Source organism: Ambystoma mexicanum, chromosome 1q (assembly GCF_040938575.1).
Source record: "Ambystoma mexicanum isolate Mex_15411 chromosome 1q, UKY_AmexF1_1, whole genome shotgun sequence".
In the NCBI taxonomy this organism is placed as follows: Eukaryota; Metazoa; Chordata; class Amphibia; order Caudata; family Ambystomatidae; genus Ambystoma; species Ambystoma mexicanum.
Genome location: NC_090922.1, coordinates 330937029 through 331009117, shown reverse-complemented (window position 1 = coordinate 331009117; position 72089 = coordinate 330937029).

The following is a 72089-nucleotide window of genomic DNA, read 5'->3' as shown; positions in this document are numbered from 1 at the left end:
GAAACCAGTCATATTCTTCAATCACTGCCACTAATTTGAAACAACTAAGGAGAAATGTGGATAACCAGAAACAGTCACAGCCATCAATGTTGAATAATAAGAAAACGAGAGGCTGGAGAGCCTTAGAGGAGGTGGCCAACCTCGTAGCCGCCTACTACAGAGAAAATTATGAAAGTAGGCTGTTGTGATAATTAGTTGAGTCAAGTTATGTTATCTTATGTTACTTGGCATTTATATAGTGCCTTATGTATCATTGGTATGATCTCAAAGTGTTGGTAGTTTGAACGCCCTCCGGAACCGCAGTTCAAGTCAGTAGAGAGAGAAAGAGAGAGTCATAAGGTGCATGGGTTCAGCTGGTGTGGCACTTGTATGATAGCTGCTTCTTAGTGGTAGATTTGGTGGTTGGGAGGTCAGGAATATGTGTTAATTCTGGTGGGTTGATACCCAGACTGATTTCTGGCTGTGTTAGGCCTGAGGAGACTCTTAAGGTAGCGGTGTGTGCTCAGCTAACTGTGTTTAATTAGGATGATGAGGAGTATGTGGCGGGTGTTAGTATGAGAACTGCTATACTGACTGTGTCATAGTATCGCTGTGTTCTAGTTGAGTGGTGGTGTATAGGAGAGAGTAAGCATGGTGGTGTGATATGGTGGTTTTCAGTAAGGTGCACTTCAAGTCAGTAGAGAGAGAAAGAGAGAGTCATAAGGTGCGTGTGTGTAGCTGGTGTGGCACTTGTATGATAGCTGCTTCTTAGCGGTAGATTTGGTGGTTGGGAGGTCAGGAATATGTGTTCATTCTGGTGGGTTGATACCCAGACTGATTTCTGGCTGTGTTAGGCCTGAGGAAACACTTAGGCTAGCAGTGTGTGTTCAGCTAGCTGTGTTTGATTAGGATGATGAGGAGTATGTGGCGGGTGTTAGTATGACAACGGCTATACCGAATGTGTCATAGTATCGCTGTGTTCTAGTTGAGTGGTGGTGTATAGGAGAGAGTAAGCATGGTGGTGTGATATGGTGGTTTTCAGTAAGGTGCAGTTCAAGTCAGTAGAGAGAGAAAGAGAGAGTCATAAGGTTCGTGGGTGCAGCTGGTGTGGCACTTGTATGGTAGCTGCTTCTTAGCAGTAGATTTGGTGGTTGGGAGGTCAGGAATATGTGTTCATTCTGGTGGGTTGATACCCAGACTGATTTCTGGCTGCGTTAGGCCCGAGGAGACACTTAGGCTAGCATTGTGTGCACAGCTCGCTTTGTTTGATTAGGATGATGAGGAGTATGTGGCGGGTGCTAGTATGAGAACAGCTATGCCAAATGTGTCATTGTATCGCTGTGTTCTAGTTGAATGGTGGTGTATAGGAGAGAGTAAGCATGGTGGTGTGATATGGTGGTTTTCAGTAAGGTGCTTGAGATCGAGCGCTCATCTGCACCATCTAGTCTATTCGTTTTATTCACTCTGTCTGTTCATTCAGCTTCGTCTGTTCATACATTTCGTCTGGTTCATCATTTAGTTTACTAGTCTTTCCATAAATTCCATCATTCGATCCTTCATCTACATAAACTACTCCATCCAATCTGTTGATCCATTTCATCCTTCCCATCTGTTTAGTGTGTTCAATCTGTTCCATCCTTTTTATTTATTCGATCTGTTCCATGTGCTTTACTCACTTCATCAGTTCCATCCGCTGCATCCGTTCCATCCACTTCATCCATTCCATCCACTCCATCCATTCCATCCACTCCATCGCTTCCATCCACTCCATCAGTTCGATCCACTCCATCGGTTCGATGCGCTCCATCCTTTCCATGTGCTCTCTCCGTTCTATCCATTCCATGCACTCCATCCGTTCCATGGGCTCCAACCGTTCCATGTGCTCCAACCGTTCCATGCACTCCAACGTTCCATGCACTCCATCCGTTCCATCCACTCTATCCGTTCCATCCACTCTATCTGTTTCATCCACTCCATCCGTTCCATCCACTCCATCCGTTCCATCTACTCCATCTGTTCCATCCACTCATCCATTCCATCCACTCCATGCGTTCCATCCACTCCATCCGTTCCATCAACTCCATGCGTTCCATCCACTCCATCCATTCCATTTGCTCCATCTGTTTCATCCACTCCATCCGTTCCATTCACTCAATCCACCCCACCCACTCCATTCACTCTATCCACTCCTAATGTTCCATCCACTCCATCTGATCCATCGACTTGGTTTGCTCCAGCCGGTCTATTCATTCTATCTGGTCTGTCAGTTCTATCCACTCCATCTGTTCTATCCAATTCGTCTGTTCCATCTACTCCACCTGTTCCATCCACTCCAGTCTGCTCTGTTGATTCCATCTGCTCTATCCATTCTATCCATTCCAACTTCTCGTTCAACTCCATTAGTCATCTATTCCATCTGTTCAAACCACTCCTCTGTTCCATCCACTACTTCTGCTCCATCTACTCCATCTGTTCTATACACTCCATCTGTTCTATACACTCCATCTGTTCAACCACTCCTTCTGTTTCATCCACTCTACATGTTCCATTCACTTCATCTTTTCCATCTACTCCATCAGATCAATCCACTCCAACTGTTCCCTCTGATCCTTTTGTTTCATCAACTCTATCTGTATTGTCTACTGTATCCGTTTCATCTACTGCATCCGTTCAGTCCATTTGATCTGTTCCATTTGTTAAAGCTACTCATTTTTCCATTCGTTCAATCTGCTTGGTGGTCTCATCCGTTCAATCCACTCATCTGTTTTATCTGTTCGACTCCTACCATCTGTTCAGTCTGTTTCATCCATTCATTCGTTCTACCCACTCCGTCCATTCCACCCACTCCATCTGTTCCACCCACTCCATTCGTTCCAGCCACTCCATCTGTTCCACCCACTCTATCCGTTCTACCCACTCTATCTGTTCTAACCACTCTACGTGTTTTGTCTGTTTCATTCGCTCTGCTAGCCAGTACATTTACTCTGTCCTATCTGATTTGTCTGTTCCATTCACTTCATCAGTTCATTTTGACAAGTAGACTTATTCCCGCTAGCTCTTTGTTCCATCCTTTGCATTCACTCTATCCGTTTGATTCATTCTTTGCGTTCGATCCTCTCTATCCATTCTGTCAACTCCATCTGTTCCATCTATTCTCTCCGCTCAATTCAGTCACCTTTTCCATCCATTTAATTCCTTTGTCCATTTTATCTGTCCACTCCATCCTTTCCACTTGTTCGATCTACTTTTCTGTTACGTTTACTTGGTCAGTACTTTATATATCATCCGTTTGTTATATTTCATCTATTCAGGATGCTTCTTTTAACCCCTTTTTCTTCCATTCTATACAATTCTTCTTCCGTTCTGTCCACTTCTCACGTTCTGTCCACTTCTTCCGTTCCAACCACTTCTTCCGTTCCAACCACTTCTTGCGTTCTAATCACTTCTTCCATTCTATTCACTTCTACGGTTCCATTCATTTAATTCTGGATCAATCTATTTGTACCGTTCCTTTCCATCCACTTGTTCCATTCCATCCACTTGTTCTGTACCATCCACTTGTTCCGTTCCATCCACTTGTTCCATTCCATCCACTTGTTCCGTTCCATTCGCTTCAACCGTTCCATCCGCTTCAAACTTTCCATCCGCTTCTACCATTTCATCTGCTTCAACCGTTCCACCCGCTTCATCCGTTCCATCCGCTTCATCCACTTCATCGGTTTCATCCACTTCATCGGTTTCATCCACTTCATCCATTCCATTCACTTCATCCGTTCCATCACTTCATCCTTTCCATCCACTTCATCTGTTCCATCCACTTCGTCTGCTCCAACCGTTCCGTCCACTTTATTTGCTCCATCTACTTCATCCTTCCATCCACTTCATCCGTTCCATCTGTTCCATCCACTTCCTCTGCTTCATCCGTTCCATCCACTTTATTCGCTCCATCTACTTCATCCTTCCATCCACCACTTCATTTGTTCCATCCACTTCATTCGTTCCATCCACTTCATCAGTTCCATCAACTTCATCCGTTCCATTGACTACCATCATTCCGTCCACTTCAACCGATCCATCCACTTCATCCATTCCATCCACGTCATCCAATCCATCCACTTCAACCAATCCATCCACTTCATCCGATCCCTCCTCTTCATCCGATCCATCCTCTTCATCCGATCCATCCACATTATCCGTTCCGTCCACTTCATCCATTCTGTCCACTTCATCCATTCCATCCGCTTCATCCCTTCCATCCACTTCATCTGTTACACCTACTGCATCCGATTCATCTGCTTCATCAGTTTCATCTGCTGCATCCATTTCATCCGTTTCATCCACTGCATTCGTTTCACCCACTGCATCTACTTCACTCCTTTCATCCACTTTGTTCCTTTCATCCACTTCATTCGTTCTCTTCAGTTTATCTGTTTTAATTTACATTAGCAGTTTTAATTTTCCATTTTTCTTGATCGGGTCTCTATGGTGGATTGTTATTTTTGATACAGCAACCATGGGCTACTGTTTATAGTTGCTGTTATACTGTTTGTTTTAAGTGTCGGTTTTTATGGGAAGAGCCACGTTTTCAGTAATTTGTGGAAAGACATGAGGGGCCTCATTACACGGTAGGCGGTAACCATGGCGCTGTTAGCGCCATGGTTGCCACCGGTATTTTCCCGTGTCCGCCTTGGTGGATGGCGAAATTACCGCCCTACTCCAAGGTGAGCGGGGGCGGTAATTCCCCATTCACCAAGGCCCTTCCCCATTCCCATTTTTGCCCCCATAGGGCATAATGGGAATGGGGAAGGCGCTAATTACGGTACTGCAAATTGCGGTACCGTAATTAGCACCAAGGTCCCTTTGCAGGTTCGTTTTTTAACGCCTGCTAAAAGCAGGCGTTAAAGTACCAACCCGTAAAGGGACCTCGTAATAAGGTGGTAAGGGTTAACGGTCACCGGTAGCATTACCGGTGACCGTTAACCCTTACCGCCTTCCGTGTAATGAGGCCTGAGGTCTTTGGTGAGTCGGATGTGGGGTGGAAATGAGTTCCACAGAGTGGGGGCCAGGGCTGAGAATGATGATCCACCTAACTTGACTGCGTTGGTTTTTGGTATCACTAGGAGGCGGGCAGTGCTTGATCTTAGAGTGCGTGGTGGATGGTAGGGTTTTAGTTTGTCCTGAAGTAATTGGGGTCCAGTGTTATGCATTGCTTGGTGAGAGATGCATAAGGTTTTGAATGTCACCCTTCGGGCAACCGGAAGCCAGTGCGGAGTTTTGAGAGCTGGGGAGATGTGATCTCTTGGGCCAAGTGCTAGTAGCAGTTTGGCTGCGGCATTTTGTGCTCTTTGTGGATTAGTCAGGTGGTACGCATGGACTCCGAGGTAGAGGGGGTTAGCATAGTTCAGTCTTGACATAACAATTGATTGGACCGCGGAGAGTCTGTTGGGAAAGGAGAGGTATGGAAAAATGCACCTAAGAATTTTGAGGTGGTAGTGGCAGGATTTAGAGACGTTGTCGAGAGTGCATCCAAGGTTTTTTACTGAGTTTGAGGTTGTCGGGAATTGCCCATGGCAGATGGCCAGGGTAGGGGGTGCGGAAGAAGTTTGGTGTTGCCACACACCATGATTTCACTTTTGAAGGGGTTGAACAGGTGCTGGTTTGTGGTCATCCAATGATCTATGTCAAGGAGGCAGGCAGCAAGGTCGGGTTGGCAGTTGGGGTTTGAATTAAGGAGTTTTAGGATTAGTTGGGTGTCATCGGGGTAGTTGTAGCACAGGATATTGTGCAAACGGATTATTCGTGGGAGGGTGGACAAATAGCGGTTGAACAGGAGGGCTAATTGTGACCAGAATCAGGTAGGTAGTCTTGATGCATTCATTTCACTCTCTTTTCTGATTTTGAATAACGTGTCTCAAATCTATATGATCTTGAAAAGTAGATGTATTGCCATTAAAAGTAACTTTAAGAAAGGCTGGATAGACAATGCCAATCTTGCATTTAGTTGTTGTAAGGCTGGTCTGAGAACAAGTAGTTATTTTCTGGTGTTCGCAGTGGCATTGGATACATCTTGGGAAATGAAGATCTTCCTGCCATTCCAAGAGAGCTGCTTTATTAACTTTACTTTATACATTATGAGTTGGGCATGAGTGTAGCCAAGTAATGCGAATATGAGAGTTCTGGAGAGGAGAGCCTGCTACCTTTTTTTAAAATATTTGCAAGGAACTTGGGGTTGGTCACCCTGAGTTACCTGGGGGCAACTAGACGTGGACTTCCTGCTCACTGTGCTCAGAGAGGCACAGCTCCACCTCACTGATGATGCCCAACAAGGCTGAAAAACGTGTATGGGGTTGCTGGTGGTACTCTTGTTCAGAGAGGAATTGCCATAGCATTTCGGTGCTGGACTGCCCATGTGGGTGGGACAAAGACTGATATGCAAATAGATATTCCCCATTTGTGAATAGTACAGTGAGCAAAAAGCGTGTGCTGCAAACTCTCACCTCAGAACAGGTTATCATGCCATGTTCTCTCTGGAGAGGAGCGCCTGCTAGCTTTTTTTAAATATTTGCAAGGAACTTGGGGTTGGTCACCCTGAGTTACCTGGGGGCAACCAGATGTGGACTCCCTGCTCACTGTGCTCAGAGAGGCGCAGCTTCACCTCACTGACGAGGCCCAACAAGGCTGAAACACGTGTATGGGTTTGCTGGTGGTACTTTTGTTCAGAGAATAATTGCCATAGCATTTCGGTGCTGGACTGCCCATGTGGGCGGGACAAAGACTGATATGCAAATGGATATTTCCCATCTGTGAAAGGTACAGTGAGCAAAAAGCATGTGCTGCAAACTCTCATCTCAGAACAGGTTATAATGATATGTTCTTTCTGGAGAGGAGCGCCTGCTACCTTTTTTTAAAGATTCCCAAAATTGGATCATCTTTTTGAGCCTTAATCAGGTCTTGATCTGGTGTAGCATAACTCCATTGCACTACGGGTTGTTCTACCTCTTTTGGAGCCTTAGAGAATGTAACTGCATCAACATGTATTTCACCAATTAAGTGTTCAATAAGTAGCAACTCTCCCATCACAGCCCCAATTTTGGCTAAATGATCTGCTTTATCATATCCCTCCTTATCTTCTCCTGGAGTTTTTAAATGTCCACGAATTTTCCTCCAATATATTGTTAAATCATTCTCTGACACCAATTTGTCTATGGCCTGTATCATTCCTCCATGTTTGAGTGGCCTTTTATGTTATGTTATGTTATTTTGCGTTTATATAGCGCCTTATATACCATTGGTATGGTCTGAAGGCGCTGGTAGGTTGAACGCCCTTGGGAACCGAAGTTCGGGTCAGTAGAGAGAGTAGGGAGAGTCAAAAAAGTGTGTGTGCGCACCAGGTATGTGTGCAGCTGGTGCAGAGTTCGAGTGGTAGCTGCTTCTTAGCGGTAGGTGTGGTGGTTGAGATATCAGGAGTATGTGTTCGCTCTGGCCGGCTTTATCCAGAACGAGTGTGGCTGCGTTAGGCCAGAGGAGAACGCCTGGCTGGGGGTGTGAAACCAGCAATGTTTACTTAGAGTGATGTGGAGTGAGCGGGAGATGTAGATATGAGAACAGTTATACCGAATGGTGTCATAGTATCCCTGTGTTCTAGTTGAGTGGTGGTGTAAGGGAGAGAGTAAGCGTGGGGTGTGGTATGATGTATGTTTTTCAAATGTTCCCTTCATTCCAAAGCATAATATCTATGTCACGCAGTTCCGTGCACATACATAATATGTCCGTCCGTTGCACATACTCATCCGTTGCACATATTCGTCCGTTCCACACACTCGTCTGCTCCGTATACACTTGTCTGCTCCACACATTCGTTCAGTCCGCACCCTCGTCCAGTCCACGCACTCGTCCAGTCCATGCACTCGTCCAGTCCACGCACTCGTCCAGTCGACACACTCGTCCAGTCAGCACACTCGTCCAGTCAGCACACTCGTCCAGTCTTCATACTCGTCCAGATTAGACACTCGTCCAGTACACAGCACTCATCCGGTCCACCCACTCATCGGCACAACATACTACTCGTTGGCTTGACAGTACTACTCGTCTGTTCTGCGTGTCGATCCATTCCACACACTCATCTGGTCTATGTATTTGTCAGCTCCATGCATTCATCTGTTACGCACACTCATCCGCACCACACATTCAGCCGCTTGACACACTCATCCGCTCCACATATTCATCCGCACCAAACACTCATTCGCTCCACATACACTTCCGCTCCATACCCTCATCCACACTACACATTCATCCGCTTTCGACACTCATCCGCTCTTCACACTCATCCGCTCTCCACACTCATCCGCTCTCCACACTCATCTGCTCTCCACACTCATCCGCTCTCCACACTCATCCGCTCTCCACAGTCGCTTTCCACATTCAGACGTTGTTCACTCTAAACTGCTCACCCGCTCTCCACACTCACCCGCTCTCCACACTCATCCCCTCTCCACACTCATTCCCTCTCCACACTCATCCCCTCTTCACACTCATCCCCTCTCCACACTCATCCCCTCTCCACACTCATCTGCTCTCCACACTCATCTGCTCTCCACACTCATCCGCTCTCCACACTCATCCGTCCTCCACACTCATCCATTCTCCACTATCATCCGCTCTCCATGCACATCCGCTCTCCATGCTCATCGGATCTCAGTGCACATTCCATCTTCGCGCTCATCCGCACTCTAGGCTCATCCGCTCTCAACATTCGTCCGTTCTTTACGCTCATCCGTTTTCCACGCTCATCCGCTCTTCATGCCTTCTTGCTCTTTCCAGCTGAGTTCTATGCGCTCTTGTGTTTTTTTCGCTTCTCTGCATTTGCGTGCTCGTTAATTCTACACATACTCATCGACTCAATACGCTCTACCGCTCTACGCACCCAACCATTCTTCCTACTCATTGGCATTATTATGTTCATGTTATTCATCCGGTCACCATACTTATTTGATCTTTCTAGTCGTCTGTTCTTCCACTCATGCTCGCTTCCACTTAGTTTATTCGTTTGTTCTATACGCTTCATCTATTCTAACTATTTCGTTTATGTCATTCACTGTGTTCCTTCCTCATTCATTATGTCCCTTTCATCGGTTCAGATCTCCTAAGTTTCTCAATGATTTATTCCTATTATCCGTTTTACTGTTTTGATCTACTTTACTTGCTTAGGTATGTTTGTCTTTCTAGTATTTAGCTGTCATTTCTCGCTTCAGGTAGTTTGATGGATCGGTATTATTGTGATGATGCTGGTTTGGTTTTATGGGAAGAGCCAGGTTTTCAGTTGTTTGCGGAAGGACGTTAAGTCCTCAGTTAGGCGTATGTGGGGTGGGAGCGAGTTCCACAGGGTTGGAGCCCGAGCTGAGAATGATGATCCGCCTAGCCTGACTAAGTTTGTCTTGGGAATTACTAGGAGGCCGGCTGAGCTTGATTTTAGGGTGCGAGTGGGATGATAAGGTATTAGTTTGTCTTGAAGATATTGAGGTCCAGTTTTATGCAGTGCTCGATGGGAGAGGCATAAGGTTTTGAAAGCCACCCTACAGGCTATTGGGAGCCAGTGCAGTGTTTTAAGGGCTGGGGATACGTGGTCTCTTCGACCGAGCGCAAGTATCATTTTGGCCACCGCGTTTTGTGCTCTTTGGAGTTTTTTCAGTTGGTAGGCATGGATTCCGAGGTATAGGGGGTTTCCGTAGTCGAGTCTGGATATGACGATTGATTGGACAGCGGAGACTCTGTTGAGAAATGAGAGGTATGGAAAGATGCGTCTAAGGGTTTTAAGGTGATAGTGGCAGGACTTTGAGACATTGTTGACTTGGCGCGAGAGTGTTAGGTCGGAGTCCAGGGTGCATCCAAGATTTTTCACTGTGTTGGAGGGTATCGGTGAGTTGCCCATGGCGGGTGGCCAGGGTAGTGGGTGCGGAAGAGGATTGGGGTTGCCGCAAACCATGATTTCTGTTTTGGAGGGGTTTAACAAGAGGTGACTTTGGGTCATCCAGCGTTCTATGTTAAGGAGGCAGGATGCGAGGTTGGGTCGGGAGTTGGGTTTTGAGTTCAGGAATTTTAGAATTAGTTGCATGTCGTCGGCGTAGTTTTAACATAGGATGTTGTGTGAACGAATTATTGGTGGGAGGGTGATCAGGTAGAGATTGAATAGGAGGGCGGATAGACATGCTCCTTGTGGACTCCCGTGTCGACTGGTCGAGCTTGGGAGGTAAAGCTTGAGAGTGTCGTTATTTGGTGCCTGTCTTTGAGGAATGAAGCTATCCATTTAAGAGCGGTTCCACGAATTCCTAGGGAGTGGAGGCGGTCTAGGAGGATTGAGTGATTGATCGTGTCAAAGGCAGCGGATAGGTCGAGAAGGATTAGAGCGGCACATCCTGCGGAGTCTGCTGTCATTTTAAGGTCGTCCCAGATCAAGGTTAGGGTGGTTTCAGTTCCGTGACGTGTTCTGAAGCCTGATTGGGCGGGGTCAAGGTGATTGTTGGCTTCGACAAAGGCATTTAGTTGAGAGTAGGCGGTTCGGTCAATGAGTTTTGCAAGGAATCTGGTGTTTGAGATTGGGCGGTAGTTATTGGGCTCGAGAGGGTCGAGTGAAGATTTTTTAATTAGTGGTTTGACATGTACCATTTTGAATGCTTCGGGAAAAATACCGGTGGACAGGGAGGCGTTTATGATAGATCTTGCGTGTTCTCCAGCGCAGGTGGAAGCAAAAATTTCTTTAAGGGTTGTGGCTGGGCAGGGGTCCAGAGGGGATCCAGATGGTTTGCGGGATGATAGAAGTTTGAGAAATTGTTCTGGTGATATTGGACTAAAGGATTCGAACGTTGGTTGGGTAGAGATTGTAGGTGACGGGCTGGCCGGTACGGGTGGAGGTTTGTCAATTGGCTGTAAGAGAGCCAGTTTGGTGTTTAGAGTTTTTGTCCTTTCAATAGCTGTGGTGTAAAAGTGGAGGGAGAGTGAGTCACACAGTGATTGTGACGGGGTCGGGACGGTTGTATTACAAGCTGGATTGGTGAATTCGGAAATGATTTTGTGGAGTTCTTTGCTTGGGTTTTTGCAGTTTAGGATTCGGGTGTTATAGTGGGCTTTTTTAGCTTTCCGGATTTCGGCCTTGTACCGGTACAAGCGTCGGGCTAAGGTGGTCCTGCTCTCGTGGGTTTTCTCTTTCTGCCAATTGCGCTCTAGGTATTTGTAGTGTCGTTTAGTGGTCTTCAGCTCAGGAGTGAACCATCTGGAGAAAGGGCCACGGCGGGTTCATGGTTTGCACGGGGGGGTGAGTCGCATCAGAGATGCGTTGAGCCATGTGTCAAAGGCCTCAGGTGTTAGTTGGTTGTTGGGGCGGCAGGTAGGCGGTGGAGACTGGAGGAGTGCCTCGGCTAGGTCCGGGGAGATTTTTAGTTTTTTCCAGCATTTGCGTAGGTTCGGAGGTTCCGATGCGAGTACGGGAAGGGGTCCGGGAGAGGGGATGGTGAACGAGAGAATGAAGTGATCGGACTTGATGATAGGGGTGGGGGGTTTTAACTGAATCAGGGTGTTGGAGCTAAAGATGGCATCGAGAGTGTGTCCTTTAAAATGAGTCAGGCCGTTTATGTGGGGTTGGAGATTAATTGCATCCAGACCATCAACCAGGGCGTGTGTCATAGGGTTGGTGGGGATGTCGAGCCATATGTTGAAGTCTCCGAGAAGGGTGAGGTTGGGATGGTTTATTTGGAGGGTGGCAATAGAGTCGCAATGGTTATTTGCGAAATGTCTATCGTAGCCAGGGGGCCTTTAGATTATTAGGAAGGTGTGTGAGAGCGACGGGGAGAGGGATAGTTTAACGAGGAGAGATTTGCAGGATGGAATGGAGGGTTGGTTGTCCATGATTGAGGTGCGGAAGAGAGATTTGAAGACGAATGCTAGCCCCCCTCCTCTGGACGGACGGTTCAGTGGGATGAGGCAGTAGTCGGGCGGAAAGGCTTCATTTGCGATTGGGCTGAAATCATCAGAGAGCCAGGTTTCAGTGGTGAAAGCTAGGTCTGGTTTGGCTGAGGCGAGGAGGTCAAAGATGCAATGTCTATTTTTTGCTACAGAACGGGCGTTAAATAGGATACAGTTCACATCGGCAGGGAAGGTTGGTTTTGGTGCTGGAGCGGGATTGGGCGGAGGGGGAGAGAGTGGAGGGAGAGGGGTACGGTTGGTGATGCTAGGGAAGAGTGGGCGAGCCGAAAGTTTTGCAGGCTTCGGGCGGGGTTGGGTGGTTGTGTGTGATAGGATGATCGGGTTTGGGGTGGGGGATTTGAGGATGGGGAGTGGGCGGTTGGGAGTTTTAGTTGCAGTTGAAGAGAAATCAAGGGAGAGGGGTTTCAGGAAGGCAGAGGCCACGGGGGAGGGGGGAGATTGTGGGAGAGAGGTGGAGGGTCGAGACAAGGGAGGCGATGAGAGCAGAGAGGTTGAGGGGGACCAGGAACATTTCCTCTTTAGTTTCTTTGCTGCAACTGGTGTGAGAGAGAGGGTAGGGGGGTCAGAGGGGGAGCGGGAGGCAGCTTCGGTTCTCGCTAGGTCTAGGCCTGCAGTTTTTAGGGAGGGGAAAGGGTGGAGTCGGGTGGAAGTTGGCAGGGGTGTGATGGCAAGGCGGGGGGTGGGTGATTGCAGGGTGTGGTAGTGAGGGGAGCGGGCATGGCAAGTGCTGGCGGGTCGGCGGTGTGGTTCAGGGGACGAGAGGTCTTGGGTTGAGTGGCTGTGTGGTTCAGGGGGTGAGTGGTGATGGGGTGAGTGGCACGCCATCGTGCCCCCCTGGCTTGGTGTTTGGAGAGGGTGATGGCAGGGATTGCAGAGGAGGGTGGGTTGTCTCGGGAGGGAGGGGGCGGGAAGGAAGGCAGATCGGAGAGTGGAGGAGGCCAACGGGAGTCGATTCCGACAGGTGGAGTTGGCGCGCTCATGATTGGTGTGAGCTTTGGGTTGATTTAGGAGGGTTTTCCGATTTCTAGGATCGGTGACTCACGCTTTTAGGCACACTTCCAGGTTCAATTAGTCAAAGACTAATTGGTGCTTCTAAGCAATTGGGTAGACTTCTAACTGCAATTTGGTACGCTTCTTAATGCAATGGGGTACACTTCTAAATGCAATTGGGTATACTTCTGAATTGAACAACTTTCAGAGAGGCTAATGGGCGCAACTTCTAAATGCAGTTGGGTACACTTCTAAATGCAATTGGGTACACTTCTAAGTGCAGTTGGGACACTTCTAAGTGCAGTTGGGACACTTCTAAGTGCAGTTGAGTAAACTTCTAAATTAAACTTTTCAGAGAACTTCTAAGTGCAATTGGATACACTTCTAAATGCAATTGGGTACAGTTCTAAATGCAGTTGGGTACACTTCTAAATGCATCTTTCCAGTGAGTCTAATGGGCGCAACTTCTATATGCAATTGGATACACTTCTAAATGCAATTGGGTACACTTCTAAATGTGGTTGGGGAAACTTCTATATGCAATTGGGTATACTTCTAGATGTAACTTTCTCAGGGTAAGCATGCCTCTTGCTTTCTAGCCAGGCAAATATTCCACAAAGCTATTTCGTGCATAATCAGAATCAGTCACCAGGACAATTTCACTAAATGTATTATCAACTGCAGTAGTATTTGCTTTATAAATGGCTGCCAATTCCATTACCTGAATACTCCTAGCCCCAATTCTCATCCCTATATTGGGAATGCCTTCACATTTCAACCAGACGTTTCCTATTGCTGATACCAATTGTTTATTACTGTAATTTTCAATGTGAAAGGCACAACCGTCAACATATCAAGTTGGCAAATCCTTACATGTCTTTTCATCAAAAGCTTTGTGTGGTGATTGTTCAAACTCCTGCAAGCTAGATTCTACCTCTACTTCGTTTGATACAGTTTCAGCTGCACAGTCATGTAGATCTGCCAATCCTTGAGCACCTGGGCTCTTCTTATTTTGGTAATACTCACTTCTACGGGAAAGCCTTGCAATGCCAATGTCCATGAAGTAATTCCGGACTGTGCTAGATTGCCTGACCTAATCTTTTTACTCTCTAAAAATTGCAATCGTTGATGATTTGTTTCAATGATTACCTTTTCTCCCTGAACAATGGGGCGGAAATGCTGTAACACCCACACAGTGGTCAAAAGGGCCTTTTCACATTCACTGAATTTAATTTCAACTTGAGATAACACTGCTGACATACAATGTTCAGGGAAACCTATTTCTATAAAGGAATCCCTGTTTTTTATGGGATATGCTAAACATGGTGCCTTTATGAGACATTCCTTTAATTTAACATCTGCCTCAGATTGCTCTTTTTCCCATTTCCAGGGTATATTCAGCTTCAGTAGTTTAGTCAATGGTTGAGTAATTTCATCATAATTTTCAATACATTTTCTGTTATATCCCGCCATTCCTAATAAACATTTTAAACCTTTTATATTTCTATGGTCTTTTAATTTCTGTATGGCCTCCACCTTTTTCTTTTGTGGGTTTAGTCCATCTTCAGTCACTTCATCGCCTAGAAAATTCACCTTTTTCTTGCACCATTGTGCTTTCTGTAAAGATATTTTGGCACCCACCTTTTGCAATTGGCCAGGAACGTGTCTAATTTCATCAAAATGTCTTTTTAAGCTTTCATTTTTAATCAGGACATCATCCACATAAACTATAGTTCCTCTTTCCACTGCATCATTGCATTGACGTACCCAAATGGTGTTCTAGCCCAAGCGTATTGCGTCTTGCCAGTAGCACACACTAATATCCAGATGTGAGATCTAAGGTAGTAAATACCTTGAGCCATGCACCTGAGAAAGGCCTTGATCAATGAATGGCAGTGGCCATCTGGACACTGGCAGTCTTTTATTTAATCCCCTCAAGTCTGCACACAGACACCATTGACCATTTGGCTTTAACACACCCAAAATAGGACTGTTGGATGTACTATGAATAGGCCTGATAATTCCCCGAGGCTCCAAGTTTTTAATTATCTCTGCCAATGACTCTAAACGTGCCACTGGTAACCAGTACTGATGCACAAATACTGGATTTCTACCACACCCTACGGGTAATGTGGCAACATGTAAATTAGTTAGGCCACAATCATATGCATCTTTAGCAAAGACATCTTTAAATTCCATAAATATTTTTCTCAATTAATTTTTTTATCCTCATCGCTATCACATGCATCTGCTAACAAAATCTGCTCCTCTACCATTTTTGGAAATTCTGGAAAATCCTCCAGTGGAGGAATCTCTGTGATTTCCTCGAACTGTGTGGCTCTGTCTCTATGTAAAGCTGCTGGCATATTAGCCTCCATTTGAATGTGCTGATGTTCTATTTCATTTTCATTTAAGTCAAATACTATACAGTTCTCTTGGTGACAGCACACTGTCTCATTTGAATTATAAGGGTATACAGATTGAATTTTAAAGATTCCTTTTAGCTGAGAATCCAGATATTCTGGCAACACTCCCTGTGCATCTACATATCTCTCAGGAATATTTCCAATTACCATGTTATTGAAATCTGCAGTATAATGGGATTTTTGTATGGCCATTCCTAATGATGAATTTTCCTCTAAATGAATATCCTGATGTCCTTTATTATTTATCATAATTTTGACAGATCCTTCTCCAACATCTATCAATGGGGTGTATTCATAATCCAGGCCTTGTTGCTTCATGGACTCATTTAAGCACACAAATGCATCAGAATGTTTCATTTGCTGTCCATTCTTGCACCTTAGCGTTATTGAAACCTGCTTGGTGAATGCAGGAATAGTAGTATCTTTCCTGACCTGTAATGCAATTGCATATGGGACCAGTTGTATGCAATGATAAGCTTTTGTTTTGTCTTCAAATTCAGGTGTAGGCCCACCTAGCAGTGACCATATTTTTTGATTAAGGAAATCTAATACCATACACATTCGGTGCATGATATCATTGCCCATGTAAAGATCATTTTGTGTTCTACTCACTATCCACACATTATGGTAAATTGTTTTCTGCCCAATATTAATCTTCAGCATGCATCTCCCTGCAATTCGGTTTTCAAAGTCTGGATTTTCCAAACCAGAGACATATTGGTTTTGAATTCTAAATTCTCCTCCCTCGCCATTATTTTCTGCAGTAATTTCTCATTAATAAAGCTCCTTTCCTGTTCAAGCACTAAGGTAGCGCTTATCACTTTAGAATGGTCATTTATACCAATGTGAACCCATGGCTGCTCATCTTCCATGTGTATTTCAGCAAGAGTGGTAATGTGTTTTTCTGTGTCTGTTTTAGGAGTAGTATTCTGTTTGCATTTCTTCTCTTTTCAATAGAAACACAATGTGTGCTCATCTATTTCAGTTTGCCATTTCTTCCTAGGATCGAAATAAATCTGCACAGATTGTTTTTCTTTTTCACTTTGCATTTTATCCTGACACATCAAAATTACAGTGTCGCTAGGTACACAGCTATTCTGAAGGTATACCTCCATTGCATCATTCATTTTGGCAACAGCGTGGCATTCATTTATACTGCTGTTTTCTGATTTTATTTTCTTAGGTCTCAACGGTTTTTTGGTTAAGGACCACAGTACTCCATTCACCCCATCTATGAGAGGAGACAATCTTTTCAGGCAATCTGTTCCCATAAAAAATGGAATTTCACAAATAGATGTGATCAATACTTCCTGTTTCATTCTGTGTTTTCCTATCTTTATGTCAACTTCGGTAACACCTATAATAGGCACCTCCTCAGCATTAAAATTATGCACTGGACCTTCACTTTGCTCAATGTGATCTGATTCTGTGGAGGTTTCCCTTCATTGATAATTCTTTACCAATTCTTTGGACATAATTGTGGCCTGTGCGCTGGTGTCAATCATCGCAAATGTTTTGCATTTCTCTTCCACAGTGATGGGAGCATAATACCTGTCTTCAACTTCCTCTGATACACATAAAATGTGTGAATTCTTACTGATTTCAGAACTCACCTTTCTCAGATCTTTTTCACTTTTGGCTAAGCACATTGGTAAATGGAAAGACATTTTTCCCTCCTTTCTGTCCATTTCTGTGTGAGAGACTTTATTCATTTCCCCACATTCAGAGGTCTTTTGGAGTGTGGCCACTGTTCACCCTTCCATCCGGGGATCATCAGAGTTCACATTACGATCCTCCAACTGAACATGTGTAAAAACATCACTTGATAATTTGCCATTTTCTAATTCTGTGCATTTGTGGTTATTTGGTATGGTAACAGTCTTTTTAACTTCTTCAAAAATCTGTGGCTCAAATAACTCTTCAGGTGATTGATCTGTATCCTCCTTTTGAGTATTTATTCTTTCTGCCTGTGTTTGGTTAGTGTTTTGATTGTCCAGGAAAGGGGTTCTAGCATCCCCACTTACTCCCTGTTCACTTGTATTCCCCATGCATGAGTTGTCTTTTTTAAATCCGCCCCTTTGTTCTTTTGGAATCTTAGGTTTCCCTTTTTCATTTGTGCAAATCTCCAATGTTTGATTTAACTCTAGGTTAAACCAAACTTCTTTTTTAGATGTATTTGAACTTTCTGTCACGTGTTCATGTGTCCGTATTTTCCTTTTTAAATCATGAACCATCTCAGAATCATTATATAAAACCAAATCAGGGTAATCTGTTTTCTTAGCATTGTAGGCATCATTGGCACTTTTTATTAGTCACTTATCAGAAATCACCAGTCATTGCTTTCTGCCCCCTCCTTTGATGACTCTTTTTGTGCTGTACAGAGCTTTCCTATTTGCTCAGCCAACATTTTCAGTTGAGCCTCGAGACACTGGAATCTTTCTATCTCTCTAGAATCTTCTCTCAGTGGCATAGGTTGATATTGGTTGTTTTCCCCCTTATTGAATATATTCTGATATCTTTCAGGGGAATGATTTCTATGGGGATTGCTTCTGAACTCTTGATTCATATGTGGAGGGGAGCGGGGTGCACCCATCCTTAGGTTGTAGTCCCCTGGTGGTGGTGATTCATTGTATTGACGTGGAGCATAATTCATGTTCTGCCTCATGTCCTGTCTCTCATTTTGTGAGTATTGTCCCCTATGCTGATTCCCATTTTCAGTAAATCGATCCACATATCGGGTCTATCCTGATTACAATATATCATGGTCTTAGGATCAAATCTGCTCTGTGTCCCCAATGCCTGGTAGGGATCATTATTCCTTTTATTCTGGCTTTGTCACTGATTATTACTCATACCTGACATGTCAGGCCGATATCCTGCCCGGGGCCTGTCTCCTAAGTACCTAGGGCTAATGTAGCTCTCCCTATTACTAAGATCCTGTGATTGAAACATCAGTGCAGGGAGTGACACCCTCTGTTGATTACCCCTTTTGTTCAGGTGTCAACTAATTTTTACCTGGACTTTGAGCAGACTCAAGGGACATTTTGGCTGACCTGATCTATATCACTTTTGCTGAGGGTTCTTTAGATTTTGGTCTAGTGTCTTTCATTTTATCACTTTCTCTACCCGGACAATAGAGTACTTCATATAGTTTTGTACTTTGGTGTGAAATCCATTCAAGGGACTTGTCATGGTCAAATTCACTGACTAACTGTGATATGATATCTTTCTGTAGCCCATAGAAGTAGGCAGTTTTAAACTCATTGGAATTGGGGTCAAAAGATACATCAATGTGAGAAAAAGCTCTTTTTAAGTCTTGCAAAAATCGGTGAGGGGACGTATTTGGCCGAGCCGTAATCGTGTATGCAACCTTTTTTGCCTCTTGTAATGATTGGAAAGGAGAAAAATGACGTCTAATCTCTTTTTCAAACTCTGCCCATGTCATGTTCTGCTGTTCATTTAACCCTCTAATGATACTGGCTGTGGGAGCATCCAGAGTTAAGTGAAAGTATTGCCTGTATTGTTCCTTAGGTATCTGGAGGGCTTTAAATATATCATGCAACGCTTCTAAGTTGTCCTCTATACAGCACTCCCCTCCTTTTTTAAATGGTTTGATCAGAGCCTTGATTGATTTCATTATTTTTATGGGGCTACTCGTTGCTATGCATGGGATTGCACTACTTTGTGATTCAACCCTGGTTTCAGGTGTATGGGATTGGTGGCGGCCCCCAATGGGTGTATCAAATCCCCCAAGGGCGCTGCAACCAAGTTCAGTCACCGGCCCAGTCACTGGGACACTAGTTGTCTGTGTAGAAATAGGATTCACCTCAACTCCATTGAAAGTGGTGCCCTGCCGTTTATCCTGGCACCTGGAAATGCATATTTGCTGTTCCAAATCCTTGCACTTTTTAAGGAGCCTATCTGCCTCCTTACGTAAATAATTGTTCTCATCACCCATCTTATTAATTACCTCTTGCATATCGCCCATTTGCATTTGGCATTCATTGGATTCTTTGTTTCTCTTGTCTCTTTCTTGAAACATTTTAACCATTTCCTGTTCGGCATTTTGGAGATCGCTTTCTTTCTCAAAATGTTCTTTTTGTAAAATCTGCATTTGCAAAATAACTTCATCTTTGTCTTGTCTAATATGATCTACCAATGCTTTCAAGTGTTTCAATTCTTGTTCACTATCCTCAAACTGGTTCTTGCTTTGAGACAATTGAGTGACGAGATCTCTAAATCTTGACTGCATGTCTTTTTGACATACCTCCAATTCTGCTCTTAACATTTCCTCTTTTTCACTTGCTCCATCCAGATCAATTTTTATCCTGCTTATTAGCTTGGTATCATTTTCTTGCATTCGCAGGGACCTGTTTAGGATAAACCTTGTCTTGGCACATAGCCGTATCAGACAATCTTTCTCTGCATGTTTATCAGCTGCATTTAATAGTCTTAGAAGGCAGACCTGCATTATGCTGCCTTCTGCAAAAATACTGTCTAATGGTTCTTTCTGTACTTCACCATTGATGCGGTCATGCAATTCTGTGGCATTATTTGATGACCATGTCCCATGTGCATATAGCTTTGCCTCCAGATATTGCACTAGCTCTGGGAATGTGGCCTCCATTTGAAACATTCTGAAATTCACTTTTAGTGTCACACTGCTATCATGAAATGGGTTCCCTCTAATGCATGTATGGTAGTGTGAGACACACTTGCCACGCCCAGTAGGTACTCTACAGAAACTTTCCCGGCCAACGCACCATATGTGAAGGATATTTTGTGTAAATTTGGGGTTTGGCAGTATTTTTCTTAGCGCCAAAATATGAGTGGTAGTTTGGGGATAGGCTTATCCTTGTATTTAGATTGGGTTTGGCATCTTATCATTCTAGTGATAACAAGTTATAATATATTGGAGAATATAGCAATATATATGTAACGCTCACTTTGTATCCACAGGGACGCCGCTCGACTGGTCAGGGATGCTTCTGGGAACACTGCACCTTCTCTGGGGTTTGTGCTGCCAGGGGTCAGTTCTAGAAGACACAAGGTGGATTTTAGCTACTACTCCTTCCCACGAGACCCATCTCCCGGTGTTCCCCTTGCGGTTCCCCTTGGGACTTCTCTCACCTTGGTTTTCGTTAAGGCGCGCTCTCCGTCCTGCCGTTCTAGGCAGGGGCGTGTTGTCGCCGGGCACCGTTCCGCCGAATGGTACTTCACTGGCGTGAGCCTGGAGTCCAGACCAGCTGCGACTCCACTTTTCAGGTAAAACATTTGTATTAAGAATAAATGTCTGTAATTGTAGTTGTTCCGACTAACCTTCTCCTTCTTTCTTGCAGGTGCAGAAGGGATGATGGTGGAACGAGCTGATACTGGTGGCAGAGCTCGAGAAAGTAAAGGATGCGCAAAGCGTTGCGCTGAGAGCGTCCTTGAAAGTTGTCTAACCTGTGCTGTTGTTCCTTGCAGGTCGCGGGGGGAATCCTGGAAGAAGTGATCCAACAGGACCAGTCGCTGGTGGACGATGTTCGAGTGGCGATGGCTTTCCAGAAGAGCTTGGTAAGTAAACTTACTTGGTGTCTTTATTCTCGTCCTTCTTCTCAGGGATGTTGCTGGAGGAAGATAATGATGTCCAATAAGACTCCGGATGGATGGAGGAAGGCGCTGAAGCTGGGCAGGTAAGGATGACTGTGGTTCTTCATCTTCTCCTGCCCGTGCAGGCCAAGATGCTGAGCAGGACCCGGTGAACATCACGCTGCTAGAGCAGAATAATGCAAAGCGCGTGCCTCGAGTCGGGCGTTGTTTAAATACCCAGCAGGTATCCCAGGTGCCTTCGGGGTGGGCCCCGCCCTGGATGCTAGACTGCTAGTTGCAGTTCCCCATTGGTCCTTATGGGGGCAGCCATGTTAGTCCATTGCCCATTGAAACCCGCACCTGCCAAGTGAGCCTGATGCCAACAGCGCTAGGACTGACTCCAAGGGACCCGAGAGGGGCAAAATAGGGCCCTTCGGGTCTTGTTAAAATACTGTGGCGAGGGCCAGAGAGCCTGAGTTCCTTGGCCTGAGACTAAGGTTGTGACAATATATTACTTGCAGTATTTTGTAGTGGTATGATGTTTGCGGTATTTAGTGGTGAGCATAGTTTTCTTTCCTATATTATGACCCCATCATAAAACAAAACCTTCCTTTCTATTAGAATACCTCCCAGTGATCTATAGAGAGCCTTGGACCTATGCATACAATGACATCCAACACTTTTATATAGAGCGCCACCTACAGCTTGTGGCTGGTATCACAGGCTTATCTACACCAGTGATCTATGCGCCCGTAGGCATTGCTGGCTCATGGACCTCCAGCAATCTATATTATATTAGATTCCCTCCAACAACATGCAAGGAGGGCACACACACACACACCTGTTTATCAAAAAGAATGAATCTCCCCTGTATCCACATATAAAGTCCCAAATCCAAAAATGACACTGAACAAATCGTTTTTATATTCTGGTTATATTATATATAAATACAATTCACAGTTATCATTGCTTACCATGAACATTTCACCATCATCTGTAATGCAGGAAAAAGAAACAGAACAAGCAGGACTTTTTAAAAACATGTGTTATTTTTTAACATTCTAAACATGACAAAGTAAAATGCAGGGGATTTCCTTTGCTATTCAGCCTACAAGATATTCTGATTTAGTCATCCATACGACTGTACACAGTGACCTCACTTAAACTTTATCTGCTTACCAGAAGTATTTGTTTGAAGCTCCCCCACATGGCCTTGCTTTGCTCGCCTCAGAAAAACAGGCCCAGTCAACAAACTGCCCCTGTAATTTTGGGTGCTTGGAATGCGCGGCGAGAAATTCTCCAGCCAGCACTCAGTGAGACCAGGCACATCTGTCTTCAGAGCCCAGTCATCCCACACTCAACTCCCCCTGTCATCTTCCCATTAGAAAAACTCAGAGCCTACACACATTTGACGTGGCATATCTGTAGACACTTTCTCCCAATCATATTAGCAGAAAATGCATTCTGTTACCACCCTCATGTTCCAAACAATGAGAGCTTCAGAGCATAATAATTGTATCTTTTTGGTTTCCTTTTGCCTTCCTATCTGCTTTCTGCATTCAACACAGAAAGAGAAAAGAAGAAAAATGCCAGTGCACATTTAAAAAAAAAACAAATTTCAAAATATGTATTTTCACCTCATTTTATACATGGAACTACATTATAGTGTTAACGAAGTTAGAGTTATTGCTTTAGTAAATGTTAATTAAAGTTAGTCAGTTATATAAATAATGTAGTCTTCTATGTATGACGTATTCACGAGAAGAAGAAAAAAAAGGTACACATTACTCTCTGCAGTTTCACATTGAGCTTTTGCTGCGTTATGAATCCTGTACCTTGCATGCCACCAGCAATATATTCAAATGTTATACTGGCAACATAAAATAAGTATATGTGTGTGCCATTATTGCTGGCAACAAAAAAATGTGCTATCACATTTAGTGAAGTGATATATTCTAAAGTGCTATATATATTATAAAGCGCTATTTATATTACTACAGACCTTAGAGATTTGTTTTGTGAATAAACGGTTCACAAACAGATGAAAAAATGAGGTTTCAAGTAACAGAAGCGCGGCAAATAATCTCAAACAATGCTTAAGGTATATAGCATCTGCAAAAGACCTTCAAAATGCTGCACCTTCAGCAGAAATTATAATTTGCAGTTGGATATTTTGTAGCTCCCCTACAATAATGCTCTTAATGTGAATAGAACATTAGCCTGTTGCCGATGAAACTTGTCCAGTGTGATAAAACAATGAAAAATTGAAATGGTGGTTAAAGTATCTTTTCCAGTAGTAAATGACCAAACAGAGTGCTGCAGTTCAAATGGCCATAAGATTGTGGGTTACATTAATATCATTATTCCTCCTTAAACCTGTTCTTAATATGAATAAAACATTAGCCTCAAGCCAATAGTCCTCCACAAGTTAGGTTAAATAATGAAAAATGTATTGTGTAGCTTGTAAGATGCTAAAAAGCACCTGTTTTTCCATTGGAAATAAACATGTCTATGCATTATTTATGTGGAGGGCCCGTGTTGTGAGGAAAACGTGTTACCAGTATTGAGAGCATCTCCTGACAGGCCGCATCTAGACAGATGGCAGGAGACCTTGGCTAGTGCGGTCATGGGACCTCGCTGCTTCAGGCCCTGAAGCCTTCTGACACAAAGTCTCACTCCTATGAGACGGGTCACGGACCACCATTCGAATGCGCACTTATGGATGTGCGAAAAAGATGAAAGAAATAGCTGCCGGAACGGGAGCACAAGAATCGGGCGCCATCCCTCCGTCCATCAAAGAAATTCTAATCAGGGAGTGTTTGAAAATGTGGCCAACACCTGTCAACGAGCAAGGGAGTGACCTGACGCCTCGATTTCTTTTCCCCACTGACCAATCACCCTACCACTCCTGATAACATCCGACAGAAATATAAAATTGTAAATTGTAATTATACACATTTTGGCCCCAGGCTTTGAGTGTCATTGTTTTGATGTCTTGTACATACCCTTGTCATGCCTTCATCCCCTGGTCTACTTAATCCGTTTCACAAATACATCTTGCATAGGCACCCTAGCTAGGGACTCCCTCATCCTTATGTACTATACATTATGGAAGTCATTTCTTGTCGGAATAACATCCTGGCGTTTAAATAAATGCAAATGCAAAATTGATTACTGACTTTGAAAGAGAACTTGACTCACTTGTTTCTTGACGTCTTCTTTAAATTTCCGATTCACTTTCGTCAGTTTTCACTTTGCATATGTATATGGAACCTTCGAAGTGCCAAACAGCAAACCTAAACCTAAACGGACGCTGTCTGGAGCTGCTAACATTTGAATGTCCTTCCCAGTTGCTTAGAAAGAATGAAAAACAGTATTAAAGAATAACTCCTTTTCATTGAATTTTACTTTTGCTCATTGTTGCATCCGGCCACCATGTAGCCTTGTAATGCGGAATGCATGTCATTTTGTTTTGTCTCTAGTCTTTCATTTGCAATTTAGCATTTCCTGCCCACCTTTTGAACTTCTCTGGTCAAACCTTTCTTTTTGTCCGCTGGTTCGCTTTTCCAATTTTGCTAACTGCCCCCTGCACGAGCAGTTATGGTACCCTGGGGCCGTGTTGGTGCTATAGACATTGTGACAGCGCACAGTTGTTCATTTTAACTGGCAACATATCATGGAATATTACCCTTTTCCACACTTTGTCATTTTTCAATTTATGCTCTACAGTAAACCTTTCGAGGCATTTCTTTTCTGGCGCCAGCTCTGCGCGCGTTATCAAGTACCTCGCAACTTAACTTTATCAATCGCTGATTTCTCATGCTTTAGTCACACGACGCCCAGCATCCCATTTCCAGTGAATAGTGTATTGAGTTTACGACAGGAGTGGGTTTTCCTTTAAGTACATTTCTTAATAAAATTGTTAATCAGTAATAATTTCTGTCTTTTTTATGGCTGTGTAAAATACCCAACCTACTTAAGAGTACACCCTGTACGATGAAGATTGGCTGAAATGTGATAGGCTGTAGACCTCTAATGTATCATTAAGGTGGCCAGCAATGTGAAAGTGACCCACAATGAGTACGTTACAGCCCATGGAACTACTTACTGTAACACCTGTTTTTTTCTGTAGAGGAATTCTCACATTTTTGGTTCCATAATCTATTGACGTGGGAGCAATACTATAAGCATACACTATGGGACAAAATGTTATTCTACATGCAACCTGGGGCTGATGTAACACAGTCGATAGTACTTGTCTCGGTGTATGTCATCAGGCCGAGAATTGCCATTGCCATGTAGATCTTCTAGGTCAAAAAAGACAGGCTTGTGATGTGTGACCCTCCCATGTGACTGTGTCATGGCCCAAGCTAATAAAAGGAGCCCCTGCAGGCACGTGCATCAGAACAGCTGCAGACTCCCAAAGAGGAACAAATGAGTCTGTCTCTCATTTAGGCCTGCCGGCCCACCTCGTGTGAGCACGGTCCTGCAGGCCATGTTGCCATAGGGTCCTCTCGCCAGCAAGGTGGCAAGGGTCTGCATGTGCTGGGTAGGACCCGCCCTGCCCTCCATCTAAGACCAGGTGACCCCCGGCCATGTTAGTCCATTGCCCATTGAAACCCGCACCTGCCAAGTGAGCCTGATGCCAACAGCGCTGGGACTGACTCCACGGGACCCGAGAGGGGCAAAATAGGGCCCTTCGGGTCTTGTTAAAATACTGTGGCGAGGGCCAGAGAGCCTGAGTTCCTTGGCCTGAGACTAAGGTTATGACAATATATTACTTGCAGTATTTTGTAGTGGTATGATGTTTGCGGTATTTAGTGGTGAGCATAGTTTTCTTTCCTATATTATGACCCCATCATAAAACAAAACCTTCCTTTCTATTAGAATACCTCCCAGTGATCTATAGAGAGCCTTGGAACTATGCATACAATGACATCCAACACTTTTATATAGAGCGCCACCTACAGCTTGTGGCTGGTATCACAGGCTTATCTACACCAGTGATCTATGCGCCCGTAGGCATTGCTGGCTCATGGACCTCCAGCAATCTATATTATATTAGATTCCCTCCAACAACATGCAAGGAGGGCACACACACACACACCTGTTTATCACTGCTTATTCTGGGTTGTTATTGTAGCTGCATGGGCAAATTAATAAATGTATTACCAAAAAGAATGAATCTCCCCTGTATCCACATATAAAGTCCCAAATCCAAAAATGACACTGAACAAATCGTTTTTATATTCTGGTTATATTATATATAAATACAATTCACAGTTATCATTGCTTACCATGAACATTTCACCGTCATCTGTAATGCAGGAAAAAGAAACAGAACAAGCAGGACTTTTTAAAAACATGTGTTATTTTTTAACATTCTAAACATGACAAAGTAAAATGCAGGGGATTTCCTTTGCTATTCAGCCTGCAAGATATTCTGATTTAGTCATCCATACGACTGTACACAGTGACCTCACTTAAACTTTATCTGCTTACCAGAAGTATTTGTTTGAAGCTCCCCCACATGGCCTTGCTTTGCTCGCCTCAGAAAAACAGGCCCAGTCAACAAACTGCCCCTGTCATTTTGGGTGCTTGGAATGCGCGGCGAGAAATTCTCCAGCCAGCACTCAGTGAGACCAGGCACATCTGTCTTCAGAGCCCAGTCATCCCACACTCAACTCCCCCTGTCATCTTCCCATTAGAAAAACTCAGAGCCTACACACATTTGACGTGGCATATCTGTAAACACTTTCTCCCAATCATATTAGCAGAAAATGCATTCTGTTATCACCCTCATGTTCCAAACAATGAGAGCTTCAGAGCATAATAATTGTATCTTTTTGGTTTCCTTTTGCCTTCCTATCTGCTTTCTGCATTCAACACAGAAAGAGAAAAGAAGAAAAATGCCAGTGCACATTTTAAAAAAAAACGAATTTCAAAATACGTATTTTCACCTCATTTTATACATGGAACTACATTATAGTGTTAACGAAGTTAGAGTTAGTGCTTTAGTAAATGTTAATTAAAGTTAGTCAGTTATATAAATAATGTAGTCTTCTATGTATGAGGTATTCATGAGAAGAAGAAAAAAAAGGCACACATTACTCTCTGCAGTTTCACATTGAGCTTTTGCTGCGTTATGAATCCTGTACCTTGCATGCCACCAGCAATATATTCAAATGTTATACTGGCAACATAAAATAAGTATATGTGTGTGCCATTATTGCTGGCAACAAAATAATGTGCTATCACATTTAGTGAAGCGCTATATTCTAAAGTGCTATATATATGATAAAGCGCTATTTATATTACTACAGACCTTAGAGATTTGTTTTGTGAATAAACGGTTCACAAACAGATGAAAAAATGAGGTTTCAAGTAACAGAAGCGCGGCATATAATCTCAAACAATGCTTAAGGTATATAGCATCTGCAAAAGACCTTCAAAATGCTGCACCTTCAGCAGAAAGTATAATTTGCAGTTGGATATTTTGTAGTTCCCCTACAATAATGCTCTTAATGTGAATAGAACATTAGCCTGTTGCCGATGAAACTTGTCCAGTGTGATAAAACAATGAAAAATTGAAATGGTGGTTAAAGTATCTTTTCCAGTAGTAAATGACCAAACAGAGAGCTGCAGTTCAAATGGCCATAAGATTGTGGGTTACATGAATATCATTATTCCTCCACAAACCTGTTCTTAATATGAATAAAACATTAGCCTCAAGCCAATAGTCCTCCACAAGTTAGCTTAAATAATGAAAAATGTATTGTGTAGCTTGTAAGATGCTAAAAAGCACCTGTTTTTCCATTGGAAATAAACATGTCTATGCATTATTTATGTGGGGGGGCCGTGTTGTGAGGAAAACGTGTTACCAGTATTGAGAGCATCTCCTGACAGGCCGCATCTAGACAGATGGCAGGAGACCTTGGCTAGTGCGGTCATGGGACCGCGCTGCTTCAGGCCCTGAAGCCTTCTGACACAAAGTCTCACTCCTATGAGACGGGTCATGGACCACCATTCGAATGCGCACTTATGGATGTGCGAACAAGATGAAAGAAATAGCTGCCGGAACGGGAGCACAAGAATCGGGCGCCATCCCCCCGTCCATCAAAGAAATTCTAATCAGGGAGTTTTTGAAAATGTGGCCAACACCTGCCAACGAGCAAGGGAGTGACCTGACGCCTCGATTTCTCTTCCCCACTGACCAATCACCCTACCACTCCTGATAACATCCGACAGAAATATAAAATTGTAAATTGTAATTATACACATTTTGGCCCCAGGCTTTGAGTGTCATTGTTTTGATGTCTTGTACATGCCCTTGTCATGCCTTCATCCCCTGGTCTACTTAATCCGTTTCACAAATACATCTTGCGTAGGCACCCTAGCTAGGGACTCCCTCATCCTTATGTACTATACATTATGGAAGTCATTTCTTGTCGGAATAACATCCTGGCGTTTAAATAAATGCAAATGCAAAATTGATTACTGACTTTGAAAGAGAACTTGACTCACTTGTTTCTTGACGTCTTCTTTAAATTTCCTATTCACTTTCGTCAGTTTTCACTTTGCATATGTATATGGAAACTTCGAAGTGCCAAACAGCAAACCTAAACCTAAACGGACGCTGTCTGGAGCTGCTAACATTTGAATGTCCTTCCCAGTTGCTTAGAAAGAATAAAAAACAGTATTAAAGAATAACTCCTTTTCATTGAATTTTACTTTTGCTCATTGTTGCATCCGGCCACCATGTAGCCTTGTAATGCGGAATGCATGTCATTTTGTTTTGTCTCTAGCCTTTCATTTGCAATTTAGCATTTCCTGCCCACCTTTTGAACTTCTCTGGTCAAACCTTTCTTTTTGTCCGCTGGTTCGCTTTTCCAATTTTGCTAACTGCCCCCTGCACGAGCAGTTATGGTACCCTGGGGCCGTGTTGGTGCTATAGACATTGTGACAGCGCACAGTTGTTCATTTTAACTGGCAACATATCATGGAATATTACCCTTTTCCACACTTTGTCATTTTTCAATTTATGCTCTACAGTAAACCATTCGAGGCATTTCTTTTCTGGCGCCAGCTCTGCGCGCGTTATCAAGTACCTCGCAACTTAACTTTATCAATCGCTGATTTCTCATGCTTTGGTCACACGACGCCCAGCATCCCATTTCCAGTGAATAGAGTATTGAGTTTGCGACAGGAGTGGGTTTTCCTTTAAGTACATTTCTTAATAAAATTGTTAATCAGTAATAATTTCTGTCTTTTTTATGGCCGTGTAAAATACCCAACCTACTTAAGAGTACACCCTGTACGATGAAGATTGGCTCAAATGTGATAGGCTGTAGACCTACAATGTATCATTAAGGTGGCCAGCAATCTGAAAGTCACCCACAATGAGTATGTTACAACCCATGGAACTACTTACTGTAACACCTGTTTTTTCTGTAGAGGAATTCTCACATTTTTGGTTCCATAATCTATTGACGTGGGAGCAATACTATAAGCATACACTATGGGACAAAATGTTATTCTACATGCAACCTGGGGCTGATGTAACACAGTCGATAGTACTTGTCTCGGGTGTATGTCATCAGGCCGAAAATTGCCATTGCCATGTAGATCTTCTAGGTCAAAAAAGACAGGCTTGTGATGTGTGACCCTCCCATGTGACTGTGTCATGGCCCAAGCTAATAAAAGGAGCCCCTGCAGGCACGTGCATCAGAACAGCTGCAGACTCCCAAAGAGGAACAAATGAGTCTGTCTCTCATTTAGGCCTGCCGGCCCACCTCGTGTGAGCACGGTCCTGCAGGCCATGTTGCCATAGGGTCCTCTCGCCAGCAAGGTGGCAAGGGTCTGCATGTGCTGGGTAGGACCCGCCCTGTCCTCCATCTAAGACCAGGTGACCCCCGGCAACGCCCTGAGGCACTGGGCCTCCAAAGGGCTGATGTCCCATAGCACGAACGGGGGCCGGCTTGATGCCAAATAGTGGCCCCCACAACAAGCCTGACGTGGGAGCAGCATCCTGCCGATTGCTTTAAAAATGGTTTCTTCTCAATTCCGCAGAGAACTAGCTAATCTGTACTGAGGGTAAAGGCATGGGTAAAGGATTCTACTGTATTTGACAGAAACATTTGAACAACCCACTCTATTCTCCAGAAATTCTCCCAGACATGGCCAAGAGAGCCCTGCAAGATGCTTCATTTCACCACTAGGTATCGGGCACCTTTTCTTTCGAAAGTGGTTCACTCAACAATGATCTGGCGTATGAACATTGTCCATAAATGTGTTGCTAGCCACTTCTCGGCTGTCACCTCCCTCAGACTGCATTGTCTCTGTTTGCATTTCAAGTGGAGGCAGGCGTTGTTCAGTAGACTCAAAAGCGGCGGGAAGAGCCATGAATGTCACATTGTATTTGCAGGGATTTTGGTGTGGCTACTGGTTAGCCAATGCTAATATCACCACACAAGCCCTACGGCAGTCTAGGCTTTCATTTCTCTGCCAAACGCATCAAATGCAAAATGTAACAGGACCTACAATCTGAACCCTAGACAGTTGGTGTTGAACAGGTGTTTAAAATGTCTGCTATGTAAAATGAGAGTACAGTCAGTAAATAGTTTAGTTTCTCTTTGATGTTATGTCGAGCTGATCATATTATTATTACTATTTACTTTTAACAGTAGGCCTTTATAGGTCATTTTGGGCACTAACTGTTGGCATTAAATTATGTATTTATTCAAGACAGTGTATGAGCAGTTACCTGATGACAGGTGGTTTTGGAGTGCTTTGCAATCATTTGTAAAAATAAATCAAGAAACCATAATATAAGTAAAGAAGGTTCAATCCGCTGACTTGAAATATAAAAAAGAAATGACAAAAGAAACAGAAGATGAAGAGCAACATTGATTTGTTCCCCTACTTTTGCCCTCCACAAAACCCTACCATATAAAGGAAAACGGCAAACTATAGTAAACAAATCGTAGCAAAAACTAAAATAAATTGTAACAGCCTACCTGGCTGGACAGTTTACAAGGGTGTCAGAAAGTTAATTGTTGTCCTAATGCCATAGGTCATCCTGCCTTGTGGGATCCTCAAGCTGCTGGATGCTCATTCAGCACTAGTGCCCCCCTTGCAAGCGTTGGTGGTTGGTATGATGAAGCATTCTTCAATTTCAGGAGATGGGTCTTGTATGTGCTTAGTCTCTCTATAATCTCTCAAGGTTCCCTGAGTCTCACCGGGGTCTGTAAGGAGAATGGGGAGGGGTTGTGTAACTGTGACTGACCCCCAGCCCTCCCCCCTTAACTCTCTGCAATCTTCTTATAGTAGGGAGGTGACTATTTAAGCAATATACCATGAGCGTTGGGCATTATGGCTGTGGTAATGCCCTGGGGCATCAGTTAAAGGCCTGAGTGAAGTGAGGGCCTTAACAATAGCTCCGGGTATTATCAGACCAGTAATGCCATCCCTGTGAGGGGTGTTTTGCTATTAGTAATCCAGCACGATGTACTGTGGTACTGTGGTTTTATCTTGAGTTGAGAAACAACGTGTTTGCCGTTTCTCAGCTCGCGATTAAAACTTCAAGTCAAGATGGCCACCATGGATCAGGGAGAAGGGAACTAGATGAAGTCCCTTCTCCCTTTCATGGTGGCCATTGCCAGATCAGGGTTGCGGCGGGAACACTAGTGGGGAGAGAGCACACTTACGTTTATCCTGGCCAGGGAAGATGGCGGCCTCCCGCTCTAAAGAGGCTCAGAGCGGGTCTTTACCAGTTTGGAAAGCCAATGAGCCTTCTCATTGGCTGTGCGGCTGCCACACCCACCTTGCTGGGTACTAATAGTGGGGGTTGAAGTTTCCGGTGTAGATGATAGATTTGCTTACTGTACTGTGACCACCACTCACTAAGCAGCTCCCATAAGCCAGGGTTCCTTAGATCGTGGTAGTTTCTCTACTTCACAACACTGATATGTTTATGCTAGCTCAGAGTCTGTGGTAGTTAGCTTCACTGCGCGACCCTGGTTCTATGTCCCTGATTTGTGCCTCAAGTTCTTGTAGTCCTTGTGCAAGTCCTCAAGGATTTTACGCCCAAAGATAGTTATGGGTTCAAGGTTAAACCCACCTGTATTCTAGTAGCCTGTAACGCTCACCTGGTATCCATGGGGGCATCACTCAGCCTGTTCTGACCTCTTACGACCTCAAACTCTTCCCTGGAGGCTATTCGACTGGAGATTGGGCCTTGTTTTGTCGGATAGTGTGCTCTCCGTCCTGCTTTCAGTGCAGGTGCGTGTTAATTGATGCGGGCTCGTTGCTGCCTAGTTACTTCACTAGCAAGAGTCCGACAGGTAAGTATAGTGAGTCTTTTGAACAGTTCTCTAACTTCGTTCCTTTCCTTCTTTAGATGATGGCCGGTGTCCGGGGATGGTGGCGTGCTGCTGAGATGAGTAGCGCTGAAGGTGAGAGCACGATGCGTGATGCACCCCTTTCGTATTTGTCTTGAACTGAGTTCTTTTCCTGTGTCTTTTAGGTGCCGTGACGTTTTCAGCGTGGATGCCGGTTATGAAGAACAAATGGGGTGAGTACGCGCGGTATGCAGCGCCTCTAGATGTTTCCACGCTAACCTGGAGTGTCTTTTCCCTCTTGCAGATGGATGAGAAGTTCCGGAGACAGAGTTCCGCCAGAGCGGCTGGGATTCAGGTAAGCGTTTGAAGCACGGTCAGTATTTAAAAATAAGCAAAGATTTGCAGAATGCTTACTAATGCCTTTTTTCTGTTCTTTTCCCTTTTCCTTAGGAAGTGGCGTGCCGGGATGGGAATGACACCGCCGAAGATGCCCACAGAACAGAAGAAGCGATGAATGATGGGAAGAAGCGCTGCAAGGTAAGGCTGTTCCTAACGGTGTTCTTGTTCTTGCAGGAGCTGAGCGCAGAAGAAAGATGCAGGCCTACTGGAGACCGATCCGAACACGGTGAGTGTCACGCTGCAGGTGCAGAAAACACAAAGCATGTTTCTCAGCCTGGGCGTGGCTTAAAAAATCTCTGGGTATCCCAGGTGTCTCTGGGCTGAACCACACCCAAAAGACTAGACTGCACATGCAGTTCTGGGAACCGAAATATGTGGGGGCATCCATCTTGTCCCCATCAATGCACTACAAGTCCAATCCCCAATGTTATCCTATGGGGGTGACTCTGGTGCCACAAGCGCCAAGTCTAACTCCAAGTGAGTCTTTGGAGGGATGGAGAGGCCCTTGAGGGCCATGTAGGTGATTGTGGCCTGGCTCCAGCCTGACATCTTGGAGGGCTGGGGACATGAGGGGCAGGAATCATGACATAGCCCTTGTTCTAACTTTCATTGTAGCCCCTCACTCTGGTGAGAATTACAAGCTGTTTTTCACCATCCTTCTTGTTTTCCCATTTCTCTCGCAGGTGGTCACTTAATAAAATATATAGTAAGTAGAACACTTCACGTAGGAGCCTTTCAGATTTCTCATGAGGGAAATTGGAAAGTATTTGCAAAGATTCAGTTGAGCCTGGCTCTTCATGAATGCAGTAATTTTTATAAATCTTATTACATAATTGCTACCATCTTCTACTGAGCTTTTTGTGGGTAGAATCTAGCCTATGTAGGGGTCCTTATAAGAAAAAATGGATAGGTTCAACAAGAGTAAAGCAGTCTTCCAATCTGGGAAGCACTGCATCAAAGCCCTGACAGAACCTGCACTACTGCAATTCAGACAAATGGAACACTATCTACAACTTCACAGACCAAATAGACAAGAGAAGGACATGACTTCTGGACACCACCAACGCCCCACCTATACCTGCCTTCAACATATCAAGATGGACGAATTCAGGACAAGGAACTCCAGAATACCCGAGCAACACTCTCACAGTCCTCACACCAACCACCTACAAAGACATCCTGACCTCCTCCATTGTGAAGGCCACCACAGATTATCACTCACAACACTTATCAACATAATCAACTCATCCCTCCGGCAAGACACTGCACAGGTTCAAATGGATCCTCCTCCTGCTGAAGAAATCCACACTCAACCCAAGCAACCTGATCATCCATCTGCTCATTACACATGTCCCCTTCCCCTACAAAGCCATCTAGTTGTACAAAAGGACCATTTAGCAAAATGTCCTACAGGACTACCAATTCATATTCCAGCTGTAGACCAGGAGTCCTCAAGGGCAATCCAAGAAAAACACAAAAGTAATACAAAAGAAGTAACTAGCTTTATTGAACAGTCAATTGGGAGAACAAACAGCTCCATGGACCTGACTGTAATACATTCTCAACTCGCTCACAAGGGCTACAGTATTTGTACAAAAAAAATTACATATTAGCATAATTTGTCAATTGTTACAATTTTGGAGATGTGCTCCTAAATAATTGGTGGGTCCACGGGACACCTATACATTCTTATAAATTACATGTTCTGATTGGATAAAAACATTTCCTGGAACATCACCATCAACACCCCTTCATGGCGCCATGACTCTCAAGCATCCCTCCCCTCAAGTACATAATTCTATGCTGACCTGAAGAAACCGTCACATGGCAATGGTTGGCATCCGCTAATATACATGTTGGTAAATCCCTCAATGCGGATTGTACCTCTTCAGTGCAAGCCACAGCATCCCACCAAATCTAGCCAAAGGAATTATGAGCGAGCAGCAGCAACGTCAGGGGCATTTTTACAGCCCCTAAAAAACCATATCCCAGTCCCCTGATTGGTTCACCTCTTCCCTCACCCCTGCACCTGTTTGCTACCCATCTTTTCTCTTTCATCCTTCCAGCTGTAGGTAGAAAAAACTGTGCAGGACACCATTTCTGAAACTACATTTCTACTATTTAATTATATTTAGCTACTGTACTCATTGTCAGGGGCCTTGGTAGCCAGCCAATAATGATTGTGTGGGACTGCACTTGGCGTTAGGCTGCAGTCTTTTCCAATAAGGACCCCCTTTTGCAACAATTAGTTAGATACTGTGGGCATCTTGGTGTCTCACCCTTGGTGAGTTGAACTACTTTTTCTGCAAGTGTCAGCAGACTTTCAATTCTACTGTAAGCTGTGGCCTTTCAAACAACTAATAGTGGGTTCTGTATGGTCTGCCTATGGCCTCCTAAAGTATGGCCAACCTGTTGGCCATTAATATACCTAACCCTTTCATTTTATTAAACTTCTAAGTTACTCCTATCCCTATCTCTACCTACCTCAAAATAATAGTCTAGTTATATTTCCTGTTGTCCTTTCTTCTTGTAAGCGCTCTGATGCCCGCGGGCTTTAGCGCTATATAAACAAATAAATAAATATTTGCCATCATGTGTTAAAACAAAAAACAAACCTAAAAACAACAACTCTGCTCCACCTATACTAATTAAATGACTAGAAAGGCCTGTGTATGCTTTCACTAAGGCATGCACGTGTGTGCCCCTAAAAAACAGAGTCAAGCAAGAAACAATATGAAAATATTACTGTCGCTGCACGTGTACTTTTCATCGCAGCAACCATGCGTACCTATACCTAGTTACCTACTAGTTAAGGACGCATATAAGTTCAGTGTTTTCGAGCATGTACTTCCCTGCTCCGCGCCCTGTTCCTTGATGTGTGGTGCACTACGAGTAATATAAGTGTGGTATTTGTGCGCCATGACGTCACCCCACATGTTACTTTTGGCGTTACTGCATTACCTGTTTAGCTTGTAGGTGTGCCTCCCTTGTGAGCATTTGATCTGCACATTCACACAGCCATGATGCAGCACATCCAAGTAATCGACTATGTGCTCCACCTCTAATGCAATGGGGACCTCTGTTTCTCATTCTTTTTGACTTCAGTGCTGCCTTCAATAGCATTGACCATGATGCCGTCCTCAATATTCTTTCACACGCATGGGGTTGCTTTGATGCAACAGTCCTGTTATGGTTCACCTCCTAGCTTTCCAAGAGAGACTTGTTCACCAGATAGAGCCAACAGATTGCTGCACCAGCCATTAACCTGCAGAGGTCTAAGAGGCTCCATCCTGTACTGTTTCATCTTCAACCACTACATGGAACCTTTGCAAAAACTCCTCACCCATAAGCAAAAAGGGTGCGGCTTTACCCAACAAATAACAACATCCGGCAACTGAAGTACTTTCTTTCGTTCATCATCAAATCTGAATGAGAAGCGTCTACCTGAAACACAAATTAAAAATACTGAAGTCAATCTCCTATGAAACAAACATATTTAAGAACCCACATAGCTGATTGACCTGGAGCTCTGTGGGGTAATGCCTCAACTTGCACCCAGTGCATACTCCCTTAGCTCTAGCATTCACTCTGATCTCTCATTCAAACCTCAACATGCCAAGAAGTCCCAAACATCAAAGTACCAGTGTGTGCTCTTCTGCAACTTCAGGTCCCTGCCGTGAGTTACATTTGGTCAAGCCCATGTCATCTCCCACTTGATTGGAGGCAACATCCTACTTGCAGAAGTGACATCCGGCATGTCTAATCACAGGACCAACAAACCTTGACCATAAATCTCATCCTTAAGGAGCTGCATGCATCTTATCTGAGACATCATTCATCACCTACAAATCAATATCTATCAAGCACCAGTCTACCTGGTTTAGAAATTCAACCTAACCAGGGCCAGCACACTCCTAGAAGCAGTGGCATGGCCAGGTGGGTAATAAAGGCCTGCAAGAAGGAGGAATAAAGATAGGAAACTCACCCTTTCCTACAATGCAGAGAAAACAATCAAGCTAAACAGCCTTTGTTAAAGAGGTGGTTCCTTGGCGACTGCTTGTTATCTTTGTGAAAGGATGGGTTTAGAAAGTTTTAAGGGGTTATCTGCATGAGAACTTCCCAATTCTGCGTGGCTGCTACACAGATATTACATTGAAAAAAGAAAAAAAGAGTTTGGGAAGATTAACTCAAATGCGCTAACCCCTTTAAATGAATATATATAGGCGAGTCTTAACAGTCTTGTAAATTTTATTAGTGTTTATTCACACTAATAATTTTTATTTTCCTTTTATGCTTTCAAAAAAACATTCCAAATAAAGCTGCACACCAGTATAGAGTAATTCATAAGGTACAATGAATCAAATATTTCTCTTTCTTTTTCAATAAATCAAATATTTTCATAAATTGCTCTCTCAAAATGAATCAAATATTTCTCTCTCTCGACACGTGTTTCCCCATTGTAACTCTCAATGGTTCTTCAGGAAAGGAAGTTTTAGTAGGAAGTTTTAATACTAAAAAGAAAAGAAGAAAAGGCCAAATTCTTTTTTAGTAATGCTTTGGAATTTTTTGCCCAAATAATAATTGTATTAATTTCTACAAAGACTCACCGTTCTGATTTTCTGATTGTTCACATATATCATGTATTATTTTTCCAAGATAAAAGTTTTTTTATAATGTTCATCGGGCTATTTTGCTTAATTTAGTCTGTAGAATATGGATCCAGGTTTAGACTGTAAAAGGGAGAATGGGGGAAGAAGACAAGGTAATTGCTTCTTGTTTTCAATCTATAAAGAGCGAAAAGCATGGTCTTGAAGAAAGGTTCTAATCAGATTTAAAGCAGGGAGGGTACAGGCTTCTCATTTGCTTACCTTATTTCCTTGGTATTGTTGATGATATTTTGTGGTCCTGTGCCGTGATAAGCACCCAAATGTTAGGATGTCTAACTGAAGCTTATTTTGGCTATTTATTGCTGCGATCATGACGTGATGACGTCATCACGCCACGCTCACGTGATTCCGTGTAGCGCGATGACGTCATCACGCAGGTATTCGTAACCCGGCGGCCATTTTGAAATAGGTTAAGGTACGTTCAAATGTTGTTTCTCAGCAATACGCCAATTTTATTTAGCGTTTGCTGAGAAAAGCCCAGAACGATCATTTTAAGGAGCCATTTGTTAAATGAATGATTATGAATAATCTTGCTGCGCCCTCATTATTTAGTGCGACACAATTGCCTAAATGCGCACAAATTTTTCAAACGACAGTCATTTAAGAGATAAAGTGAAATGATACAATTTCATTATAACTGAGTAATTAGAATTCTAGATCATGAAAAACAAAGACAAATTGGTTAAAGAATAAAAATATAGAATAAGCAATATGGTAATTTAAAGCCAATTATACATTTCTGTGTCACAATTTAAACCAGTAGTACATGTGTCCATTCTGCAGATCCATCTGCATTCCCTTTTTCTTAGTTGGTCTTCCTTATTTCCTCCTCTTGGTGAAAGGTTAACTTTCTCCAGACCAAAGATTTTTAGTTGAGAAATATCGAAATCAGGATGATTCATAATGACATGTACTGAGATAGGGGATCTCAAATCTTTATTTCTGATAGCTCTAATATGTTCAAATATTCTTATTTTCAATTTTCTGATAGTACTCCCAATGTATAACTTCTTGCAAATACATTCTATTCCCTAAATGACAAAGGTTGAGTTGCAGTTTATCATTTGATTTATGTGATTTATTTCACCATTTGGTAATGTGATTACTTTCATCCCTGGTTTTATGTACGAGCATAGTTTACAATGACCACATTTGAAGGTACCTTTATTATCCATACAGAAGAAGGATTTTGTTTCATTGGGTAATGGACCCATAAAGCTTGGGCTGATCTTATTTTTGATTGTTGGTGCTTTTCTAAAGCAAATGTTAGGATAGTCATCCAGGTGTTTTTGTAGACTAGAGTCTGTCATAAGGATGTTCCAATGCTTTCTGAGTATTTTTTTGATCCGGCAAGATTTTGTGCTGAAGTTGGTTATGAATGGAGTTTTAGGGGATGTCTTTGTTGATTTTGGTTTATTTTCCAATAGAGAATCTCTAGAAACCAATTCCGCTTTGGTAATTGCTTTTTTGATGGTTTTCATTCCATACCCTCTCTGTAGAAATTTTTGATGAATATGACAAAGATTTTCTTGAAAGGTGAAAGTAGTGCTGCAGTTTCTTTTGATTCTCAGTATTTCTCCATATGGAATATTGTGAATGGTATGTTTAGGATGATGGGATGTTGCATGAAGAAGACTGTTCCCAGCTGTAGGTTTTGTGAATAGTTTAGTTTGTATTTGTGAATCTTCGACAAAAAGTTCAAGGTCCAAATATTCAATTTTTGTGGCACTGGCTGATTTGGTAAATGACAAATTGAAGGAATTTTTGTTGAGATAATTGACATATATGTCCAGATCTTGTAAGTTGCCTTCCCAAATTATTAGGATGTCGTCAATGAATCGTCCCCAAAATCTTATATTTTGTTCAAAGTATTGATGTTTCCAAGCATGTTGTAGTTCAAAGAAGCCCATGAAAAGATTTGCATAAGAGGGGCAAATTTTGACCCCATAGCTGTTCCTTGAAGTTGTTTATAGATGTTACTGTTAAAGATGAAAATGTTATTGTGTAAACAGAAGTGTAGCATTTCAATTATCATTTTGTTTTGTTCAAGAAATGAGACAGATCGAGTTTTGAGAAAAAACATTGTACTTTCCAAACCTTTTTGATGCTGTATACTTGTATATAGTTGAACTACATCCAATGTAACAAAGTAGTAGTTAGGTTCCCATGGTATTAGGTTAAGTTGCTGAATGATATGTTTTGAATCTTTGACATATGAGGCTAAATTTGCTGCCAATGGTTGTAGATGTGAGTCAATATATTGTGAAATACTTTCTGTCATTGAGCCAATGCCATTTATGATAGGTCGAAGTGGTGGAAAGTCTTTGTAGCTTTTATGGATTTTTGGTAGAAAATATATTGTAGCCATAATTGAGTTTTTGCTGATTAGGCTTTGAAATTCCTTGTCACTTAGAAGGCCGAGTTCATGCCAGTTTTTTATTTTTACATTCCACAAAGTTTCTAGAGTAGGGATTGGGTTGTTGTTCATCTTCTCATAGCATTCTTTCACATTTAGTTGTTTAAGTCCTTCTCTTATATAGTCAATTCTATTAAAGAGGACAATTTTGCCCCCTTTATCTGCAGCTTTAATTATGATTGATTTGTCCTTAGACAACTTTGTAATTGCCAGTTTTTCTTCTTTTGTTAAGTTGTAACTTGTCTTGATATGTGTATTGTTTAAGTAGTCTTTCCGTAGATCGTTGCTAACTGTTTTGTGAAATACATCTATGACATTTTCTGAAGATAGAATTGGTATAAATGTTGATTTTGGTTTTATACTCGTTTCTTCCATTAAGTCTGTTTGTATATCCTGTTCCTCTAAGAAAGTTTCTTGGGTATAATTTTCTCCTTCTTCATTGTTTAATAAGTCCACTGTATCTTCGACCATTTTAACAGTAAGTTCAGACGGTGTGCTCATTTGATAAATAGGTTTTTTAAAGGTTGTTTCTTCAAAGAATTTTTTCAATTTTAATTTTCTACAAAATTTGTACAGATCAAGTTGTTGCTGGAAATAATCTCCTTTATATATCGGACTGAACGAAAGCCCTTTACTTAGAGCTGTGGTGAGTGCTGGTGTAATTTCATATTTTGATAAATTTATAATTAGATTCATCTTCTCCTCCCTTGTCTTTGTGCTCTTGTTTCTACACCTTGATTTCTTTCTTCTGTTTTTTCTTCCTCCTCGACTGCCTCTATGATGTTTGAATGGGAGATATTTAGAGATCCTAGTTGTTTTGGTGCTCCACGAAATAAGGGTTTGTTTATTCGTGAATTGGTCCTGTGTCTTTTCAATTCCTCCAAAAAAGGACATGTTTTATTAGAATTTTGCTGTTTCTCGTTGGAGGTAGCTGATATGCGGATAGGTGCTGACACTGGTATGTCTTTTTCACTCGATGTTTCTACATCAGAGGTTGAGGGAGTGGAGAGGTTGTCTTTAGGCGATGTTTTCCTTTTATAGGGTTGTTTTTGTATTCCACTGTCATATTTTCTTTGAAAAGTAAAGATTCTATTATTAATGTAATCATTTTCGTCTCTGATGAAGGTTCTTTGTTTCTTGAGCTTTAATTCTTTTTCGTAATTTCCCAAAAAATCGTCTAAGATCTGATAGTTTTTAAATATGATCTCTGGACATTGAGCTTGTTTAATTATTTCTTTTATTTCTTCTATGTTCTTCATTATTCTTTCATGAGTCAATGCTGCTTGGTTTATAAGCCGTATCATCATTTCCTTTGAAGTATTGTGTAATAAATCTACCCAATCATTGAGTGCTGATATGTCTTCGTCTTCAAAAGACGGAAAAATACAAATCCTTAGTCCTCTAGGAATTCTGTTGACCTCCAAATACATTTTTAAGGTTTTGATTTCCCACCATTTATTTAGTTCTTGCTTACTTAGATTTTCTAAATGTTCAAAGAGATGCTTAAGTGAGTTTTTGTTTGGTTGTTTGGAGGCAGAAGAGCTGGTTTGTCCATGTCTTAGAAAAAGTTAATTTGCTTGTGTTTCTCTTAGGTTTAATGCTTCTTCCATTTTGGAGATTTGTGGTTAAAGCGTCTGCCAGGAGCCTTCTTTTATACTTTGTAGAGAAAACAATCAATCTAAACAGCCTTTGTTAAAGAGGTGGTTCCTTGGCGACTGCTTGTTATCTTTGTGAAAGGATGGGTTTAGAAAGTTTTAAGGGGTTATCTGCATGAGAACTTCCCAATTCTGCGTGGCTGCTACACAGATATTACATTGAAAAAAGAAAAAAAGAGTTTGGGAAGATGAACTCAAATGCGCTAACCCCTTTAAATGAATATATATAGGCGAGTCTTAACAGTCTTGTAAATTTTATTAGTGTTTATTCACACTAATAATTTTTATTTTCCTTTTATGATTTCAAAAAAACATTCCAAATAAAGCTGCACACCAGTATAGAGTAATTCATAAGGTACAATGAATCAAATATTTCTCTTTCTCTTTCAATAAATCAAATATTTTCATAAATTGCTCTCTCAAAATGAATCAAATATTTCTCTCTCTCGACACGTGTTTCCCCATTGTAACTCTCAATGGTTCTTCAGGAGAGGAAGTTTTAGTAGGAAGTTTTAATACTAAAAAGAAAAGAAGAAAAGGCCAAATTCTTTTTTAGTAATGCTTTGGAATTTTTTGCCCAAATAATAATTGTATTAATTTCTACAAAGACTCACCGTTCTGATTTTCTGATTGTTCACATATATCATGTATTATTTTTCCAAGATAAAAGTTTTTTTATATAATTAACAATACAAAAACCTAACATTCTGATAACATTATCATACAGTTGTGTGATTATCCGCATAATTCCATAGCAAAATGTAGCCATAATAGCAATACCTGGCACATGATGGATGTAACAGAGCAGATCACGGTAGTATCCAACATATTCTGCTTTTCAAAGGGCATATAATGGCCATGGTGAGCAAACGGTGCAACTACCTGATCATATGATGTCAATTTCCAGCAAAACACTGTAGTTCTTATACATGAGCCAAACCTGGGTGATTGCTAAGTTCTGTTGCTGATTCTGGACACATGCTTGATTTCAGCTGTATGTATTTACAACATTTTCTGTGAAGAAGCCTTTGCATGTCCCCTGATACTGCAACACGTCTTGTTTCAAAATGCCTGCTTCAAGAGCTTGAATTATTCTCACCTCTTTTAGACTTTTTGGTTTGGCCCATTAGGCGGCGATTGTGCCACCTATAAGTCAAAACTATTGCATTAGAATACAGATAGGGAGAAATGGCATAAAAGAAGGGACACACTTGTAGCTTCTAGGTGTTTTTTTTATATTTACCCACCCAATGACTGCCAATGGCCATGCTAATCCCTATGGCCATTCCTGCCCAGTTCCTGCTGCTCCCCGCAAAAAACACCTACTATTGGGAACTCATTGAGCTCGCTTTACTCAAACCTTACCATCAAACTTTGCACTCGAAGTGCCTGCCAGGAATTTTCAAAGCAGTCTTCTGACGGTTAATGACTGAATTGGAGCTGTAACTCAGCTACTGGTGTAATAAAAAATGTCTTAACCAGCTCTGCCTTCAGTCATGCAATTTATAAGCACTATGTGTGTCCTTCACTGAGGTTCTGTGAAAAACAAGCAGTGACAAAGCCAACAGGTCTGGCTTCTGTATAAGTATTAGGCATTTACCAGGCACTGCTATTAGATGCCCAAGTACTCATACCATTTTGCAGGTGCTAACATCAATGCCCAGGTAATACCATTATGGTAGTGCTTGGCAAGTACCTTTCCCATGCCCACACAAAAGCCCAAAATGTTGTCATTACCAATGCTTGTTTAGAGTTGAACCTTACACCTACCACCTGATACACCACCTCTTAACTCAACCTGCAATACACATGTTTTATGTTTCATTGAATTGGAAATAGCGAGGGAGTGAACCTGTTATGAGGTGGCAGATAGGTTCCCTGAACATACTTAAATTTAATTTAAAGGAACTCTGGTAAATTTACATATTTATTTTAGGGACTAGCCCCTAGGCTGAATTACAGCACATAAATGGATAAGCAAAGCACATTTCACGAGGATTCTCAAAATAATCGCATCCTTCTTGATCAAGCATGGGGGATAGAATTTCAGACAGCATCCACACTGTCCATGGTGGACAGTGAGTTATAAAAGCATTAAGGCAGAGGACAAGGTACAACACACACACACGTCCTCAGTCACAGTTTCAAGTATCTATTACGAATATTGGCATGTGCAGGGTACAACAATAAAAAATGTAGAAGAGTTCCAACAATCTGGATTACTATTCTTGGATAATGTAGCTAGAAGACACCCGTTCTTAGTTTTGTTCAAAGACTTCTAACTAAATAGATGTGTACATGGCCAAGGGGCTGCTCATAGAAAGGGCATGCTTTGATATGCCAATTATTTGCCATATCTTTTTCTTTGACCAATGTACCAGCGCTTTTATTGTCACTCACAGGATTGTCCCATAATTCAGCTTCTCTAATTTCATACAGGATAGGTAACATGTTTAAACCAGGGAGTTTGTATAATTCCTAGTTGTTTAGGGAAGATCAAACAATTCATGCCTGTGAACCATCAGTGCGTTTTCAGGACTCAATTTAAGCCAATATGAAATCAGTTTTAGTACAGTGGTTCGATCGTTGACAGTCCTAGTTTATAATGGACAGTAACGTTTGGTGCAGAAAGGGAAAGTTCCATCAATTGTTTTAAAAATATATTTTAGATTTTTGTCAAATAATTGGTTTTAGAAAAAAGATACACGTTTCTGCACCAAAAGTGCAGGTTTATCTGGCCTTAAATTTTCTTTTTTTCTTTTTTTAAAAACGTTTTTTATTTTGGTTTAATTACAACATTAAGTGCTGGTTTACTTGACCTTTTCTTTTTCGCAAGCAAATTTCAATACTGCACCAGCATTTCTGTTTAAAATAAAGTTTTATTTGACACATTAACCCTGCCAAGTTCCCATTCTGTTCAGTCAAAGACACAACTATTCAAAGAAAGGGACTTAATCAATTATAGAGTCATACATACAGCAATGAGGCTCTTAATCTTCATTTTGGCCCCACATCAGACTTTACATTTGGTTTAATTATATAATTTATAAGGCCTTTAACATTATATACCTTCGCAAAAAGGTTAGTTTGTTTATCGGGACCCTGTTTTGTTTTAGGAATTAAAATTGCATCATCTGCAAAGAATGAAATAGCCATTGATTGGTTATTCAATTAGGAAGCATCTTCCACCAAATCGACTTTGCTCAGAGCTATCTCATTAATAAACAAATTAAATAAAGCAGGGCCTAAAACACACCCCTGTCTTATCCCTTTTTCAATGGGGAATGTTTTTCTCCTTTCACCCCCAACAACATGGCGATGCTTGGTCATATTATCATTGTAGAGGTGCATTATTGCTTTCAAAAGTTCATGCAGCATTTTAAGGTCTATTAAGGTATGCCATAAAAGGCTCCCTGGATCTGAGTTAAAACCTGTTTTTGGGTCAATAAAACAAAAATACAAAGGGTCAGATTCATGGAATTATTTACACAGTAAATCGGAAATTTGCGTGCCAATCTGTGCGCAAATCCTTGTTTGTCGATTCATGGAACTGACTGCGCAGGACATCTCCGGGACTTGCGTGGAGTTCACGCAGGCCCGGCTAGTCTCTAAGAGTCGAGGAGTGCTTTGCGTGAGTCTCCAAGCACAGTGTGGGCCGGGACTACGCAGCGACCCAAATAGGGGGCGGATCATGCAAGAATGAGGAAGAACATGCAAAAATGTGGCCGTTTTGAAGGATGGTCCATGGCCAAGCAATCGCATGCCCATAAACCGCACAAATACAATCGTATTCATGGAATTGAAATTTGAGCGTTGGGTCGCCGAAAAGAACATAATACCCTGGAACCCATATGCCACATGATAGCAGGTGTAAACGTCAACCCGCATATTACGATATGGCTATAAAGCACGCAATACACACCAAATGAACATCTACATGCACCATGATTCCAGCAACAGTCGGAGCTATCGTGCGCGGACACTGCAGGAGGAGGAGGATACCGAGGGCCCAGATCTACACAACACGCACTACGCTTTTTGGGATGCTAGATGACCAGATCTATGGCAGGTACAGGTTCCCCACCGATATAATCCTAGACCTTGTCAGAGAGTGGTAAGATTGCCTAATATCGCCTGCCATCTGCTCCCAGGCCATTAACCTGCTAGAAAAATTGCTGACTGCACTCCATTTCCTTTCCACTTTGTACTTCCAGGGGACCACTGCAATAGTTGGTGAAATATCGCAGGCCACACAATCACTCTGTCTACACCAGGTGTTGTCATGCATAACAGCATGTGCATGTGTGCACAGGCACATATATATGCCCCAAACCCTGGCGAAAAGGCAGACAATGATGCAGGATTACTATGCAGTGGCACACTTCCCCCATATATTAGGTGCAATAGACTGCACACATGTTGCTTTATGGCCACCCCGACTGACAGAGCACATCTACTATAACAGAATGCACTGGCTCTCCATCAATGTGCAGGTAGTGTTTCATGTCAAGGGAATCATTATGGAAGTCTATGCTAATATCCCGGGCAGCACACATGAAACCTACATCTTTGTCACCACTGCAACGGCTCGGTTATCTGGAAAACATGGAAACACATGGCTCATTGGTGAGTATGAACTTCCATGCACATGCATGCACATCACACACTGAACAACAGACCCTGCACATAAAAGGCAATAACAACCATGTACACATTTACTGGGGACTGTGCCTACCGCTAACTACCTTGATGATGACACCCATCAGGAACCCCACAACACCATCTGAGGTGAGATATAATACTGTACATGTAGCCACTAGGGACATCGTGGAGCACACATTTGAATTGCTAAAGTCACAATTCTGCCCCCTTGATCAACCTGGTGGGGTGTTGCTATATGAACCACCAGTAGTCTGTAGAATCATTGTGACTGCATGTGTCCTGCATTGTGGACATGAATGTGGAGACCGACCGTACCGACAGGCACCACCCTTGCCCAAGGCTGGCCAAAGGGCACGTGGAGTGGCTGCACACACACAGCTGGTGCAATCATACTTCACCTAAATATCAGCCTCTGTGGAGTACACACTGAAGCCACCTCCTGGGTGCCATTCAATGATGAATTGGGGCCTATCCTCAGTGCCCACAACAACACCCTGAGAATGTGACACATGGAGTGCCAAATTGTGTGTGTCCATTATACATAAAACAAGATGCACAAACAGAAGCCCCAGAACAGACTTGTAAGTGAAAGTATACCACTACCACTTCACAAAGTATGCATTGAAATCATTCTGGAAGCTGAATAACAGTACAAATGCACAAAATACAAGTACAAGTAAAAATATGTTGCTACAAAAAATGCATGAACTAGGCAGCAATCAAATTGTAGCACCTAGTCATTCATGGACACCAAAAGCAACATGTCCACCAATTTCTATAAGCAAACCAAAATCAGATTGAACACCTGTGGGACAGGCACAAAAATATCAATGTTGCTGTGAGCCTGAAAGCAGGGGTTCAGGATTCCACATGTGATATACATACCGGCATTAGAGATACATTGAACCCCATACCAAAACAACCACTGAGTAAGTGCGCAAAAGTAGTTGACCCACCCCAAGGACATATTCGAAGAAGCACCAAATAATGGTGCAATCACACATGAAAACAGCCTGAGACACATGTCCCTAATCTGTATGGCAGTGCACAAGTGAACAATACAGGCATAGCAACTGGAAACAAAAGTGTCCATGTAGTACACACAAAAGCACACAGCACAAGCAACAAAGTCCATGACCACTGTCACATGGACAACAACAGAACTGCATGAAGACACCAAACCACACACATGAGGCCACAAGTAGGAAGGCACAGTACGGAATTGATGCTAACAAACTCATGCGAGCATAGCCCAGGACCCACAATGCGTGTTACAAAACAATTAACAGGTTCAGTGACCAACCTATTCCCTAACAACCACTATGCTCACAATACTCAGTCACATAAAAGCAGTCATGCTGAATAAGAACATTTAAGTGCACTGCAAAAGAAATGCACATCTCACCATCATTGTGAGCCTGCAGCAGCTGGACTGTGCAGTCCACCAAACTCCCCCTCTCTCGGCCTAGGAACCAACAAACATGTATACTGTTGTGTGGGCGCGCATACAGCAGCTACTTCCTCCACCATTCCTGCATCCATCATTACATGCCAGATGAAAGCAATGTGAGGGCCAGCAACACATCCATGCACCCAAACATACAGCAACAAGTGCCCTCCTGACTGACATGTAACAAATGCATTCAATAACTCACCATCCAACCATCACCATGTATCCTGGCACACATGCAGCCACATCCACCCAACATACACAAATCTAACATGAACAACCCACACAGAGACAACTTACCCACCCACAACCCCTCCACACCACATCCCTGATCCCCTAGCGCTGGGCAGATGTTTCATCACCACGTTGCCGACCCAGACCCCATCTGCCCCCTTTCCCTCTTAGGGCCTTTCCACTCACAGCTGTAAGGGTTGAATGGAAGCCATAGCAAGTTATTTTCCTTGGCAATATGAGTAATGGAACAGTGTATGTGACGTGCCACATAGATGTGTGGTCCAGCAAGGCTCAAATGTACCCCAGAATGACAAAAAATATTGTACGTGATGTGCAGTGGCACCCGGAAAAACCAAAATTATGAATATGATACCCAGAAACCTTCTGAAAATGTAAAAGTGGTACACGATATGCAGCAGCATCCCCAAACACAAGAATTGCGTACGCGATACCTGGTAAACTTCCGTCAAAGTCAAAAAAGGCACCCAGATATAAAAGAATTGCATATGTGACAGACTGTAGGACTCAAAAAGCTAACAAAAACATGCAGGTATGCGTAGAGGCAAAATGCCCACAAAGAAAATGGGTATGCGGTACCTGAAGGGAAGGATTTCCTAGCTGTGAGAAACCTGAAGATGTCTCACTTACTAGCCCATGGGGATATGTCATCCAGGTGGCCAGCACATGGCCATCGCTATTGGATTGAGTTCCTGGGGGAGGACCAGTGCGCAAGTATCACCTGGATGAGGGGTCTTCAAGGAGTAGAAGTGGAACACTGAGGGTTGAGATGTGGTATCCACTTTCTGCTGGGGGTATGTCTCAGGAGGTTGTTGTGGGGGGGGGTATAGAGAAGGAGCCAAGTACCCCCTTCCTCAACCATCCCACCCATATTGCCTATATGTTGGGAGCCAGAGTGTAGAGTGGAAACGCATGCAGTACCAGTGAAAATACCAATACCAAGGAGAATCCTGGAAGCAAGGTTCCTATTGAGAAAGCCATACCTGCATACACAACAATATAATGGTCATTTGAATGATGAAATCCCAGAAGAAGCAGGACCAATGAGTGAAAGAGCAGATTGGTGACGTCACACGAAATTGGACTGATGTGCATAAAAGAGATGCAGAGAAAAGAGAATGAAGATATTCTATAAGGCATCAAGAAAATATCAAAGATAAGTGACATCTTGGGATCAAGATGAAGAGGCTTATGCTACAGAAACGGTGAAGATATTAAGTCATTTTACACGTGTAAATATGCAAAGAATCCAAGTAGACAAAGTATTCTTGAGGCAAGCTATGTAGTGAATAGATTGCAGCATACGCCCATGTATACATATATAGGAAGAAGTAAAGAATGGATGAATCCAACAACGTATTATAACAGTGCTAGACCAAAGAAAGAAGGCCTTTCCAGTGTGTCGCAGTTGAAAAAGCCATAGTTACAAATCATGTGAAAGAACGAAACTCCTGTTCAGAAGGCATGGAAACAAACAAGGAAGACGTCAGAGGTCCATTGAAAAATAGTATTTTAAATGCACCAGTTCTCAAACTTGTGGTCTTCAGTCACGTGGAAGGATGAAGTTCGAAAAACATGATAAACCAGACCTACGCATGAAGGCAGAGCGTGCCTTCACTCCCCTGAATTCTCCAGAGCAAAGAACATTTCCAAGGACAAGTTCTAAGCCTTAATTGACAGCTGACCACTGAGGTGATGATAGATGATATGCTAATTGGTGGGAAGCTATGGTTATGACCAGCTCGCCAGCACCTGGAAGTCTAGCCTGCATGCTGCTAATGTAGGTGGAAAAGTACTGACGGATGTAAGAGTGCCAACCAATAGTAGGGGTCCACGTATTTAAGGCCCCTATAGTTTGTGTAAACAATGGGACGTTGTGTATTTAGTGACGTTCATAGTGACCTGTTTGAGGGTAGGGCTTAGTTGCCCCACCTGATGTTAAGAAGCCTATCACTTTCTTAGACTAGTACTTAGAGGTTCCCTTAGAACCAATCACTCTCTTCAATAGGTTTCTGTAGTTTGCCACGTAGGATGACATTAGTAAATACGTAGGTTCATGTCATCAATGAAGAGATTTTACTATAAGTACAATGTTTTTTCTGAAACAAATTGAGAGACCATGAGGTGAAATGTCCGTTGAAGTCCGTTGTACTCCCTGTTTTAGATAATTGATATTAAAACAGTTAACCTTTTTTCCAACTACTTGAGTTGTTTCGATTATTGATGTTTGAGTAACTTCTGCATCCCCATTCAACTCATAATATTACTACCTTGTCTTAAAGGGCTTAGTCGACTACCCCAGTTTACATGGTAGCAGTGTGATGATGGTTAAAAATCCATTGAGATAGTAAGCTTTGGGTTCCCGGAAATATCAAGCGTCCTCTGCCATTTAACTGAAAGGACGTGAAGCAACCTGTAGATAGCAGGAACAAGTTTAAGATAAGCCTTGCAAGCGCAGGTGAGACGGGTCCCTTGCTTTCAGGCAAAATTCCCTCCCGATGTCTACAGGAAGCTGAACGAATGGAAGGTTGGAGCGGCTGATAAAGAGGTGGCGATCCCGAGAGCCGGAAGTTGAAAAAGCAAAAGGTGAGTAAAAACTGAGTGAGGTGGCAAAATTGTGAATGGGCAGTAAGTGGAGAGAGTGATAAGGGAAAATGATTAACGGAGAGAGGTTGGGGTAAAAGCAACTCGAGACGATGAGCACCACGTTATTAAGTAATTGATTTGAGGGGAGGAGCCAAGCAATTGAGAAACTGTGAGATGTGGATCCTCACAGTAGAGTAAGTCCAGTGTCCTGTGTCATAAGCATGTAACAGAAGGAACCGTATCTAGAGTCCCATTTGTGGATGACGTAGGCTGCAGACTTGTTTAAAGACAGTCCAAAGAGAACGGTTCACATCCCAATCGGGGTATTTGTTAGGGGCAAGGATAAGTCTCGAGGATCGTAGGTCGATCGGTCGAGTATGTCTGTTTGTTTGTTTTATGTGATTGTATAGATTTATATGTGGTGAAGAAATGATAGAGGAATTAAAAGACGAGAAAAGGAAAACCCGAGATTTCAGAATTAATTATTTATTTATTGAAATCAAGTAGTTTGGAGAAAACACGATACAGAGGGTTTGGAGCTGCAATGGTTGGTACACGCTCATATTGTATTATTTTCTTGAAACGTAATTTTTGAAAAAGTGCAAAGTGCAAAGGTGAGTATTGACAGTCAAGTGTGACGAATCAAAATGGAGGATATTACTCTGCTTACACATCTCTGCAAACAGTTGCCGAAACACGCACCTAAGCTTAAACAGTTTAGTGTGGAACGGGTTAAACGCAGGGCAAACAAGATGTTCATTCCATGGCCACAAGGGGATCACTATCAAAAGCAGTTTGGCAGCATATGCTGACATATTTGCATGCAGAATAAACAGGAAAAAGTTACACAAAAGGTTAGCAAGCTTAGAGCACTGGAAAATGTACCAGGAGGAAAGGGAAGAGCCGCCTCCTGAAGACTGGATGCTTAACATAACAAAGAGCGGGGTGAGGCGCCTTCTGCTCCCCTTGCTGCACCTGATGTAGACAGCGATAGCAAGAAAGAGGACGGATTGTACCCATTAAGAGAGCTTAAGGTAGCGACAGGGTACAGCAATCCGGCATATGAGTTGCCTGCGCAAAGCAGCGATGGGGGTGCAGACAAACATTCCTGAGAGAGATGTGATCTCTAAAGTACCGAGAGACAAGGAGAGATGCGACAAGGAGGGAAGTGATCAACCAAGTACATCCTTAGATATAGGATGAGAAATAAAGAGATGGAAAGGAGAAAAAGCTGATGAGGTAGCGTTCATACGGAACAAATGGATGGGTGGTCAGATTTTGCTCGAACTTGATGGTAAGAGCATCAAGGACGTAAGGCCAAGGAGACATCAAGACGAAAGAGACAAAAAGGATAGAGAGAGAGGAACAATTGAAGGAAGATGGGGTGAAACGGAAATATAAACAAAGATGGGAGCAGTTGTTTCAAGACGAATAACTGAAAAGCAGAGGAACGAAGAAAGTATGACAACAGACAGAGGGCAATTGAAGAACGGGAAGGATTAGAAAGAAAGAGCGAAGAAGAGGAGGAACAGAAATTAAGGGATAAAAGAATACAAAGACGAAGAGATGAGGAGATATGAAGGGCAAATGAAATAAGAGATATGAAAAGAAAGGAAGAAGACAGGTTGAGAGAAGAAGCAAGGAAACAAAGAGAGCCTGATCATGAAATAGAACGAAAGAGAGGCAGAAAACACACGATCTTGAGCATGTAGAAAAATAATTAATGGATTCTAATCCAGTAGTGGCATGGGAGGACATAGAGGAATTCTTCCCAACACATGAATCAATAGCAGATCCGTCTAGAGCAGATCCAGAGCATGAGTCTGACCCTAGAATCATTGGGAACATAATTGATAAAGTCTATTATGAAATGAGTACTAAGAAAGAACTGAAAGGAAAGGGTAAATACGATTGACTCGAGAGTATGCAGCTGTACAACCGAGAGTGAGGCTCTTATAGTTTTGAGCCTAAAGAGCTCTCTGACTAACTCTCAAAAGAGACGAAGAAGAGAGAAGCCACACAAGTTGGGGACAGGATATGTCAGCCGAGGACAGAGAAAACTTCCATGGGGAGGAGGGAGGCAACGCATGTGGTCCTGAAGGTTGTTTTTCAATGGATAAGGAAATTATATTGTCAGATCTTGATCGATGCAAATTCCAGGCATCAGAGTCTCTTGCATGACTAGATCACCCTAGAGGGTGATCCCATGGTGAGAGTGGGACTTGCCACCTTATGTGAGCAGGTTAAGGTTGCTTCCAGGAAGAAGGCGGTGTGGAACCATTGTCCCTGCTGTGGACAGACAGACGATGGGGAAGGAATGTGAGTTTGGGATTTCGCAGTTTCCCTTGTTAGAAACAAGAGGAGCCAGACCACAGTATATACCTTGGCCACAAATGGATAAGGATAATTTAAGGTGTAAACTCACAAGTTTGACTTCTGACGCTGGGAAATGGATACATGAGTTAGAAAAAAGTGATAGGAGGAAACACGTTAACCGTAGGGGACATTAAAGGTCTCCTGGTGGCTATGCTTGGGGAGAGAGCTGATGACGTTTGGTCAAGAGCAGGATATTCGAGTGTTACCGCATTGAGCACCGCTCATGATGGAGCATTGTTTAATAACTGCAGGGCAGGAGTTTGGAAAGCGCTTAAAGTGCTGTATCGGACATGTCAGATATGGGAGCTATAATGACAAAAAAGATGCAGGAAGGGGATGATCCTCGTGTTTACATTCAGAATTTTCAGGAACAATGGAGCTTGAAAAATCGAGAGCCTTGGGGGAAATCGATACCTGTATTTTATTATATACTATGCCAAGGGCTCTAGTGCTAGTGCAGCAGCAGCTCAAGATATTGGTGGGCATGGAAGCAAAGCCATGGTCAGAAATTCAGCTGACCATTGCACATTATTGGAGACTGTTGCAAGAGAAGAATCGAAAGAAAGACGATGTTAGGAAATGTGAAGAAGCAAAATGAGTGCAGAAGAAATTATCAAAATATGCCATTGAAGGGGCGATGTTGACTAGCGAAGATGGGTCAAGTCCGTAGCAAACAGCATGCATGCAACAGGTGAAAAACCAAAGGCGGTATGATCAATGAAATAATGGATTCGTACCACGAGGTGAGGGAAATTTCCGAGGTAGAGGCTTCCAGAATAATCAGGGACATTTCCAGAATAACCAAAGTTGGTTTCAAAACACACAGATTGATAGTCAAGGCATGCAGGAAGGGCAAATTAGGAGACCTCCTGTATGTTGGACATGTGGTATGCCAGGACACCTTGCACGCATGTGTAGGAGCCAAGGGTTTGTGCAGAATGGGCAATTCTCAAGAGGGGGGACTGCATACCCACCTGAATACACTTAACAGAATGAAGGTGGGTTTGCTCAAAATCAGACAGTGTAGCAAACACAAGTGCTGAGAGTACAGCAAGATTTACAAACGCAGCAGACAGCAATGAACCCTTCGCAAGGGCAGTCACAGCATTCACCCATGCAGATACATCAGGGCACCAGGACAGGACAATGAATGGACAGATCTGGATGCAGATGACTACATCCAAGACACAAAGACAAGAAACAAGGTGCACACCAAGAATCATGTGATCCGATATGAAAAGCCTGGAGTGAGTGAAAGGAGCTGAAATCAGATGGCAAGTAAACAAAAGACTTGAGAGTCCAGGAAAATCTGCAGAAGAAATTCATAGATGGAAGAACAGAGGCTAGATGCAGATTTGGGGATCAGTTCTCTCACCAGATGGATGGGAAGAAGGAGTGGACATCTGCAGAGCCTTGGTAGTCATTGGTTATTATCAGCCAGCCATTGACATAGTGCAGACTGAATGTAAGCATCAATAGCCAAGACTTGCTAAACTACTGACCTGGATCGAAGATAGAGGAGGACTTTTGCAGATAGTGCCCCTGAAAAGTGCAAAGCTGTGCTTCAGAAACAATGGCACAAGAAAAGTCGGGGAGAGCCAGAACTGTGGCCGAATCTTTGATGTACCAGGAATGAAAATTGGAACAGCATTAATCATGGCTCATTACTGGGCTTGTGGATCCAGAATTTATATGAATCTGCCCAAGGATTGGGGAGGAAGATACTCACAAGTAAATGTCCATGTTCCGGCGTTGGTGCTTCTGAAAAGTGACTTAAGTCTTGACAGCATTCCTAAAGCAGATGCTCACCTAAGGAAGAAGAGATCTGTGGAGCTGATTAATCGAATGAAGAGAGAGAACTATTTCTCTGCCAAGTCTATAGAAGCGTTTGACTCTATCCCATATGAGCACAGATTGTTCAGCCAAACTTCATCGATATTCATGTTGTTCTTTATGCTGAGTATCCAGGTTGGAGCAAATACTAAATGCCTGCAGATTACCAGGTGGGAGTTGCTGCAGATAATCAATACTACCATAAAGGGATTCAATGCTATCAGAGAAGAGATGAGAGCCATACGACTGATGACGCCCCAGAAAAGATATGTCCTGGACATGATTACAGCTATGGATGGAGGTGTTTGTGCAAAGATTGGGGAATCATGTTGCACATTCATACCTTCTCATGATGACGAGAATGGGACCCTAACAAAGGCCATAGAGATGTTGACGAAGTTACATGTCCAGGTGGTAGATGAAGTGGAAGACATTTTTTTATTTTTGTTTTATTATAAAAATACAATATTTGTTTTTGGTGTAAACACCTTTACAAATAACTCCATTAAAAACACATTTTTTGTTACATATATAAAAAACATAAATAAAGAAAAAACAAAAAAAGAAAGAGAAAAGAAAGCAACCAAAACACCATTCTCATAATGATAGTTTCACTAAGAAATTAATCACTGTGATTTTTGGATTCGATCTCAAAGCAATCTTTTTCCATTTAATTTCTAATATAATTTGTCAAGCGGACCGTTGCTATTACGGCCGTATTACTCGCTCCCCACAGGCAATGCTTCCATATACAGTTTCTTGCAAAGCTCGTGTTAGCTTTAGTGAATTCCTTCATCATAAGTATTCGTGTTTTTTCAAAATAGGAACAGTATAAGAATAAATGTTTTAGGGATTCTATTGTTTCTTTACAAAATCTACAAGATAAATTACGCAACTCAAATTGATCTTTGTTCCAATGTCTTGTTCTTACTTTGGTTTCAATTAGATCCATTCGAAATGACATATAAGTTCTCTGAATCATTTTGTCAGGACACATCAAAAGGTAATTCAGTCGTGGACTTTGGCAGTGAATAAATTGTGCATATTCATCAAAGGATGAGTAGGATTGAACTTGTGTTATGCACTCTACCCAGTTGTGCTCAAACAGTTTTTTTAAAATTTTATCTATATTCACATCAAGATCATCAGCACGTAAGTTGATCATCATTAAGAGTTTGTCCATTCTCTCCTTAAATTTTGTTACTGATGCAGGATGATCCTGAGTTAACATTTTTGCAAATTCAGTGTAAATCGAATTACGCGGAGGGTCCAACATCTTAAAATATAATGATAGTAGACGCCAATGATACCGTGCAGCTAGGGAGGTTAGACCTAATTTGTGTCTTAAAATAGCATTTGGAAGACTCTTTGGCAAACCTAGAGCATTCTTCCACAGAATTCCTTGTATCCAATTGAGAAGGGGTCCCAAATCTTGAAGATGTAATTCTACCCCATATAGTTAGATCGCTTCAATCTTCTTGCTATAGTATTCATACAAAGGAATAAGGGAAAAGGTACAGAATTTGTAATATATCATTTTCATTTGCCCTTTGAGGATTCACATTTTTTCCATCAATTGATCTTTAGCTTTTTTTAGGGATGTGTTGTTTGAAACCTTAAAGCCCAGATAAAGCATTTCAGGAACCACCTTTATGTGTGTTGTCTCTATATTCCACATAAAGTGGCGTATTCTCTTTCGATTAGCAAAAAATCATGATGTTAGATTTTTGGGGATTGATATTGAGATTATTGTTGTTACAGTATAATAGGAAGCTCTCTAGCTTTGCCTGTAGCCCAGAATGGGTTTTATCAAACAGAAGAATGTCGTCTGCATAGGCTAGCCACGATAGCTTAAGGTTTCCTAATCATACTGGAAAAGATTTGTTTTTACTCCAAATCATATCCAAATCAGCCATATATAAATTAAAGAGAATAGCTGCTAAATTACAACCTTGCTTCACCCCAATCCAACTAGGAATGGCCTCTGTTAGGGTTCCTTCTCTAGTTATTCTTACCCTAAAGTTTGTTTTGTGATGTAGCATGGATATCAGAGTTACCAGATGTATTGAAAAATTAACACTTAACATTTTTCTCTATAGGATTTCTCTGATAACGCAGTCGAATGCAGCTCTAAGGTCGAGCGAAGCAACAAAGATGGGATTATTATCGGGTGCTTTACAAGATGCAATCAAGTGAGCAAGAATACTCACATTTAGAGTTGTCCCCATTGCTTTCCAAAAGCCAACTGGGGCTATACTTAAGCAGTCTGTATTGTGAATCACCATCTCAATTTCTTGTAACAACAGTATGGAAAATACTTTAGCAGAGACATCCATTAAAGCAATAGGCCTAAAGTTATTGGGATTGTCTATAGGTCCCTTTTTATGCATTGGTATGATGATCGATGTATGCCATGAAGATGGAATTTTTTTAGTTCTAAATATTGATTGAAAATTTTGTAATAGAACTTGTGCCCAGAATAGCGAATCATTTTTGATAACACATGGGGGTAAGCCGTCAGGCCCTGCGCATCTTGACATTTTTAGCTTATTTATGGCATACAAAATATCTTGCGTATCCCACGGACATGTATCTGGTATGTTTTCACTTTTTGGCGCTTGTACTAGGTGAGAAAATTGAACAGGAATTCTATATTTCAGTAGAAAAAAGGTGGTACATGCCTCTCCATTGATTGCCGAGTCAAATTCGAGATGTACATTTTTATTACTAACTCTAAGAAGTTTCCATATATCTCGAGTGTTACGTTTACATAATAGTGTAACCATATTTTGGTTTTGTTTCAATAGCATAGATGCCCGAATTCGTGATATATCATTTTTATACTGCATAATTATTTTATTTTCTGCAATTGTAAAGCGAGTCGATTCATGGAGCAGAAGGGACTTTCTTTCCTTATTTCAATTTTTTTTTTGCATTTCAGCTCCAAAATATCCAGCGAGCCCTTGCCACTTGCATCTTTGTTAGAGTCTGGCGATGTTTGCATACTAGCTATGGAGTTTATGTGGAATGCTATCATTTTTAGATTCCATTGGATTACAGATTCCATATCCTTTGGTATCTGATTCTTACATATCCATAAGTCTCTATTAACCAGGAAAGATATTTTTCTGCAAGTGCTTAGGTTCCAGTTAATAGATAATCTTGTTCTGTTGGTCGGAATCATAGATAGCATAGGATCGCAAGAATATTGAGCGATATTGCATTTCATTAACAAGGTAATCATTAAATGATCTCCTAACGTGGGATCTATCGTGCTTGAGGGAGACATCCATCCTGTTAGAGTTTTAGAACCTATCAAGTAATCAATCCACGAAGAATAAGGACCTCTTTTTCATGTATATACCTCATGACTTATATCAGGTTCAATCTGATACAGATCAAGACTTTCCAAGTGTTGCACCCACCTTTTACCTTTTTCATGAGCACTTCTAGTACATGAATTCACTTTATAATTAGTATTGAGTTCCAAGACAGATAAAAATGTAGCATTGAAGTCCCCTCCAATTAGGATTTCTGCCTGGGGAGATTTTTCATATGCTTCCTGAAGTAGTGTATCCAATATTTCACAAGCATGTAAAAGGGACATACAAGACGGATTCCAATATAAAGTAATCAAAAAAACATTAAGATTATGAGGTAAATCTATAGTTACATCTGCCAAAAGTAGCCGATCTGAATGGTAGATATAGTTCACTTTAAAGGGTAGTACATTATTAATAAGAATGGCCATTCCCCCTGCCCGTCTACCGCCACCTTCCCCGTTTGCTTGGTGAACCATAGAAGTAAAGCCATCAAAGTGCAGTTCAAACATGGACATGGTTTCTTGAACCAGATAATATATGAGGCAACATATTCACCTTAGTATGGTGCAACCATTTTTTAAGTTTGTTGAAGCCACAACAATTCCACGTAATAATCTTTAGTTCTTTCAATTATGAAGGTACTTGTGTAGAGCTTATTAATGATGCTGCTTGTATCAGGGGTTCCAGCCAAGATAAACCATTGAGTACTGTAGTGAGCGAGGCTAGATGTTCCATCATTTGTTTCGAAGCATCTATATTGGTAGTACCTTGATTTACATTATTACCAGGAGTTGGGGTAATTGGTGGTTGAAATTCAAGAAACTCCATCGCCTCTTCCACTACAGTTCTAGGCCCAACATCATTAGATCAGATTTTCTTTCGCAGAGTAGTTTAGCAATGATGGGGGAAAGCAAAATTGAGAGCATGCGATTATTATTTATGTATGATAATCGGATGCTTTCAATATAGTTGGAAACTAAGTTTCTTAGTGGAGGAATTTTATATACAGATTTCATCAGGAAGGAACGGTTAATCCATTCCTTCCCGTTGATCATTGGATCACTCTTCCAGCCAATGGTTGTTTTCATAACTTCCGGAATATTATTGAATGCTACGAGAGTTGAATCAACGATGGTTAAGGGTTGAAAGTTTGTAACATTGCTTACAGCCCCAGGCATTGTATCATTAGATAGAGCCTTACTTTCCAGCACATGACAGTTCTTTATTGTGTAATGTATTTCTTGTGAAGCTCCTGATATTGTGGAACTGTTTAAATTTTCACTTTGAGAAGGTGTAGATTTTATCACCGAGTTGTTCGCATCATTACTCGGAACAGGGTTGGTGATAATTGGAGAAGTTTGAGTTTTTGGTTTTACTTCAGATACGTTGGGAACAAATTGTTCACTTGACCTAGAGTCCATTTCAGCACCTATTTGTGCCGGAATTAAAGATGTCATAGTTTGTGTAGGCGTAATGGTTGATACTGCTTGCGCCTTCACCGTATTTGTGCTAGCATTTTTACACTGTGATTTTATACTTTCCGCGTGATCATCTGTTTTTTTTGTATTGCTTGTTTTCTTAATTTGTGTTTCTGGAAAGTAAGCCTTCATTTTTGTTTGTGTTGCTTGTACAACCTTGAGTTCTTCATGGGCTGTTGGTTGTATTTTTACTTCAGCCACACCTAACTCCTTTTCATCTTGTGGATGTATTTGCAATACTATCTTGCTTTCTTCATTTAATTGACTTAAATTCAGAGCATGATCGTCAGAGTTTGGTGTGGGCAATTGTTTCAATATTTTGCCTTTCTTAGCAGCCACCTGCAGTTTTTTTCGTTCCTTGTTGAGTCCCAGTCATCTCAGCTCTTTTCTTATGCCTTCTTTTTAATGCTCTTTGGTAGTTTTCTTTTGCTGTTCTTGATATATGATATGTCCCTTCAGTTGATGTAATTGTGTTCTCGTGTTCCTCAGCTATTTTCACTAGTTCTCTATCCTTCTCAATGATTTCTAGGATAGCCAAAGGGCTATCAGGAGATAGATTCTGTATATCTTCCTCTGTAGGCACAGGTATCTCCTTTTGAGGTATCTCTTCAAGGTGTAGTTGCGGATTATTGTTGTACAGAAATTGTTCAATCTACAACAATCGCTCATGTTGAGATTTGGCTACCTCAATAATGTCTATCGGCTCTGTGTTGCCATCCATGGATGTGGTATTAGCCTTCATTCTTGCCATATGAGCAAAGGTTTTCGGAGCTCCAAGGTGTAGCAGGAGATCATTGCACATTTCCGTCCCCATAGAATTATGCACGCGAATATCAGGTATATGGCCTTCTTGTTTAATTATTAGGGCAGTTCTTGAAGGACACTCTAAGTGAAATTTATGACAAGCATCTTGCGCCAGGATAAATCCTTCCAATTTACTTAATTTTTCAGAATTTACGGAGATGTTGTTTTGTATATCCTTCAGCAAGGTGTGTGTAAGTTCATTTCCCTTGTCTAGTAAGTTAGGGATTCTGGTTATTACCGGGAAGTCATGAGTTTCTTTCTCAAATACTTCAGAAAGCTTTCTTTCTACTTGCACCGGTGTCTTCCCTAATAGACTGTTATTAAACACAAGGATCAAAGTTTGTGTGTTGTTTGGTGGATACCTCTCTGGTAAGGTGCTTTGTTTCTTTTCCAGTGTTGGGGACCTAGTAGATTGGTATGGCACTTTATCAATGGGTTCCTCAACATTTGGAAGAAGCTTTGTGATAGGTTACTATGTTCTTGCGTGTTTATTTTATGAAGGTGGACATGCTCTCGAAATTGTCCAAAAGTAGACACTGGTGTTGAAGGGCCTAACGAGAGGCGTACCTTTTTATCTAAGTCGGCCAAAATTACGGGTGCTAACATGGAAATGTCAGCATCAGTAGTAAAAGTGTTATCTTGCGTGTCTTGATCATGCATCTCATCATTTTTTTTTTTATAGTTTCTTTTTCAGTAAATGGCTCATGCGTGATATCTTTATTCACCTCTTTCAGGGAGCAAAGTGCTATCTTTTCTTGAGTCTCGATATTAGAATTTCCTTCATCCATATTGTCAGCAAGTTGAATAGACATTGAAAGAAAAGAACGTTTTTCTTTAAAAAAGGTAGATAAACTTTCTTTTTGTTGTTTTTTCTTGTTAATTTTAGAGCAAGTAGGGTTAGTACCCAAGGACTCTTTTAGAAAAGATTCCTTAATTTTTTTCCCATTACGGAGTGTAATCTCCATCTTTAATTTTAAATTCAACAATTGTCAAGTAGGTGTGATACTAGGTCCGTTCTTCGTAGTTTTGTGGGCCTATTACTCGCGTTTGCCTTAATATGTGAGCTATAATATAAGCTCAACTGAACTACGCCCCAACTCAGAAACACACAGACTTACTTTTTTCGTTTAAACAGCAGGGCTTCCTAAATTAATGTAACCTTCCTTGTCTAATAGAGTCTCAGGGTACGTTTTACCGTCATAAAGATCTTAGAAATGCATGTGTACATTCAACATATTAAAGTACTTACTTAATGGGGGATCCCACTGAATCCTGCTTTCTAACAGTTGATATCTTTTGGGATCAGTGGGTAAAGATGATGAAAAAAGCAATAAAATATGTAGACTGCACCCCGCACTACGAACTGCGAACAGCCAACAGTACTTGACTGTACTTCACAGTGCGCGGCGCAGGTGCGCCAAGGTGTGGTTATTTATCGTTGAGGGGTGGGCATCCAAATGGCAGGAAGGGGCGGAGCCACCCTCCTCGTAGTACACTTTAGACAAATAGAAATAGAGAAAGTATTTTAATTGACTAACTCGTGCTTTTCACAATAACGTAAGCATCGAGAGCGTAAGTTTCAAAGGGGGTGTGTTTGGGCGTAATGAACAGCACACAGTCACAGGGGGTGTGTTTGAACCGGGTAGAGGACACACAGTCACAGGGGGTGTGTTTGGGCCGGGTAGAGAACACACAGTTACACAATCACCTCCTACTTCCTCCAGGAAGGGTCAGGCAGATTGAGTGTCCTCTTTAAAGACGTCCTCCAGGTTAGGTATTCTCACGGCTCACGAGCTGATCCAGGCTTAAATAACAAAGCCGTGTGCTGTCACAGTACAGTGCTGGGTTAGCGGTTCAGGCAGCAGATGTTCCGGCAACAGCCAACAGTACTTGACTGTACTTCACAGTACGCGGCACAGGTGAGCCAAGATGTGGATATTTATCGTTGTGGGGTGGGCGTCCAAACGGCAGGAAGGGGCAGAGCCACCCTCCTCGTAGTACACCTCCTACCTCCTCCAGGACGGGTCAGGCAGGTTGAGTGTCCTCTTTAAACACATCCTCCAGGTTAGGTATTCTCACGGCTCACAAGCTGATCCGGGCTTAAATAACAAAGCCGTGTGCTGTCACAGTGCAGCGCTGGGTTAGCGGTTCAGGCAACAGACGTTCCGGCAACAGCCAACAGTACTTGACTGTATATTGCTGATGATAGCTTGTTTGGAGCGCTCTTTTCCTGGGTTCCACAATGGATCGCAGATATGTTCAAGTTCCTTGGAGCCCTGATTGTGATGGTGTTGCTTGGATTTTGTATGATGAGGATAATAATCTTACAATGCAAGAAGACTGCAAAGAAAGCCATAGGGATGAAAATCATGATCAACGTTGAATCAGGATGGATGGCCAGAGACCTGACAGATGAAGAAATCAGAGACTTTGTGAAGGCCAGTATTCATGCACCTAAGGGAACGAAGTTCCTGTATCCAAAGAACCATAAGAAGTACATGGGAAAATGGATCTATTGCAGTCCAGGTGAACAGTGCATGCTCATGACTTGGAATAAGGATGAGCATGTGAAATCAGCAGGATGCCTGAAAGGAGTCATAAAGACATGGGTCACATAGAAGCATTTATTCAAAAGAGGATGTCTGGATATGAAGAATGATGGGAGAGTGGTTGATTAATCACCCGGGGGTGGCAGGATCAATGAATGAAAGAGCAGATTGGTGACGTCACACGAAGTTGGACTGACGTGCATACAAGAGATGCAGAGACAAGAGAATGAAGATACTCTGTAAGGCATAAAGAAAGTATAAAAGATAACTGATATCTTGGGATCAAGATGATGAGACATGCTACATAAACGATGAAGTTATTAAGTCATTTTACACATGTACATATGCAAAGAAACAAAAGTAGATGAAGTATTCTTGAGGCTAGCTATGTGGTGAATAGATTGCGGCATGCGCCACTGTATACATATATAGGAACACGTAAAGAATGGATGATTCCACTATGTGTTATAGCAGTGCTAGAACAGAGGAAGAAGGCTTTTCCATTGTGTCGTAGTTGAAAAAGCAATTGAGTTACAGAAGCTGAGCTCAGAAAGGCGAGACTGGATGAACCCCAAGAAGCCAGGTCTTATCGGACTGGGATGAACAGACAGTTGTTACAAATCGTGTGAAAGAACGAAACTCCTGTTCAGAAGGCATGGACAAAAACAAGGAAGACGTCAGAGGTCTATTAAAAAATAGTATTTTAAATGCACCAGAGGTCAAATTTGTGGTCTTCAGTCACGTGGAAGGATGAAGTTGGATAAACATGACAAACCACACCTACGCATGAAGGCAGAGCGTGCCTTCACTCCCATGAATTCCTCAAAGCAAAGAACATTTCCAAGTACAAGTTCAAAGCCTTAATTGACAGTAGACCACTGAGGTGATGATAGACGTTATGCTATTTGGTGGGAAGCAATGGTTATGACCAGCTCACCAGCACCTGGAAGTCAAGCCTAACGTAAGTCAAAAAGTACTGACAGATCTAAGAGGGCCAACCAATTGCAGGGGGCCACGTAATTAAGGGCCTTATAGTTTGTGTAACCAATGGGACATCATTTATTTAGTGACGTTCATAATGTCCTGTTTGAGAGGAGGGATTAGTTGCCCCACCTGATGTTAAAGAGCCTATCACTTTCGTAGACTAGTATGGAACGCACACTTATATGTTCCCTTAGAACCAATCACTCTCTTCAATAGGTTTCAGTAGTTTGCCACATAGGATGCCGTTAGAAAATGCATAGGTTCACGTCATCAATCACAAGTTTTTACTATAAGTACAATGTTTTTTCTGAAACAAATTGAGAGACCTTGCGGTGAGACGTCTGTTGATGTCCATTGTACTCCCTGTTTTAGATAATTGATATTAAAACAGTTAACCTTTTTGCCAACTACCTGAGTCATTTCGATTATTCATGTCTGAGTAACTTCTGCATTCCCATTAATCTCATAGTATTTCTACCTCGTCTTAAAGGGCTGGGTCGACTACCCCAGTTCAGGGGACTCCTAAGTGGCTTTGGGCCATGATGCAGAAATGGAGGGGGCATCCAGAGAGGAAGGCTCACTGAAGTCATCCAGGGAGATGGAGGTGGTGGTGGAGGTGGAGGAAGATGAAGGACAGCGCATAGGATTGGGTCGTGGCATCCAGGAGGGTGTTCAGGCTGCACCTCTGGGATGGGGACAGGAGGATGTGCAGTGCACCATGGAGGGAGCTGACTAACCTCCTGTCCCGGTACCATCTGATAAAGCTGGGACCACCTTTGTGGATGCCTAAACTCAATTTTAGACCCCCTTTGGGGCCACAGAGATCACCCCTGAGCTACCGCATGTCCTGCTGGCTGAGATTGCAAGGTGGATGGGCACAATTTGTGAGGATGTGAGAGAGATTTGTGAACTGCTCTCAAATCGTCACAAATCGATTTCCATCTCCCTGGGCTAGCTGGCATGTGTGCTGCTCATGGGTGCTCTCTGTGCGCTGGCACATTCTCCTGTCTCTCCTCCTCCACTGCCTCCTATGTGCCCCAGTCATCCTCTCTGGGGCCTTCCTTGCCAGTTTCCATCATGGACCCCTCTACTCCTGTCCTACCCACACCACCCAGTCTTGTGGTCAGCACGTCACTGTCTGAGGTGGAAGTCTTGCAAAGTACTGTAGAGTTGGTCGCTGTGCCTGATAAGGCACCTGCACAGGAACAGTCATCAGTGGGGCAGCTGGCACATTAGGACAGTGCTGGTACTTGTCAGAATCCTGAAGATATTCCCCACACTCCTCCTCACCTGTTTCCTCTATCGAACTGTTCAATGTTTCTGATGTCTTCTTCCTTCGTGGTTTTCTCTGTTCTATAGGCTTCTTCTCTTTCTTCTGATGAAGATAAGGACGTGCTCCCTCGGAGGCCACCTTGACTGGGAGTTGTAAACCAGACCAGGTGAACCCCAGGGAGCAGGACCCAATGTATCAGGGAAAAAGCCTCCTGGCTAAAAAAACCCTGGTAGATGGAATATGGCTGTTGGATCCAAATGTTATCTTCCGATGGAGTTGCTTTGTGTCATGGTAATCCGGATCTTGGTAAGTAATGAGGAACTCTGGGAATCGTAGTTCCGAGGAGAGAGAAGTCTGCTGACAACGTTCTCCGTAGCAACCCGATCTTGGTAAGTTATGAGGAACTCTGGGATTTGTAGTCCCACAAAGGGTAAGTTGCGGGCTGGTCTTCCATAAATTGAAGCACAGAAGGATGTTGGCGGCAAGTTCAGTATGAAGGAAAACTAATGGTAAGTATAATAAGATTGGAGGTAAGTGGTAAGAAGGAAAGAAGCTTGCAATAGGCTAACGGAAAGGAAGAATAAGAGGCAGAAACAGATGCTCCGGTGAGATGGAGGAATACTGGATCCAAGGAAATGAAAAGAGATGAAGGTAAGAATAGTTATCTCGTGAACGCCGGTATGCAAGGCATATACGGAGTAAGGGCGTCGCGAGTAACAGAACACCAGTGCGGTGAAGGAATGACGCCGTGCATGGAAGAAGAAGAACTCCGACGGTGGAGCATGCGGAGACGGAAAAATCTAGGAAAGAAAACATTTGAGGTAAGAAAAGGAGAAAGGCGTGAAAGGAAAGCAGAATGAATATAAATAGGCAAACAAACCACAATACCTTAAGGAATGAGATTATCACCCGAGTGCATGGAAAAAGTACAGAACTTAAAGAGAACGGTACAGAGAGAGAAATAGTAGTGGAGCGTTGTACTGTAGAAGTAAGTCGCTGGAACAACACAGAAGCTCTGAGTGGGAACCATAGACGATACAACGCAAAGATTGTATCCAAATTCCTTTAAATTAATAGTCGGTGGCCATTTTGGAAATAGACTAGAGCGTAACTGTGGGACATCGAACCACCATATTATGTGTAATTCCATTTCTGCCAGCACTTCCAGAGGCGGTGCATGACAGTACGGTACCCGTCCGTTGTGCAACATCAATGTGGTGGGGGTGCATGCGCAGAGTACATTTTGCCAGGAAGCAGCACTACTATAGGAGTCTCCAGAGGCAGTTGTCACAGGGCCCAACATCATCTGGGAGGCAAACTACACAGCAAGGTTTGGAAACCTGTCAGGAGGAGCGCTGCTACTTTAGGCAATTGGTGTGGGTCAGGATTGAGTTTAGGATGCAGCTGATGTCGGAGAGGCAGCAGGCTAGGAATGCATGGGTTGCCAGGGTAAAGGCAGAGGTAGTGCAGAGAAGGATACAGAGGCGGGTTGACATCCTGGAGGAGGCTTGCAGGGATGTGGGGGATGAGGAGAGGAGGATGAGGGACAGCATGCAAGCCATCCAGGACCGAACAACAACTTGCTTCCAAATGGAGAACTAGGAATGTGATTATGCCCTGGAGTACATCAAGGCAGAGTATTGAGTATGCTGCCTATGTAAATAGTTAATTGTTTCCCTTGGATATTTCCCCCTTTCCACATAGTATTTTTTGATAGTGTAAATATTTTGAATACAGTTTCTAGTTATTCATCACACAGTTGCTGTCGTCTCTTTGTTCATGTGCAGCATGTGGTTTACTTTGATTTTGGTATGCATTTGTTGTGTGACTCTCATATGGGTTGGGGGCCAAACTGTGGAGGTGTGGCATACGCTCATAAATTATGCAGGGGGTGCCTCAAAATGCCTGGACACCCACCAACACACATCATCTACCAGAAAGTGTGTGCTCTCATGTCATGCAGCACATCTGCCACTGTAAGGCTTCTTCATCACATGTGAGTTTCATTATATGAGGCTGTACACATCATCCATCTGCTTGGTTCACACAGTCTCAGACTTCCTTCACATCACCCCAAAACATGCCTGTACAAATTATGTTATTTGCAGGAGGTTTGACTGCTGTGCTTTCCGACCTCTGTCCCTTTATTCATTGATTGTTGTTTGCCTCTATGCATTGACATTACATGTGACTCTCTCCTGTCAGTGATGTCTTGAACAAGTGTCCTCTTAGGTTATTCACCTATGGCAATTTGAGGCAACTGCAATGGCACATGTGCACAGTGATACTTCACATTGTATCACATTGCTTTACTGTGTGACGTGTACATGCTGCTTTCACTGTATAGATGCTGCTCAATTCAGCTGTCCTGTTGCTGTGCCACTGGTTGTGATGTACCAGGTAGTCCTGTGCCGAGCTAGAAACATGAGTTATGCATCAGTGCACCCAGTTGGTTGGTATATCGGTGGGTATGTTGGCAGTGTGCTTCATGTTGGTGGCAGGTCTGTCGAGTTAAGGTAAGTTATTGTTCAATATTGCACTGGTAGGGGGGTGATGTGTCAGGGCCAGGATGATTTGGTGTCAAAGGTCAGGGGGTATGATGGCTGGTGTCACAACTTGAAGGGGCTGCTTGGAGTGGTGGGAGAGGTGAGGGGCTGGTGGGTGGTGTCAGGACATCAGGGAGCTGCCTGGGGTACTGTCGGAGGTGAGGAAGGTTGGTGGGTAGTATCAGGACTTGAGGGGGTTGCCTGGGGTAGTGTTGGAGGTGAGGGGGCAGGTAGGTGGTGTCAGGACCTCAGGGGGATGCCTGGGGTACTGTCAGAGGACAGGGAGGCTGGTGGGTGGTGACAAGACTTAAGGGGGCTGCCTGAGGTAGTGTTGGAGGTAGGGAGGGCTGGTGGATTTTGTCAGGACTTGAGGGAGCTGCCTGGGGTAGTGACAGAGGTGAGGGGGACTGGTGGTTGGTTTCAGGACTTGAAGGGGCTGCCTAGGGTGGTGTCAGAGGTGAGGGGGTTGGTGGGTGGTGTCAGGGCTTAATGGGGTAGTGGTGGTGTTGAGGGCGTCTGGTGTGTGGTGTCAGGACTTGAGGGGGCTGCCTGGGGTAGTGTTGGAGGAGAGGGAGCTGGTGGGTGGTGTCAGGACTTGAGGGGGCAACCTAGGGTGGTGGTGGAGGTGCGGGGGGATGGTGGGTGGTGTCAGAACTTGAAGGAGATACCTGGGGTAGTGTTGGATGTGAGGGGGGCTGGTTGGTGGTATCAGGACTTGGGGAGGCTGCCTGGGATGGGGCCAGAGGTGAGGGGTGCTGGTGGGTGGTGTCAGGACTTGAGGGGGCTGATGTGCAGTCGGATTATGTGCCAGCACTTTGTGTGTGGGGGGAGTAGGGTGGACAGTTTGCAGGGGTGCAGCAATTGGTTATGTGGGACCTCATGCAGAGTAGCTGGGGTGCAGCCATTACTTAAGTGGAACCTCGCGGACAGTACCTGGGGTGCTGCATGTTGTGTCAGAAGTGGACATGGAGCTTTGCGGAAAGTTTGGTCTTCGGCTATGTTTTTGGTTTGCGTGGGGGCGTGTTGGCTAGGATTCCGCATTTTGATCCATGAATACGCGGAGCGTGCAGATTTGCTTATGCGCACAGGATTGCACAGTGTCGTTCTCGGCACGCTGCCCTTGCAGGATTAATACGCTCATTTCCATAAAACGGGCCTGAAGTGTTTTTTCTTAAAATAACTTTAACAATAATTAAGCACAGTCTAAATACCTGATGTATTGCACCCAGCCTCTTCTAGAATCTGGCCTGGACTGTAAAGATAACTTCATCAGATCTCAAACATTCCTCCAAATGGGCTATTAAGAATTTGCCAAAAATGTGTCTGCCTGTCTCCAGAAGGGAGATGGGTTGATAGTTAGATGGGTCTTACATTTATAAGAATGGGTGCTTAGGTCACCACCAGAGTTGAATGTATGCAGTCTGTGGCCATTACCATCCCTTCTTGAGACATGGCCATGTTATTTGGAGCAACAGAGCCGTCATTTTGTTTTCCAACACACCTTCCACAACCAGGGCTGCCTTGAGAAGAACTCCTGGGATGTAGTCGAACCATTTGGCCTAATGGGCAGTTTGCATATATCTACTTGTATTTTAGATTTCGATTTATTTTTCTTTAGGTACTATGCCCTCTAACCAGAAGTAACAACTGCACAGTCCTGCTCTTAAGGGGTTAATGATAGTGTGTTAGTGAAATATGGATGAAACACTGTTTGGTGAAGAGAAGCTAAGGATATGTGATCAGGGAAGAGACACAATACTGTTATATAAAGGACAACAAAAGGACCTAAACAGTTACAATAATATTAATATTGGTTACAAAATTCTAGGTCTCCATTGGTTGCTTCTTGCTATTTTCTTGTTTTGATATGGGCTACATCTTGAGACGTAAGCGTGAGTTGTATGCCTATAATACATGTGCCCATAGGTAGAAACAACCTACCACCATCATCCAGATACAGCAAATGAGTGGGTCCATATTGCGTTCTTGTGGGCAGAGCAGCCAGAAATTGAGGTATAGTTGTATTACCTGACACTGTGTCAGGGAGTTCTGACACTGGAAGGCTGTGCATTGTGTGGGTGGGTGTCGTGGATCCAGTAAAACTACTTATGATGAACTATTTGTTACCAGGTTCATAGGCCTTATTGCCTTTGAGATGACCGCCAATGTTGACCTCGCATTAGCTGTGTGCCCTTCCTTCTCATTGGCTGTTTTATCATGACACAGCTCCCTCTCCCGTGCAATCTAATGGGATCTTTTAAGCCATGCCCCATTATATCCTCAGCTCCATGAAAGCTAAAACACCACATTTCCATTTGTATGTTATCAGCAAAGTCTCTCTGTTGCTGGACACAAAGCATTGAACACTCCTAGTGCACATGGAGGTCCTTTCGAGTGTTCAACCTTCAATGTGTATATATTGGAGTATTAGTGGAATCCATGGTAAAACTGCCGGCTGACTAATGTATGGCAATCTGTATCCACTTCACAGTGACATTACATGAGCTGGTAATATTCTTAAATGTCCTATTGTGGAATAACAAACAAAGATGCATGCAATGATTCAAATAGCCCAATATGATTGGACAGTATGTTCTAGGGTGCACTTGGCCCTGCAGCGATTAAGTTGAATTCAAGGAATGGAAGAAGCTCCGGCTGAGATCCCAAGGGGTCCTGGTGCATTGAGGTGAAGGGTACAGACTCGTGGAATGTCCTACCCGGACAGATGTGACGTTCTAAAAACAGGCCAACTATATGTTTTCTGCAGTTGTCCGAGTAAGGGAGATATCTTTTGTTCTTTGGGATGAAATCCATCTGATTGCCATGATGTAAGTATTTGCTTTTTATCTCTTAATACATTTGAACCTCATTGTTTGGTTATGTTTTAAAATAATGTGCTGTGCTGTGTTCAGTGGTTTCATCTTCCGCATCTCAGAGCTAAATATTGGTTTGCAGTTGTTTGCGCTTTATCAATAAAACTTGTATCGATCTCTTTGAGGTCCTTATCCACAAAAAGGCTTTTCCACTGCCATACCCAGGCAGACATTGAAGGCTTCCTTATGGAATGGCAAGTACTTGCCTTTAGACACCAAGACGGTCAGCCATGTTTGAACCATGTGATTCTGTTCGTTGGTTTGTTTCATTGAAGACCTCCCAAAGCATTTCGAAGTGAATTAACAGTAGCATTCAATGCTTCACATAAATCCTAATTAGAAAAGTTAAAAACAATATCAGTATTATTTACTGCCTGAAACCCGTCTGTGGCAACTGTTTTCAGCAAATTAGATATCCATGGCTTGAGACTCTGAAAATCACAAACGTAAAAACAAGCGCAGAGGATTTTTTTTGCTTGTATTTGCTTTAAGGAAAGCAGATGTGACATGTGCATTTCTGAGAGACTTTGCACTTGTACAGTGGATTCACTGGCCAGAAATCGCACAAGTGTTCGTTTTGAGAGTGTCCTAATCCTGTTGCAAAATGTTACCAAATGATACAATAAAAAGTGTCTATTGGTCTCATTACGAGTTTGGCGGTAGCCATGGAGCTATTAACTCCATGGCTGCTGCCAAACCGGGCTCGTTTACCGGGTTCCCAGAATGGGGAATTACCGGGACATTCCGAGTTCGTAGGGCCCGGTAATTCCTCCCTCTGGGAACCCGGACCCGGACCTTCCCCATTCCCATCTGAGCCCCCAGAGGGCTCAATGGGAATGGGAGAGGGAGCTAACAACGGGCCGATTACGATAGGCCTGTTGTTAGCTCCCTCTTCCCCTTGTGGCACCCGGTAACGAAGCCTGGTTTTACCTACCAGGCGTCCTTACCTGGTCCCGCGAGGGGACCTTGGAATGAGGCGGAATGGTGTTAACGGGCCCGACACCATTAGCGGAGCCCGTTAACCCATTCCGCCTCACTTGTAATGAGGCCCTATGTCTTTTTGCAGGATAGAAATGCAGTTGGGTCAACAGGGTTTCCATATAACACAAATCTGCCTTAAAGGTTCAGAAATGACACCCTCGTGTATAGCACACCACCCTACACCTGTTTCAAACAGGAACGTGGAACTGCTTCTGCTTTCTGAACATGCTGAAGTGTATGCTATTTACGAAAGTGAAATTCGCACAAACGCCCCGAGAATTGTTCCATTGTGCAAAATATTGAAAGATGTCTCCTGAATGTGCCCGTCTTATGCCTTTGTGAATTTTGAATTTTGCACCACTTTTTTGAACAAGTGAAAGGGATGTCCCAGCACCCAAAACATGTGGTTTCTGAATCGAGCCCACTTGAGTTTGTTAACGGCAGAGTAAACACTCTAGAACATTCGGCAGTATAACTCCTAAGTCACCGCCGGGGCAGAGTTTTGAGGCAGAAGTAACTAGACTGTTTGCTCTCTTGAAGCACTCAGTAGACTTTCCATTAAATGCATACTTTTTCTATGTTAATCAAAAATAATCTAGCATTCCTTTTATGTCGAGCATCGCTGCTTGTGCACATGTTCCTAGTTCCAGAGAGAGCAGAGAATTGAGAATAAGCCCAGGTTTCTAAATTGTCTTTTTCTT